The 59574-nt window shown below is 35.8% G+C and overlaps 3 protein-coding genes and 1 pseudogene across 3 annotated transcripts; 2 read left to right on the forward strand and 2 right to left on the reverse strand.

Annotated features, from left to right (window-relative positions):
- Positions 1 to 2667: 2667 nt before the first annotated feature.
- Positions 2668 to 37704, reverse strand: LOC110790054 (UDP-glucuronate:xylan alpha-glucuronosyltransferase 2-like; annotated as a pseudogene).
- Positions 37705 to 42803: 5099 nt separating this feature from the next.
- LOC110790055 (protein FAR1-RELATED SEQUENCE 5-like) lies at positions 42804 to 47849 on the forward strand. Its single transcript, XM_021994791.2, has 6 exons — positions 42804 to 43109; positions 44146 to 44226; positions 44336 to 45254; positions 45399 to 45563; positions 46047 to 47160; positions 47575 to 47849. Exons 3-6 carry the CDS (start codon positions 44995 to 44997, stop codon positions 47686 to 47688), a joined length of 1653 nt encoding a protein of 550 aa, XP_021850483.2. The 5' UTR covers positions 42804 to 43109; positions 44146 to 44226; positions 44336 to 44994; the 3' UTR covers positions 47689 to 47849.
- LOC130471766 (protein FAR1-RELATED SEQUENCE 5-like) lies at positions 43004 to 44955 on the forward strand. Its single transcript, XM_056842059.1, has 4 exons — positions 43004 to 43109; positions 44146 to 44226; positions 44336 to 44486; positions 44562 to 44955. Exons 1-4 carry the CDS (start codon positions 43004 to 43006, stop codon positions 44953 to 44955), a joined length of 732 nt encoding a protein of 243 aa, XP_056698037.1.
- A 384-nt stretch (positions 47850 to 48233) lies between the features above and the next one.
- LOC110790057 (uncharacterized) lies at positions 48234 to 51226 on the reverse strand. Its single transcript, XM_056842060.1, has 11 exons — positions 51159 to 51226; positions 50754 to 51095; positions 50163 to 50402; positions 49986 to 50042; positions 49618 to 49806; positions 49469 to 49527; positions 49262 to 49377; positions 49027 to 49167; positions 48805 to 48948; positions 48429 to 48632; positions 48234 to 48350 (listed from the first exon to the last, which is right to left on the reverse strand). Exons 1-11 carry the CDS (start codon positions 51224 to 51226, stop codon positions 48234 to 48236), a joined length of 1677 nt encoding a protein of 558 aa, XP_056698038.1.
- Positions 51227 to 59574: the final 8348 nt, after the last annotated feature.

The following is a 59574-nucleotide window of genomic DNA, read 5'->3' on the forward strand; positions in this document are numbered from 1 at the left end:
TAGGTGAACTTGGTGTAGTCCCCTCTATTAAAGGACCAATAGCCCTGTATTGTGACAATAACGGAGCTATTGCACAGGCAAAAGAGCCTAGACACCACCAGAGAGTCAAGCATGTACTTCGTAGATTTCACCTTCTACGAGAGTTCGTTGAAAGAAAAGAAGTCGAGATAAGCAAAATTGGAACTGATGACAACATATCAGATCCATTAACTAAACCTCTGCCGCAGGCGAAGCACAACTCGCACACTGCAGCTATGGGAATCAAGCATATTGGAGAATGGCTTTGATGTCTCTATTTAATGTTTTAAAGTTTTAGAGTTTAAATCTTTGTAAAACATTATTGGTTAATCATTCACAATAAATGAAAAGAATTCATTTTTCCATTTAATTTGTGGTTTATTAAATGATGAGTCCCTTCAATTTGACGATATATTCAAGATAGACTGTCAGGACCAGTCCTGTGACTAAGAAATGTCTATCAAGTGAACTTGAATGTCAAAGGTTGAAAATGGTCCCTAGTCGGAGTTTTCTATAAAATTGGACGCATAGAAAACGTTAGACGACTAGAATGCAAGATGACTAGTAGTTCTGTTTCTTGAACTATGTGGACATGGCAATGTCATAATCATTTGCATAGATACTTACTTTGGGAAGACTAGTATCGGACAAGACCTATGAAACTTTACTGTAAGAGATGAAAGTCTGTCATAAGCAAATTTCATTAAATTATTAGACACTAAATCCTCAATACCTGAGTGATTTGAGATTACTTGTTTGAGAACTGGTTGCTTTGACGTTGACCAACCGTCGCACCCTAAAAGGAGGCTATAAAGGCAACGCTCAGGTAATCACCTATCAAACGAAGTCTAATCTCAAGATCGCAAGATTGGGATTGTCCTACCATAAATCGGGATGAGATGCTTAAAAGTTGTACAAGGCCACTCGGACAGCTAGAAACTGTGAAATGCATGGCCGTGCTCGGATGAATCATAGGCTATGATTATCTGTTTATTTGATTAGTTGAACTCTGAAACCGAGGAACACCTCTGGACATAATAAGGATGACAACTCTTACCTTATGTTCAAGAGCAAGCATCGAGCGACAAAGGAATTAGGAAATGCACACTTGTCCCTAAGGACAAGTGGGAGACTGAAGGAAATAATGCCCTTGGTCCAAGTATGCATTCTATGTTAAGTCTAATAAATGCGGTTCAGTATTAATTAACAAGTTAATAATTCAGTGAGATCAAGTGAGCTGAATGCCTGGCTAGAGGCCGCTTCAGTTCAAGTGGAATTAATGATATTAATCCACAGCTTACTCTTGACTGAACCCGTAGGGTCACACAAATAGTACGTAAACGGATCAAGTATTTAATGGCATTAGATACTCCATCTATGGATATTCGGAATCGACGGATCTTGGTTTCAGTGGGAGCTGAGATCGTCACAGGCAAGAAATGAATACTCCGGAAACGATGATATTGCCGGAAACGGAAATATGGATCGTATCGGAAATATAAATATTATCCAAGTCGTAGATGTTGCCGGAAACGGAAACATGGTACGTATCGGAAAATATTATCGGAAATGGAAATATTACCAGAATCGGAAATATTGCCGGAAACGGAAATATTGTCAGAATCGGAAATATTATCGGAATCGGAAAATAATTCCGGAAACGGAAATATTAGATATTTGTTCGAAACGGAAATTGATTCCGGAATCGGAAATATTAAATATTGTTCGTATCGGAAATGAATTCCGGAACCGGGAATTTAATCGGAAGCGTATCGTACGAATTAGCATCGGACGAGGCCTGCCGGACGAAGGCCCAGCACGAAGTCGGGCCATCGCCCAGCAAGCCAAACGCGCGCCCAGCCAAGGCAGCGCCCAGGCCCACCGCAAGGCAGGCCCAACGCGCGCCTAAGGCCATGGGCCTCGCTGCGTGGGCTGCTGCTCGCACGCACGCATGGGCGGCCCTCGTGGCTGCCGTGTGTGTGTGTGAGTTTGTGTTCATGCACGATTCCTAAAACTATTAGAATTAGTATATGATTAAATTCCTATTCCAAAAAGGATAAATTAATTAATTAGAGTTCTTATAGGATTCTAAGTTTAATTAATTCGTATCCTACTAGGATTCCAATTCCCTTTCCATAACTCTATAAATACGTGCCTAGGGTCACATATTTTCAGAGATTAATTCAAGTATTCAAAGTGAGTTTTGAGAGAAAAATTCAGCCACATTCCTTGCTCAATAGTGCCGAAAATTCTAGTACCTTAAGGGCGATTCTAGTTGGTCAATCTTAAGGCGGATCCGGACGTGCTGTGGACTATCTACGGAGGGACGACACTTGGAGTCCTAAAGAATTGTTCTTGTTCGGTTCGGGCGCAGCTAGGGAAGGCACGCAACAAAGAGTATGCATCTAAATTATGCTATATGATTATGTGTAAATAATATGTATTCCTGGCTTAATGGTTGTTTCCGCATGATTTATGTATTGTCATATGTATCATAACCTAACACTTTTTCCATTTTTATAGAAGTGGATTTTTATATGTGGAACGTGGAAAATATGCTACTCCGTTTATTACACACTCAGCTCCATACTATACATGGATAAATTACAAAAGTACAAAATGAATTTTAATAAAGACAACAAAATGCAATTATTTGATTCTACTAACAGATCTTCTATTATCAGTAATATTGATCTTCCAATGATCGCCATTAATTTTGAACTTGTACGCTTTATTTCTATCCCATTCCAAATCCCTCTTCCTTAGCATAGGAAGCTCACAAAACCTTTGTAACTTAACATCCATGGAATCATACAACTTCCACCATCTCATGTGCGCCACATCACTCGCATAAATATGTTGATCGGCAACATCCCAATTACAATCATAATCTCTATAACATAGACATGGCTTCAACCCCAAGTAGTGTATCGAGTACAACTCAGGCGGATCGGAACCAAACAAGTGGTTAGTTGCATTCCTTTCCAGCAAAGAATTAGACCAAAAATACTTTAAGAAGTTAACCCGTTTAGGGAGTCGATGCCACCACACAAAAACTTCATTTAAGAACCCTTGGTCGCCTCTGTTGTAAGAAGTGATTTCCTTTCGAAGCCCCATAAATGTATTAAACGTACAATTTAAAGGTTCGATTACTATAATCCCGGAGTTAAATTTGTAGTTAGCATTGCCTGTGGCGGATATTTGTGGAAAATGGAAGATAAGGTCTATGTTACGAAGCACGACAATATCCGAGTCGATGATTACTAACTTGTCATAGTCTGTAAGTTGCCAAAGTCTAAATTTGGAGTAGTTGTACTCGTTGTAGCTGCCTTTTTCGGCTAGAGGGTTTCTAATGCATTTTATTAGTTGAATCTTCCAACCGGCAGCGACAAGAGCCTCTCGCTTTGGAAGGGAGAAGGATTTTTCGATTAGTATAAGTAGATATCTTTTGGTGTCTGTTTGAAGGAGGCTTTGTGCTAGAGTGATTGCACCACATACATAGCTTTCAGAGGAGTGTAGTACTGTTGCATAGGCTTCTCATTTTGTTGCACTACTACATTTCTAATCAGATGCAACGCCTAAAATCGTTGCATTAGGCATGAAAATCCGTTGCATTAGACCTAATGCAACGACAAATGACCCTTGCATCCGGTGGCGTTGCATTAGGCCTAATGCAACGATCAGTGATCTGATGCAACGGAAACTTACTACGTTGCATTAGTTGAACACCTAATGCGACGGTCCTTAGATGGGATGTCGCATTAGCTCTTTACCTAATGCGACGGTTTTTTTAGCTAATGCGACGGTTTTGTAGCTAATACGACGGTTATTTTAGCTAATGCGATGGTTATTTTTAGCTAATGCGATGGGTATTTTAGCTAATGCCACAGGTATCTACGATGGCTTAATGAAATAATGCAACGGTAATTTATTGTCAAAAAAACCTGTTACTCCCTCTGTATTTATTTAAGAGATACACTTGTCTTTTCCGGCCGTATTTATTTAAGAGATACACTTGCCATTTTTAGTAACTTAGCAACCCCACCATCTAATTAAATAATATATCTACACCCCACCCCCACCTCCCACTCTCTCAAATGACATGGTCCCCACTTGTTTTTCTTATTAAAATATCTACTCAACCCCACTTGTTTTATTACTTTATTTCATTCAATTCTTTTTCTTAATACCCGTGCCCGGCCAAGTGTATCTCTTAAATAAATACGGAGGGAGTACACGCCTAATGCAACGAGTTCAATTTATTCATAATAATAAATAATAATAATAATAATAATAATAATAGTAATAATAATAATTATTTAATAAAGGATGTCAATAATAAAAGATTTCCATTGACTTAAAGAGTAATATTACAATATTAGTGCCCATAGGACACATGCATTACAAATAGTTGTTTACTAATTAATTTAGTGTTTCAATGATAAAAAACACATAAAATTAAAATCCAAAATCAAATTCAACATTACAAGAAATCACAAAATAACCCAAGAACAAACAAGGGCCTCCACCGTCTCATTTGCTAGATCTACATTTGTTCTCCATTTAGCTCACCATGCTCCTGCAAGTTTAAATCACGAATGGACACAAGTTAAAGATTGTACACTAGCTAAAACACGATAATTAATATAATAACCTTCATGTTTACTCAAATAAAAACATGAAATTGGACAAAAAAGTAAGCAATACCTAGATTGGCAATTTTTAAATGAAAATCTCAATTCCTTAAAATGACTCCAATCAAATACAGCTTATTGTTTTGGGATGGAGGAAGTAGAAATTGTGTTTGAAGTTTGAACCAAGCTGAGCAGGAACTGCCTGTACTTGTGAAAGGCACCATGTCAAATCAACCAAACTAAAGGAGGCCGGAAGGGAAGGGGTGGGGATTAATCGAGAAGAGAAAAGCAACATTAGCTACCTCTCATATAGTGTTATAGTGACAGTCAATTAAGGAGAGTGCCTCAGAATCCCAACATCTTATGAGTTGACTCCACAGGATTGTTCTTGATGTCCCTCGTCCACCTCTGAACCTGCTGCCTTTTACCATAAAAAAGGCTTACTGCATCACACTTCCTGTCTACCGAAGGCTATCATGACCAATGAAATACAGTAGTACCAAAAAAGGAAACAGAAGACTTTGTATAAATACTTTGTCGTATGCACTTGCGCATTGAAGCAACCGGCACAGGACTTGCGAGCTGTAAGCACTGATAGCAATACCCTCCATTCTTAAAAGGACATAATTATCATTCACACTCGCTAACAAGCCTGCAAGAGAAGTCTTCTCAACCACAGGACAACAACTGAAACTCTTTTTTTTTTTAAACAAAAAAAGCAACTTACTTAAACACTCACCTCTCTCTCGGAAAAAGAGACTTGGGGTATGGTAGTAGAGAAAAAGGGAACAAGAGCATGTAAGGGGAGGGGAAAGGGGTTGGATGGGGAAGATAAACGGATAACTTGAATGAAACTAGTAATCTACAAGCCAAAAATATAAGGGCGGCAAACCAAAGCCAAATGCCTGACAAATTTCAATGGCATCCATGATATCAAACCAGAGATCATAAGAGTTGCATTCAAGTAGTTCGCTAGTACGTACTTCCCATGTCCCTAAATACTGGTACAATATTTCAGAGCATACCTTAAGTTATTGAATGATAATACCTTCAACGTAAGACATTACTGAAAGAAACTTGATCAATGAGAAAAGTCGGACTACAAATAATAATAGGCTAACTGTGTCAAATCAAACTGAACAGAAGCCTATGCAATTTCAGCGTAGCATTCAGACATGGGGAAGCAAAACGAAACAAATCGAAAAAATACCCAACCAAGGTAATGACCCTCAGCCAATCTAAGTTTTACTTTAGAAGAACAAGTTGAAATCAATAATTTCCTGCTAAAGTATTCAAATTGACAAGCAAAGATATGCGTGAGTACAACGATATACAAGTGCTTTACATTATTATTTGAGCAACAAAAAAATAGATCAATGAGGTCTATTATGTGTTAGATTAATTATTAAGCACTCTTGTAAGCAGCGTCCTAAGATGAGTCTAGTGACTTCAGAATTCAGATCAACTCTTGCTTATCAGTTGGAAACTTCTGCAGAGCTTCACACCAGTACCGAAGTAATACAGAGTATAGCAGAAGCAAAGTATCATAATGAAAATCATATGTGAATTTTGTAGAGTCAGAACCATTCCATCACTAAGAATTCTAGCTAAAGTAATTTAACTTCTCCGATCCACTTCTGAACATACCTGCACCGTTGCTTTAGGATTTGAGTATATAGTCATAATCTACTAATTAATACTTATACAGTAGTCGTTCCAATTAAAATTCAGAATTTCTGAAATATACTTGGCAAAACCACTACCTGCAGGAAGCTTGTTTAAGCCATAGTGATGTATGACATTTTCCGGATTGTGAACCTTGTTAATTATTTGGGTGGTGAATACAAATCGCTCATTATAAAATTCCACCAAATTATCAACAAAAATGAGGAATACAAACTTTAGTAACAAAGTTATGTCAATTGATTATTGACCCTAGACAAAAGATGGACATCAGATGATCTGCGTGATTTACTAATTATGGACATAAGTAAAGCGCTTTGAATGAATTCTAGAGCAGTATGACTATGTATGAGAGGTTGATAATTTAAGAACAAACTATTCTTGCACATGTACAGGCGCCTCCTACCATCTAAAAATTTTTAAGAAGCCATAAAAAATGAAATAATACAAACATGACAAACAGGTATTAGATAATCAAATGCATAAAACTAAATATGGTCCTTCACGGTCCAGACATATAGGCATATACTTAGCAAACTTAAGGAACAACTGGACAAGTTGTTAAACGTTTTAGGAAACTCGTTATCATAAAAATTAAAACAAGGCTGTACATAATACTCTTTACAGTTTACGCTCATACAGGGCACACATTTTATGCTCGTGCATGACCTAAAAGGAATCAAACATTCATGTAATCACAAAAGTTGGAGGAAAATAACAGCAAGAAGCCATCCAACTGCACCCACCATCCAACTGAAATACTAGCAGACAGAAGTTCCACTGCTTTCACAGCAAAAATACCACCTCGAAGTCTACTGCAGTAAAAAAATAAATAAACCACGCAACTACAAATTCCTACAGGCAGAGATAAACTGACATACAACACTTCAAAAGCCATTCTGCAACTCATAAAAATATCTCAAATTAAGTTACATTCTTCCTATAAGGGTCGCAGAGATTTTTTTTCAGTCTAACAAACAAGAGAGCCACACATGATCATTATTTATATTCTACCAAACACTAATACGAAAGGAAGGTATCAGATGTCTAAAAATAGGTGAAAGATCGACAAAATCATGGAAGGAGTTTTATATAAGCCCCTTCTACTCTATAAAATACTTCAAGAAACCATGTAGATGCGAAAATCAAATTCATCTTTGAAATAGAGTGAACCCATTGAAGTTGCAAAGAGCTGACATGTTAAACCCCATCATTGCTAATCATCAAAATACTAAAAAGGCAAACCCTAAACGCAATTCAAAAAATTGGGCCAGAAATTTAATTGAAATAGCAAATCTTGGGAGAGTTTTTGAATCTGTAGTATGGGATTACAGTTTGAATGGGATGGTAGTCTCCTTTGTTCGTCGTCCACTTCCTTCGTCGTGGTCGTCAAATTTGAATTTGTTGCAGAATTTTGGAGTTTTCTTGAGAGAATTTGCGTCCAATTGCTAGACCTTGCGAAAAATTGCTCAGAAATACTTGCAAATTGTAGCCCTAAATCGTCAATAACTAAACCCTAACTTTGAACATCTTTCTATTTCTTCTCAAATCTCAATGTCTGACGTCTCGTTGTCCCTCTCCTCTCTCTAGAATATTTAGTGTTTTTAATTTTGGTAAACAATTCAAGCTGCGAGTTGAGGGCTTGAGGCCTGAGTGTTTGAAAATTTTGGGGAAAATAATTCAGAGGGAGGGGGTTTAAATTTTTTGGAATTAATGGGAAGGAAAAGAGTAAAAGAATGCATGATTTACATCACCGTTACATTAGCCTAACAAATAGTTACACTATTCAATCTATTGCGACGGTTTATCACACCCGTTGCATTAGATCAACTTTCTGATATCTTATAGAGGAAACCGTTGCATTAGATCTATCTATTGCGACGGTTTTATGTGAGGTGTTGCATTAGGCTTTCCTAAACCGTCGCATCTGATTAGAAATGTAGTCGTGTTGATTTTTCTACATTTGGTACATCATACACCTCGTTCACCCCTATCATCACCAATAAATAAATAAATTTAAGATATCAATCAAACTAATTAGTTAAACAAAATTATTAAATCAAGGATCAGAGTTAGGAACATATAGTACCTTGTCCCCACAAGGGCAAAGCCAGCCTACATGTACCCACAGGCAAATTAACTTTCTTCTCAAGCTTCATAATATCTGGCTCATAGTACCACCAATCTTCTTCTCTCCTTACCAAATCGTCACGCCTAAAAATATCCAACATTGGCCTACATTTGCTCACCAACACCACTTTTTTCCTCCCATACCAATCCCTCCTCCCCTTCTTCACCACCATTTTCGCGACTATCAAATGAACTTGCAGCTTAAACATGTCCCTTGCCCATCCTTTCTCCGGAAAATTACAAGGCAAGTTAGCCACAACCATATCAAGATTTCCATACTCCTCGAATATAGGCATAGGTACTTTCGGACATACATAACCTTCATTTTCATGCTCTTCATCGATCCATCCTGGGAAGAGGTGCTTCCACTTGAAATGATATGAGACCTTCTCAAATGGAACTTTTAATATTGTATTTCCATGTGCTTCCATTCACTAAGATCTTCATCTTCCATGTTTATCGCGCCGATTTGTATTCCTCTTATTCCCATCTCCTTCAAGAATCTTGGTTTTTCTCTCTTTACTATACTCTTCTTAGGACTTATCATTTCATTTTGTCCTTGCTCTTCTAAGAACGCTTTCATTTTGACACCACTTTCTGCCTATGAAGATATACAAAGTTTAATAAAAAAAAAAGTGTATAAGCCTTAGAAAAATAGTAAATGCATGCATGCATCAATGTAGTAGGTGTTAGGATTATAGAGATATTCGCACATAAAATGTAGGGAGAATTTACACAATGACTTCTTGGAATGACAACTTTGATAGTTTATACTTCGTTCCCAACTTTTTGTGCGCTTAACAATTAACTACGCATTTTTGCTAACAACTACGAAATATTACCTCTGTTTTATAAAGATATTTACGGTTACTATTTGCACAAATATTAAAATAAAAGTAGAAAAACTGGTTGAATATAATAATATAAGGATAAAGTAAGAAAATGTGTAAAAATGTGGGTGGTGTAAGACAAAAATGAATAAAGTAAGAGAAAGTGGATAGAAAATTGAAACGAAAATGATAAGTCGCAACTTGCGACCTTAAAGCGGTGTCACAATGATGACAATGCATGTTTTGGATCCTCTAAAGTTCTAAAATAACTCTACAAGGTAGAGTTTTATCAATATAAACCATTGAATGAAAAATAAACGGCTCATAAAATCTCCTCTATTTTTTCTCATCAATATCCATCCCCTGATTTTCCCTTCCCACTAAAATGAACCATTGATTTTAAAATGTATGGTTTAGATATAACTCTACCTTGTAGAGTTTTACTAAAACTCTAGAGGATTCGGACTTTATGCTTATGTTATGATTTAAATTGGAAACTAAAATATTTAACTTATTAACCGGATCTTTTACCAAACTAACTACTTTTACAATTTTATTTCCCAAAATGGCTTCATTTTGTGGCAAAAATAATTAAACTGGTTTGGTTTGGTTCATTTTCTAATATAGTTACACTACAAGAAATTGTACTATTAACGACGGGAAATTCCGTCGCGAAAGGCCAATAATCGTTGATTAACGACGGGATTACCTGTCGCGAACCCGTCATAAAAGGGGGCCGTCGTTAATAGAAATCCCGTCGTAAATCCGTCGTAAACCCGTCGTAAAAGACATTTGCGACGGTTATTCCCGTCATTGTTTGGTTGTTTGCCCCGTCGCAAAAGCCTTTTGCGACGGGATTTTTGACCCGTCGTAATTAGGTTGTCGTTAAAGATATAAATTCTTGTAGTGTTAACCGTTTTTTTTTTTTGGTTTTTTATTTATCTTTTATTTTTGTCTACCTTATACTCCGAATTAATTTTTCTTTTCAAATTGCCAACAAATAATTTAAAATGTTGCTCATGATGGTTTTATTTCGATACATACAAAATACATGCACCATAGTAATAATTTAAGTTCGTTTTTTATCCATTTTAATATTTTAATTACGTTAACTTTTGACATACTAAACTCCAATGGTGGGCAAATTTGTATTATGCATGTTTGTTATGATGCATCATCTTCTCAAGTTACACCATTTCTACATATTTCTTGCTCCAATGATAAGTTAATTATTAAATAATTATTTTAATTAGTTTTAATTCAATTCATATTTTCATACTTAATAATGAGAAATTACAGTAATTAAAAAAATAAAAAAATACAATTGGCTATAGTAAGATAGTGATCCGACTTGTAAGAAGAATAGACACAAAAATTTGCACTGTTATGCACCTTTATTGCACGCGATACTCTTCTCCTTCACGTCACTTTCACGCACACAATTTTAGAGTATGTTAAATTCTTGGTTGATCGAGTTTGCCAAGCGAATTCGTTTAACACAACGAATTCGCGTATCTAACCCATCGAATTAACATATCCGCAACAATGGTTCAGCTAATTTCTTTATATTTGTAATATTTGCAAGAAAGTCCCTATAAAAAGATTTTGAAGTTGCTACGAGGCTAAAAGTATACGTAAATCGTCAATCGGCTCACTATTAAAAAAATTCAAACCGGTTCACTATGTAAAAAAAATTAAACCGGTTCATTAGTTTTAAAAAAGCTCAAACCGGTTTATTGATTTTTAATTTAAAGTCAAAAGAGTAGCTAATTTTTTTTTGAAACTAAAGAGTAGCTACTTTGGGAAATACAATTTAAAACTAGCCGTTTTGGTAAATAAAATTTTAAAAGTAGCTAGTTTGGTAAAAGATCCTATATAACCTATTATATATGTTACTCCCTACATATTTTAAAAAGAGATAAACTTTCCTTAAATGATCGTATTTTAAAAAGAGATAAACTTTTCTTTTTTGATATGTCTTGGTCTCCACATCCAATTATATTAATATTTCTTTCTCTCTTGTGGTCGCTCCACACACTTACGCACATCATCTTTTTACTATAATAAACAATTCACTCACTACCCCACATTCATCTTATTTTAATAAATTCAACTCAATTTTCTAAAACTATTTGCCGGTTAAAGTGTATATCTTTTTAAAGTACGAGGGTAGTACAAAAATGGTAGAAAAATATTAATATTCTAATTTACAAATTGAATAATGTATTTTTTTTTTCAAAAAACATTTATGAATTTTATAGGAAAGAGTTGTTTTCTTTTTTGTATCAACTACCTTATTTACATATTTTCATAGTAAAATATACTACCTCTGTTCCTTAATGTTCTTTACGGTTACTATTTGCACGAACTCCAATGCAATATTTAACCGCTTATATATCCATTTTCGTATGTGAAAAAAATATAAAAATTTGATATTTTAAAAATACATAACAAGACCAACCTAATAAGATCTTACATGAAATATTTTGATGTATATAACAGTGAGAATTCACGCTATAAGTTTTCATACTTTGGACACATATTTCAAAGCGTAAAGAACATTAAGGAACGGAGGTAGTAGCATTGATGGTAAAACATATCTGATGACGCATGGCCTAATGTGACACTCGCCCATATGTACCATTTAGAATCCGACACATAGGATTGGAACAACTAAATGTTGTCGCAACTTGCGACCTTTACCATCACCCAAATTTTAAATATATTGGGGTAAGAAAGCTAATGTAGTAAAACTCCATGTCAAAAAATAAAATAAAGCAAAGTGTAAATAAAATTAAGAAACATTCTAAAACAGAAGCGTAAAGATCATTTTGAGACGGAGGTAGTACGTGTATTTTACGAATTTCAAATTTTGCGAAAATTTATCTTATTTTGATTTTGTAAACGTACCACTATGTACTTTTTTCTTTATTTTGTTGCAAGTCGCAATCATTTCACATAGAGAGTGAGGGATTGTCTAGTTGGTTAGTGCTTCTATCCCGGTTTCAGGTGACGCTGAAATCGATTCTCATCCCCGCCCCTGTGTTTCCTTCGCACCAAAAAAAACATTCATTTCACATAAAACATACATTTTCTCATTATTTTGTACTATCTCCGTTTCAAAATAATTTTTACATTTTCTGTTTTAGTCTGTTTCAAAATATTCTTTACATTGTGATTATACTATTTTGGACATAAAAAATTTACGAACTTATCCCTCTTACCTAACAACATTTACAATGTTATACTTACATTATCTTATTTTATTAATTTTGTTCTTACACCCACTCCCTTTCCACACATTTCCGTTATTTTATCCAGATTTTATTATATTCACCATATTTTTCTTAATATTTGTGCAAATAGTACCCGTAAAAAACATTATGAAACGGGGCTAGTATGTGAAAGTAAGACTCAGCTCGCTAATAGAAAAAGTAACGTTTTATGTAAAATTGAATAAAAAAAATAAGGTAGTTGTTTACAAAAATGAAAGTAATAAGTAGTCCATTTCAAAAGTTGAAACTCAAAAGCGAGGTAGTTGCATGCAGAAAAAAAAACCTACAAACTATTACTACTTCATCCAAAATTAGTTGTTACACTTAACTTTGCACAAAGTTTTAGGTGATAAGTAATTGTTTGGTTATCAATTGATATTTTATTGAAAAAGTAGATGTGATAGGAGTTAGTGGGGTATTTTTTTAATTGAATGAGAGAAGGTGTGAGACAAAAAAACGTGGAGGAGAGAGACAATATATTAATTGTGGGGGCATTCCTAATTTAGAAGTGTAACAACTAATCTGTGATGGACGAAAAAGAAAAGTGTAACAACTAATCTAGGACGGAGGGAGTATAAGACTGAAACACAAATTTCAAATTTTACATGAAACTCTTATTTGTAAAACTAAGGCTCCTTTTGGTTTGACGGAAAACACTTTTTGGGAAAATGATTTTCCTATTTTTCTTTGTTTGTTTTGTTAAAGGTGAAAAATTATCCAAATTTGCCTTCGAAAAGAAGGAAGACCACATTTTTCACTATAATACTTTACACTAAGCGAAGAAAATTTATTTTCCCTAAATCATTTTTTTTTTTGACATATGCTTAAACAAACTAAACTAAAACTAAGGAAAGCACGAAAAGGAAATAGAAGTCGAAGCTGCTTCGTTTGCTAGATCATGCGCCTGTTGAACTTGTTGTCGACTAACCTTGTGAATGCTACACCAATTCATCATACTACCCAGTCTTCGTATTTCAATCAAACTCCAGAGGACTTGCATGTTGCAAGTATCCTGATGTAGTAACATGTCAACCAGCGCTTTAGAATCCGTCAAAATTGTAACACGTCGAAGAGTAGCTTCAATACTCCATCGAAAATCATATAAACAAGCGAGTACTTCAGCTTGCAGAGCGGACTCCGCTATTCCCACTTGTGCCCCCCAAGATTTTATCTACAGATGTTTCTAGTTTTTCAAGGAACCAACCCATACCAGCAGTTCGAGTTCGTTTTTTCCACGAACCATCTACTTGAATAATCTGAACTGAGCCTTCCGATTCTATACCAGTAAGTATGGCTCTAAAAAACCTCGGAGGAAACAGTGGTTCGTTCTCCGGAGGATGAAGAAAGCGCAAGTTAGGCAAAGGCTGATTAGTGAATATGCGATGTTGATTCATTCCCTCTGTGATAATAGCAAGAGCTGTTGTAACATTACCTTGATCTTTCCTGAAAAATCCTATTGTTCCTGAATATCCACAAACCCCAAATACAAGCAATAAAGTAAATAGTCCTCGGACTATCTTTCCCATCCTGGCTTTGAAAAAGCCGGATATAGTAGAGAAACCATTCAACAAAGGAAAGGTCCTCATTGTTTTCTGAATGGATCGCAAGGTATCCAAACCTCCACACTTGTTTCACTAGGCCACAAAAGTGAAAAAAATATTGAAAATCCTCACTCTCAGTAACACAAAGATCACATGTATCGGGTAGCTGAATTCCACGTTTCGCAATATTCACCTTTGTAGCAAGTCCATTGTGAAATAGTTTCCATAGAAAAAGCTTCCATTTTGGAAGAATCTTGAGTGCCCAAAGAATCTTAAAGAACTCAATTCCGTGATGAGGTGTAGCTAAACCATAGTCCTCGATTGATAACATGGCGTAAGCCGTTTTGACAGTAAAACTTCCGGACTTATGGAATCTCCAATATTGAAAATCATCTGCTGAAGTAGAAGGTAACTCTAGTGCAGCAATTTGTCGTGCATCCTCAAACTCAAAACAGGAGTTGACCCTATGAAGATCCCAACCAGTACCAGTCGGAAGAATGAAATGATTTACTTTCCAAGACTTAGCATTACGGAGGCTAACATTGGACTTGAACTCCGGGATTCTACCATTCACCCATCTATCCTTCCCAGCCCGAACAAACTTTCCATTCCCAATTTTCCAGTCACAGCCTTGAAGAAGTATATTACTAGCTCTACATATCCCTCGCATACCCCAGGATAACCTTCTACCTATAGGATTAAAACATTCCCTGTGGCAAGAGGGAAAGCAAACTTTCTTTTACAAACTTTAGCGAACAAGGAATTAGGATTATTTTGAATATACCAAGCTTGTCTCATTAGAAGCGCCTTATTAAGCGTAACCATACTCCAGATCCCCAGCCCTCCTAAACCTTTAGGAAGTTGAATGACATTCTTTCTAACCCATTGCATTCCAGAATTCTCTTTTTTAGCCCAAAAAAACCTTGCCAAAATAGAGTCCACCTTATAAGAAATCGAAAGCGGGATTTCCATACAATTGAGGATATGGGAAGCCATTGCAATGAGCACTGAATTAATGAGAATAAGCTTCTGAGTTTGAGATAGGTTAACTGAGTTCCAAGCGCTAACCTTGTCAAATTCCCTATCAACAATAAAATGAAAATGAGTGCTTTTCTTCCCTGTTATGTCAATAGGAACTCCTAAGTGAAAACCCATGTTTGAAACCTTCTTCATCTTTAATATCTCCCGAAAAGCATGTTGTTCCAGCAAGGGAGTATTTGAACTAAGTTTAAAGTGAGACTTCTGAAGATTCAACTGTTGGCCCGAGATCTTGCAAAATCTATTGATAATGTTCATAACCTGGCCACAGCTATCTCTATTAGCTTTGAAGAATATGAGGGCATTATCCGCGAAAAAAGGATGAGAAATTTGAGGACAACCCCTTGTTATGCTAATCCCCTGAAACGATCTTAGATATGTGCCTAGTTGTAACATTCTGGAAAGAATATCCATACAAAACAAGAACAAGAACGGGGATAATGGATCTCCCTGTCGAATGCCGCATTTTGGGAAAAACTGATTCGACGAATTCCCATTAACTAGAACTTTGCATGATACCGTCGAAATACATTGATGTATTAATTGAAGCCAGTAATTTGGAAATCCATAAGCCCTGAGTATATGAAGAAGAAAATCCCAATGAACTCGATCATAGGATTTACTCATGTCAATTTTGATTGTAGCCAAATAATCACTTCCCTTTCTTTTATTATTGATCTTATCAAGAAGCTCATGGCTGAGAAGTATGTTGTCTGACATAAACCTTCCAGAAATAAAGGCATGTTGAGACGGGGAGATGATAGCTGGCAAAATCAATTTCATGCGGTTGACCAAACACTTAGAAGCACACTTATAGATAGTATTGCAAAGAATGATTGGTCTTAGTTGTCCTACCTCTTCAGGGACATCGCACTTCGGAGTCATTATCAAAAGCGAATGGTTCCATTCTTTTAGCAAATAACCAGTAGACAGAAAACTGCTAACTGCTGCACATACCGAATGTCCTACCTTTCCCCAGTGGAGTTTAAAGAAGGCCGCAGTGGAACCATCCGGACCTGGAGACTTTGAATTATCCATAGAAAACATAGCCGTTCTAATGTCCGAATCTGTAAAAGGCTGCTGATGTAAGGCTGAATCTTCTTGGGATATTTGAGGTACTCCAAGCTCCCGTAAAACCATGTCCAGGTCATCATTCCTAGGTATATCGATGGTTGATTTGAATACTTTCTTCAAAGATTGAACCACTAGGTCTTGAATCTCTTGCTGACCTTCGATCCATAAGCCCGTCTGATCCTTCAAGGTCAAAATTTCGTTCTTTCTCTGTCTAGATTTCACTCTCGAATAAAAAAGCTTTGTTGGAAAATCTCCTTCCATGGTCCAACGCTCCTTCATCTGTTGTCTCCAATATTTAATTTTGACAACTGCTTCTGAAATGGATTCATCTACCTTCGATATATAATCATCCCCTTCATCTAAATTCCTAGTTCCCAAACCTTCCGCTGAGAGAGTATCATTTAACTGCTTCCAGTTGACACCCCAAAAATTTTTGTTCCTTAAGCACCAATGTTTAATTTTCAAACAAAGGTCGACAAGTTTCCTTGACATTATAAACATCGAAGATCCTTGGAAGGGGAGATCCCAACAATTGTCAATGATATCACAAATATCCTTAAACTCAAGGCACCAATTTTCAATTTGATAAGGCCTATTTTTCTTAAAGGAAACCCCAACGCTATAAAAAATAATTGTAGCATGGTCGGAGGCTATAAAGGGTTGGTTCATAATTCTGCTTTCCGGAAAAGTCATAACCCAATTATTAGTCATGTACCCCCTATCTAAACGCTCCAAAATTAGACGGTCATTTTTTTGCTTATTTGACCAAGTAAACCTAGGCCCGGAAAAAGGAACTTCTATTATTTGACTATTTAGCTTCCATGAAATAAAATCATCCCACCCTTTTATTATAGGAGACCCACCTAGTTTATCACAATGTAACTCAATTTGGTTAAAATCTCCTATAATTAAACAAGTCGGGTAAGAAAACAGTAGTTGTAACATAATTTCACATACCCCTTTTCTATCTTCAAGTAGAGGCGCACCATAGCAAAACATTACATAGTATTCATTCCCATTAGGTTCAAGTATCTTACAAAGTACAACATTAGTGGATTTGAAAATGCAAGAAACTACAAAAGGACTCCACCCTAAAACTATCAGTCCTCCACTTGAACCTAAAGCATCTGTACCTTCACAAAAGGTTGGTTTCCTAGAGCTAAACAAGTCTACAACATCCTTCACTAGCATTTTAGTTTCACTTAAAAACAGAAAATGTGGCATATGTACTTGCAAAAGCCAACAAGCATAAGGTAGTTTAGGTGTATCTACATCGTTCAACCCCTGACAGTTCCATGATATGCACTTCATGGACCACCCGGGGACTGTACATGGCCAGTAGTCACCAAACCCGAGTGTGTCTTATCAGTTGAAGACCTTGAAGAGGTAGAGCTAGAAGCCTTCGAAGAGCCTGAAGTGAGGATCTGGCAGCAACCCCTTTGCTATCCTGTGAGGCCATTATTACCAATCTGAATTGTTTAAAACATGTTGTTGTTGTTGTTGTTCGCAGCTTCTCTTCTTTCCAGATTGCTTGTTTTCCTTCTGAGAAGTGATATCATCACCCACTTCAACTCCAAAGTCTCGAGCAAGTTGAATGTCAGTGAAACATTTGGAAGTAAAACATGATTTTCCTCCTCGCTTCTTCCACATACCAAGTCCCCCATTGCGCTCCCAGCTTTTAATGCGCAATTTACGCCTCTTATGAAACCATTCTGTAGGAATAAAACCTAGGGATGAACAAGCAGAATCTGCAGAATGAGAACGATGAATCTCATCAAATCGTGGTCTCTTTTCAGACCTACGAGCATTGGCTGGGTTTCAGAACATTTAATTGATGATGATGCCGATTATGTTGTATCATTATCCCCCATATCTGGAGCAACAATTCTGAAAGTACCCAATGATAATTCTGAAAAAGAAGAACTTGGAGACAAGCTTGATTGAGGTTGAGTAGGTGAAATTGGGGCCTGCATATTAGAGTCATTTCCCGCATCATTACTGCTTCCACCAAGTGTCATATGATGATGCAAATTTACTGGAGTGAACACTCCATTTCGAAAGATATGTGGTCTCCCTTCGACAAAAGGCTCACCACCACTAGTAAAACAACCTGCAAAAGGGTTTGCACGTTGCTGAATATTTGTAACAGGTGTGACATTGTGATTTGCAGAAGAAATAAAAATTAGATCATGCTCCTTCACACCAGGAGGAATAGCAGTAACCATTGGCTCATTCTGTATGTCAGTGTACTGAATTAGAGTTCCAACTAGGACCCTATCAGAATCATCTTCTTCAGAGATATTTTGATGTGGTGAAGTACCCATATTAGCACAGCTTGACTGCCCTATTTCAAAGGTAGAGTGATTGATATGTTTAGTACTACCTGAAGGATAGTAAGGAGCATATGGGTCTCCACTAAGACTAGGCTGCACCCCAAAAGATTGCCAAGCATTTACTCTCACTGGACCGTTGTTCGACACTTAGTAATCTTCTTCAGAGGATAAATAATCAGTTGCAGGAAAATACTCTGGCTCCGTATCAGTTGAATTGTCGTTCCCATGAACAGAATTACCAAGACCATTATCAACAGGAGAATGAACAAAACCTTCCTCCCCATAACCACCATGTAAACCAGGACACCCAATATCCACATGTAAACCAAGTACTAAGAGATTAAGCCTAGTGTTTCTATTTCTAAAGCTATCAATTAATCCCTGTATCATATTGGAATAGAAAGGTATATCTCGTGGCCCATAAAGGATTGTAAAGCCATTTGATTCTAACCCCTCCAACCTTTTCATAACCCACCTCGTAGCCCTGTACGTGAGTGGACAGTTACAAGTATAATGACCAGCTACACCACATTGTTTATAAAATTTAAAAACACCTTCATAACGAAAGTAAACCCAAGCAGCTCAATTACCCCCCAAGAGGAACATAACAACCAGGAACTAAAGGTTTAGAGAGATCAAGTCTTATCTTAGCTCTGTACTAAGGTTCATCATGAAAAGCATGCTCTCCATCATCAATTTCCTCCACATAGCCTACATGTCGAAGAGCTTCGATCGCCCATTCTTGATGAAGAAAATCGAAAGGCATACCACAAACTCGAACCCACAACGTTGCATAATCGAAATTTTCCTGACTAGGAACCATGTGACCTTCTCCCTTACGAAATGTTATTATTTGGCCATCAATTATGGTTGTATGTTGTTCCACCAATGCTTGGACATCTCTAGGATGCTCACAAAAGAAACAATAATACTTGCCCTGCTTCCTTACTATTATTGTATCCCTCGAAGTCCATTGCGTCGCAACCGAATACTGCACAAGTGAGAGTGGCGGTGGATTTTTCCCAAAGAACACCCCAATTATAGAAAGACTCCAGTTAAGTCTAGGCTCCAAGAACTGATCATCTGGAGGGTCAATTAAAACCCCCATACGGAAGAAATTTGCTAGATTATTTGCCATGAGAAAACAGAATTTGAAGAAGAGTAGAGAAGTGAAATGAAAACAGAGATAACAGAGTACTGGAAGATATATTTATAGAGTGAATTTGAATTATGAAGATCCTAGAAAACTAATTGTAAAGAAAAAATCACAGGTGTCGACAAACCAAGGAAAAACAAAATCAAATTAACACATATTACCCAAAATTACCGAGGATTACTCCACCTAATTTCTATGAACAGTAAATTAAATTGCCACCTCAAGGTATTAGATGAGTAAGGATGAGATTAAAAGACATCTGTTGGAAATTAAAAAAAACCTCAAGAACCCTAGGTAAAAAGGATGAACTGAAAACGAAAAGGTAGAGGATTAATTGGAAATTTTGATGGCAACTTGCTTCAGATGATAGCGACAGGTGTTAATTAAAGATGAAAATGACTAATTTTTGATGAAAAATAAGAATTTAGTGAAATTCTTGGTCCCTAAATCTAAACTCACAGTTCGAGTGAGAAGAACCCTCAATTTTAGTTTGAGAGATTTTGAGCTGTATGCTTAATAAAATCTCCACCTATATAGTTAAACTTTTTACCTATCCCCCTAAATCATTTTATTTTCATTAAAATGTTTTCCGTATGAAAGATATGTAACCAAAGTTTATAAATGGATTTATTATAAGGTCGCCATACCTTTTGATGACATCCTCGTAAGGAGCACCTTAGGAAGGACGACGACACGACTTTATCTTGATACAACGGAGGGAATGACCAGTGGAGGAGAAGAGTGCAATTTCCAACGACAAAGAAACCAAAGAGGACAACATTGAATCTTATCACTAAAGGATTTTACCTTCATGATCATCTTGTGTAAACCAAGATTTTCCGATAAATTATAGGAAGTTCCCATTGGATAAATTTTTAAAAAAACAACCCTTGTTGCAAACTAAGCTAACCCCTGTTGTATGTTTTTATATTTGCTCTTAACATTGTGTTTAAATCACAATTAGGAGAGATATTTGTATCGTAGGCAGTGAGATTAGAATAAGGATTACTTACTTTAAATCAGGAGGGATTCTTAATTTGTTCAGTATGTTGGTGGTTAATTAGTCTTTTTACAAACCTCCACTTGTCCCATTCCTTTTATTTGGATGAGTTGATTTACCTTGCAGTAATTTGAAGATATACTATATTGATGTTTGTTTTCCATCCAGTTGGTGAGTAAAATATGGAGTATTATTGAAATGTCTCATTCGCCCTTTTATTTTACTAAATTAATGATTGTTATGTTACTCCCTCCGTTCCTAAAACATTATCTCGTTTTCAGTCCCTATTTGTTTATCTCATACTCCGTACCTTAGTTGGTTTGTGAACCTCATTTACAGAAGGTCTTACACGCACAATGTGTACTAAAAATTTATTGTATACCGGGGTAATTTTTGCAGTTTTTTATAACTTTAAATATGTTTTCATTAACTTTTATATTATGAAAAAAAATTGATCGATAAACAGTAAAGGGTAAAATAGTTACCTTTATACATTACTAGATTTTAGCTCGTTGCACAGATTCTATTAAATTGTTATGTTAAAATAAAAAGTCATATACCAATTGCTATATTTTGACCCAAGACCTAAATATACATTCTCATTTCCTAAAATAACGGGTAAAATTCGAGTTGATTGGAAGACATGACAATAGAAATAGCCTATTATATAAATTAGCCTATGATATAAATTGTACTCCGTACTTGCTGAAGAGATTATGAAGGTTAAACAAATTACATAGTAATATAAATAATATGTTTTCTTTTGTAGTATACATATACGGTGTCCAGTGTGTCCCTGATCTATAAAGTAACAACATAAAATCCTTACTATATGCATAATTTGAAACAAAACATTAATTTCATTGTTTGAAACATTAAGCCCTTCCGCATTGGTGTTGGGCACAAATCATTAATAGAAGGGATAATGAACAAATTAAAATTAAATATTCATACTATATTTAGGAAAGTAAAAAGAGTCACATAGTAATGTGATTCCATATATTATTATCTCGTATCAAATAAGAATATTAGTAGCATTATAATCCTTAATATATTTTATTTATCATATTACATAAAATAAAATAAAATAAAATAAATTACTTTCCTAAGTCGTGGTCTTTATGATATTCAAAAGTTCATCATTTATATAGATAGTTAAATAGATAACTATTAGAGTGTTTTGATTTTTTATGAAACACTCTTGTGTGTAGAGTTTTATTAGAGATATTCTTTATTTATTAGAGCTTTATTAGCATTATTTAATTAAAATATGTACATGACACCTATTTATTTATCTACGTGGTACAAGCACTTTTTAATTCTAAAGTAGATTAGAAATTTTATTTCTCATTGGCCTGTAGGGGTTTACAGTTAAATACATAATATGCCAGCGGAATAACCTCAAATCCAAGAAATATGTATAAAGCACAGATTAAGCAATACGTACGTTTGCAGCGTGTTTTCCACTTATGTCAACGAACACGAACAATAACTCCAATCGTAGTTCTCAACTTGGATCACCGACAGTGCAGATCTGCCTTGATTGTTGATAGCTTAGATCTTGATCAAGGTTTGAAGATTTTGGGAAAATACTCAACAATGGTGGCAAAAGAGAAATTAGAGTTTTACTCTTTTCCTAGGGATGTGAATAATCTGAATTAGTGTGTTGGGAAGTGTACATAGGGTATTAAAATAACCTAGTAGTAATAATAAGCAAGCTAACCAACTTGGTGGGCAAGCCAACCAACTTGGTGGGCAAGCCAAACAAGTTGGCCGCCCAAGCCCACACGCGAGGTACAGCAGGCGCGCACAGCTAGGCCGTGGGGCGCATGTCGTTGTTGTTGCCTCTTTCTTTGATTCGTGCGCGCCGCACAACCAAGTCCTTTGGGCCAGCGCTGCAATGCCATGCGTGCTGCTCCCATTGGCCTTGCGCTTGTGCGCTCCGACTCGTGGGTTACTTTCGTGTTGCGATTAAATTATCCATCATTTTTTTTATCATTTCGTACTTGCCGATCCAATGTCGTACGATACAGTTATTCATTTCTCCTAGCTTACGAATATACGCAATACGATTTCATAATTTCACGATCCAATGTTAAATAGTATAATTATGTTTTCCGAACTAATTTCCCGAAAAGCCATTAAATGAATTTCCGATTCATTTAATCCACTGATTTTTTCCTGTCATTGATGTGACCTTGTAGGTTCAGTCAAGAGTAAGATGTGAGCCTAATGAGGATTAAAACTCACTGATTGGAAGCATTGCTCCAACTAGCCATTCCAATCACTTAATCTTACCGAATTAATGATACAAAATTTATCTGAACCTTGTTATTAGACCAATGCACCTTGGGTGAAGGACATATTTCCTTCAGTTTCCCACTTGTCCTTTACACAAGTGTGCATTCCAATTCCTTTGTGTCTTATTGTTACTTACTGGACATAAAGTAAGATCCAAGCCATCCTTATTAGGTCCATAAGTGTTTCTCGAATTACTGAGTTCAACAGTTAAACTTTTACAGAAGCTTAAGGCCTTAACCATTCTGAGCACGGCCATGCATTTTCATAGTATCTAACTCTTCGAGAGGCCTTGTACAACAACAACACCATATCCTACCAATGATAGGAGAACAATCCCTTCTTGTAACTTATCAACAACTTACTTTGATTCATAGCTACCCTGAATACTGCCTTTATAGTCCCCTTTTACGGTTCGACGTTTAGCGAGCATCAAAGCGAACTAATTCTCAAACAAGCAGCAAATAACTACTCAGGTTTTGAGGAATAGGTTTCAATTACCATTTATGAAAACGACTTATGACATGACTTTAATTTCTTAAAGTGTTCTCATGATCAATCCGATACGAATTCCAATAAGTATCAATGCAAATGATTTCTGACATCCATGTCCCATCTAGTTCAAGAAACTGAACTATAAATCAACTTGCAATCTAATCTTCATTAGTCATTGTTCGTCCAACCATTTAATTACCTGGATTAGGGATCGTTTTGTGATTCAATATTCAAGTTCACTTATGGGTGTTTCTTTGTCAAAGAATCCATCTTGACATCCCATTTGAATGTTTTGAATCACTTGGACTTCATCATTTAATACTAAACCAAGATTAAATGAAATATGAAATATAATTTCGTAAATGATAAATGTTTAAACCAAATGCTTTTCAATTCATGGGCCTCTAACCCAAAATTAAAACATTTAGTGTCTTGTAGATATGGGTCTTTCACCCAATACTAACACATTCATGGAACTTAAACTTGTTTCCATTTCTGCATATCAATGTTGTATCTCATTTGTTGCAGAGGTTTAGTTTAACATACTTTTTTATTCTTAGCATCTTTTCTATTTACAGTTGTAAATAGATCACCTAGTAATCGAGTTGTAATAGCTTGAGTTTTGTAAGCCTTAGCACTTGACAATGTGGTCAAGTGTGGCGGTGATACATCCGATTAAGGTGTAAGCTTCCGCAATTTTATAAAGTCTTTTATATTTCTTATTTATTTAAAGTTAGCAAATCGGGCGTGTTACAAAATGTTATCAAGAGCCTAATCGCTCTTTCGAATTGACATAGAGATCTTCATATCTAAGCGTTTGAGTTGCCTAGGATTAAAATGACTAATTAAGAGTTAAGTTAAAAGTTTATAGGACAAACCGTTTAATTGAAGAGAGTATCTCTTTTTACGTGTTAGCTATGTGATTCTTGTAATGAGTCTACGTGACTAGTTTTGAGTTCAGGGACGAACTCCTTTTTAAGGGGGATAGTATGTAATATTCCTAATATTTTATGTATCAAATTTTGGTAAATATTTTTTATTATGTAGCAAATTGTAATACCTTATATTTTTATTAACTTATTAAGTTTATATTTGGGACGAAAACTTGTTTTAAGAAGGTTAGATTGTAATACCCTATATTTATCAATCTTAAGTTTTGGGACAAAACATGTTTTAAGGGGCATAGATTGTATTACTCTAATATTTTATAATTTTATAAAATATATTTTATAGTCAAAATTTAATTATTTCCGTTTTAATTAGTCCCCGTGAAATTTTCGTAAAGTTTAAAACCATATTTTACTGATTATGAGATTCTATCATATGAGTACCTATAAATACCATAAACCCTAATATTATTTTCCTGAAAAAACTATCATGCAGCCTAAGTTTTATTTTCTTTTCTTTCGTTAACTATGAAAGATCATTGTTTGCTAAATCAACTTTTAATTTAGTCCTCTTATTTTGAAACTCATCATAATCCTCATCAACTCATCATCATCTATTGTTGCGTTATTATTTTCATTGCTATCATAATTTTGATCAAAGTGTTCGTCATCCAGGTGAATTTATGCGCAAGTTTACGACCCTTTGTGCCGACGCTTTTACTCTAATCCCGATGTCTGAGTATTTTGTTTCGAAAGGTAATTATACGCACCTAGTCTATTGACTTATTTGTATATACTAATTATTATACGTGGAGTTTGCTTAATTGGTTATCAATGTCATCTTTCTACACAACTTTGGATTATATTTAATTTACTTGATATATGTTTATATGCACTTTAGCTGTATTGTTTATATATATATATATATATGTTAAATAATTGAGAAAGAGGTTCAGCGTATTAGTAGTATGTAGGGGTATCAATTCTCAATCCGACCCAGTGAATCCGATGGGTTTGTCCGACCTTTTAGAATCCGAACCGTTTAGAACCCGCGAGTTAAAATCCGAAATCCGATCCGATCCGATTATATTCAACCAGAATCCGACCCAACCCGATATTGATCCGATTAAGATTCGAATCCGATAACAGACTGATCCGTGACAATCTGAATTCGTTTAATCCGAACCGAAACAATCCGAAACCTGTTTATGATCCGATCCTTTTGAACCCGAATCCGTTCCAACCCGAGGAATATCCGTTTAATCCGATCCGTTTTTAATCCGTGACGCGTTTAATCCGATCCGTTTCAACCCGTGACCCGTTTAATCCGACCCGTTTTTAATCCGATCCGTTTTTATTCCGTGACCCGTTTAATCAGAACCAATTTCAACCCATGACACGTTTACGGGCTTAGAGTATTATAGAACTACTATTGTTAGACTTGTAAGTTGTAATTATAAACTTACTTGACTCTATATTTATAATGTGATAAAATTATATATTTGTAAACTTATAATCTTATAAAAAAGTATATAGTTGTAGCTTATACAGTTATTTACTTTGTAATTATCGTTTGATAACCATATAGTTATATAATTATGTAGATATAGTCTTACAAAGTTTATTGTATGGTTATAGACTTATAGTCGTACAGATGGTTATCATCATCAATCCATAAGATATCCAATTTCGTAGATGAAAAAATTATAAAAACTTGATATTCTGAAAATACATATCGAGACCAATATAACAAGATCTTACATGATAACATTTTTGTGTATATAATAGGGAGAATGTACGGTCAAAGTTTTCATACGTTGGACACATATTCCAAGACGTAAAGAACTTTCAGGAATGGAGGTAGTATTAAACCAAGTTATACAATATACTCAATAACTTATATTACTGATCTTAAATTCTTATTACTTTTAAAAGTTAGTTATCGTTTTCGTCCCCTAATTAAGTTATCGATATTATAATATATAATTTGGAACTGAATGGACCCGACCAAAATTCCAACCCGCTACCGAATAACCCGATCCGATAATTACCCGAACCAATATAAAACCAATCGAATCCATTGTAACCAGGCTAAATTTGTTTCAATCCGACCCGTTTTAGTCTGTTACCGATTAATCCGAACCGATATGAATCCGATCCGATATGAATCCGATCCGATGTGAATCCGATCCGTTATGAATCCGACCGACATGAACCCGAACCCGTTGTAGTCCGACTAAACCCGTTAACAATCCGACCCAAACCGACTACAATCAGACCCGTTTACTGTTAGGTTATGATACATATGACATTTACATAGATCATGCGGAAACAACCATTAACCCAGGAAACATATTATTTACACATAATCATATAGCATAATTAGATGCATACTCTTTGTCGCGTGCCTTCCCTAGCTGCGCCCGAACCGAACAAGAACAAGTCTTTTAGGACTCCAAATGTCGTCCCTCCGTAGATAGTCCACAGCACGTCCGGATCCGCCTTAAGATTGACCAACTAGAATCGCCCTTAAGGTACTAGAAAATTCGGCACTTTTATGAGCAAGATGTGTTTTAATTTTCTCTCAAAAAACTCACTTTTGAATACTTTGAAACTTGTGTATAAATTATGACCCCTAGGCCTTTATTTATAGAGTTATGGAAAAGGAATCGTAATCCTAGTAGGATGCGAATTAATTGGAATTAGAATCCTACATGAATTCTATTTAATTAATTTATCCAATTTAGGAATAGACATTTAATCATACACTGATTCTTGCAGATTCAGGAATCACGCATGAGCACAAACTCACACACACACGGCAGCCACAAGGACTGCCCATGCGTGCGAGCTGCAGCCCACGCAGCAAGGCCCACGCATCCGTGGCCTTGGCGCGCGCTGGGCTTGCGTGCGTGCTTGCTGGGCGATGGCCTGGCTTCGTGCTGGGCCTTCGTCCGGCAGGCCTCGTCCGATGCTAATTCGTACGATACGCTTCCGATTAAATATCCAGTTCCGGAATCTATTTCCGATACGAACAATATTTAATATTTCCGATTCCGGAATTAATTTCCGTTTCGAACAAATATTTAATATTTCCGTTTCCGGAATTATTTTCCGATTCCGGCAATATTTCCGATTCTGACAATATTTCCGTTTCCGGCAATATTTCCGATTCTGGTAATATTTCCATTTCCAATAATATTTTCCGATACGTACCATGTTTCCGTTTCCGGCAACATCTACGACTTGGATAATATTCATATTTCCGATACGATCCATATTTCCGTTTCCGGCAATATCATCGTTTCCGGAGTATTCATTTCTTGCCTGTGACGATCTTAGCTCCCACTGAAACCAAGATCCGTCGGTTCCGAATATTCATAGATGGAGTATTTAATGCCATTAAATACTTGATCCGTTTACGTACTATTTGTGTGACCCTACGGGTTCAGTCAAGAGTAAGCTGTGGATTAATATCATTAATTCCACTTGAACTGAAGCGGCCTCTAGCTAGGCATTCAGCTCACTTGATCTCACTGAATTATTAACTTGTTAATTAATACTGAACCGCATTTATTAGACTTAACATAGAATGCATACTTGGACCAAGGGCATTATTTCCTTCAGTCTCCCACTTGTCCTTAGGGACAAGTGTGCATTTCCTAATTCCTTTGTCGCTCGATGCTTGCTCTTGAACATAAGGTAAGAGTTGTCATCCTTATTATGTCCAGAGGTGTTTCTCGGTTTCAGAGTTCAACTGATCAAATAAACAGATAATCATAGCCTGTGATTCATCCGAGCACGGCCATGCATTTCACAGTTTCTAGCTCTCCGAGTGGCCTTGTACAACTTTTAAGCATCTCATCCCGATTTATGGGAGGACAATCCCAATCTTGCGATCTTGAGATTAGACTTCGTTTGATAGGTGATTACCTGAGCGTTGCCTTTATAGCCTCCTTTTACGGTGCGACGGTTGGTCAACGTCAAAGCAACCAGTTCTCAAACAAGTAATCTCAAATCACTCAGGTATTGAGGATTTAGTGTCTAATAATTTAATGAAATTTACTTATGACAGACTTTTCATCTCTTACAGTAAAGTTTCATAGGTCTTGTCCGATACTAGTCTTCCCAAAGTAAGTATCTATGCAAATGATTATGACATTGCCATGTCCACATAGTTCAAGAAACAGAACTACTAGTCATCTTGCACTCTAATCGTCTAACGTTTTCTATGCGTCCAATTTTATAGAAAACTCCGATTAGGGACCATTTTCAACCTTTGACATTCAAGTTCACTTGATAGACATTTCTTAGTCACAGGACTGGTCCTGACAGTCTATCTTGAATATATCGTCAAGTTGAAGGGACTCATCATTTAATAAACCACAAATTAAATGGAAAAATGAATTCCTTTCATTTATTGTGAATGATTAACCAATAATGTTTTACAAAGATTTAAACTCTAAAACTTTAAAACATTAAACAGAGACATCAGAGCCATTCTCCAATATGCTTGATTCCCATAGCTGCAGTGTGCGAGTTGTGCTTCGCTTGCGGCAGAGGTTTAGTTAATGGATCTGATATGTTGTCATCAGTTCCAATTTTGCTTATCTCGACTTCTTTTCTTTCAACGAACTCTCGTAGAAGGTGAAATCTACGAAGTACATGCTTGACTCTCTGGTGGTGTCTAGGCTCTTTTGCCTGTGCAATAGCTCCGTTATTATCACAATACAGGGCTATTGGTCCTTTAATGGAGGGGACTACACCAAGTTCTCCTATGAACTTCCTTAGCCATATAGCTTCCTTTGCTGCTTCATGTGCAGCAATGTACTCCGCTTCAGTTGTAGAATCCGCAATGGTGCTTTGCTTAGCACTTTTCCAGCTTACTGCTCCTCCGTTGAGGCAGAAGACAAACCCAGACTGTGATCTGAAATCATCTTTGTCGGTTTGGAAACTTGCGTCCGTATAGCCTTTAACAATTAATTCATCATCTCCACCATAGACCAGGAAGTCATCTTTGTGCCTTTTCAGGTACTTCAGAATGTTCTTGGCAGCAGTCCAATGTGCCTCTCCTGGGTCTGACTGGTATCTGCTCGTAGCACTGAGTGCGTACGCAACATCCGGGCGTGTACATATCATAGCATACATTATTGAACCAATCAATGATGCATATGGAATCCCATTCATTCGTCTACGCTCATCAAGTGTTTTTGGGCACTGAGTCTTGCTTAGAGTCATTCCATGAGACATGGGTAGGTAGCCTCGCTTGGAGTCCGCCATCTTGAACCTATCAAGCACCTTATTGATATAAGTGCTTTGACTAAGTCCAATCATCTTTTTAGATCTATCTCTGTAAATCTTGATGCCCAATATGTACTGTGCTTCTCCTAGATCCTTCATCGAAAAACATTGCCCAAGCCAAATCTTGACAGAGTTCAACATAGGAATGTCATTTCCGATAAGCAATATGTCGTCGACATATAATACTAGGAAAGCAATTTTGCTCCCACTGACCTTCTTGTATACACAAGATTCGTCCGCGTTCTTGATGAAACCAAAGTCACTGACTGCTTCATCAAAACGTATATTCCAGCTCCTGGATGCCTGCTTCAATCCGTAGATTGACTTCTTTAGCTTGCATACCTTTTTAGCATTCTTTGGATCCTCAAAACCTTCAGGCTGTGTCATAAACACAGTTTCTGTTAAAACGCCGTTTAAGAAAGCAGTTTTGACATCCATCTGCCATATTTCGTAATCGTAATATGCAGCGATTGCTAAAATTATTCGAATAGACTTTAGCATTGCAACTGGTGAAAAGGTTTCATCGTAATCCACACCGTGGACTTGCCTGTAACCTTTTGCAACCAATCTAGCTTTGAAAACTTCAAGTTTCCCATCCTTGTCCTTTTTCAGTTTGAAAACCCATTTGCTTCCAATGGCTTGGTAGCCATCTGGCAAATCGACCAAATCCCATACTTGGTTTTCAGACATGGAGTCTAATTCAGATTGCATGGCTTCTTGCCATTGCTTGGAGCTAGGGCTCGTCATAGCTTGCTTGTAAGTCGCAGGTTCATCACTTTCAAGTAATAGAACGTCATAGCTCTCGTTCGTCAAAATACCTAAGTACCTTTCCGGTTGAGATCTATATCTTTGCGATCTACGCGGGGTAACATTTCTAGATTGACCATGATTCTCACCAGATTCTTCTAAAGATCTCTGAGTTTCATCCTGAATGTCATCTTGAGCATTCTCTAGAGTTTGTTGTTCGACTCGAATTTCTTCGAGGTCTACTTTTCTCCCACTTGTCATTTTGGAAATGTGATCCTTCTCCAAAAAGACACCATCTCGAGCAACAAACACTTTGTTCTCAGATGTATTGTAGAAGTAATACCCCTTTGTTTCCTTTGGATAGCCCACAAGGATACATTTGTCAGATTTTGGATGAAGTTTGTCTGAAATTAATCGTTTGACGTATACTTCACATCCCCAAATCTTAAGAAAAGACACATTTGGAGGCTTTCCAAACCATAATTCGTATGGAGTCTTTTCGACAGCTTTAGACGGAGCTCTATTTATAGTGAGTGCAGCTGTATTTAGTGCATGTCCCCAAAATTCTAATGGAAGTTCGGCCTGACCCATCATTGACCTGACCATGTCTAGCAAGGTTCTGTTCCTCCGTTCTGACACACCGTTCCATTGTGGTGTTCCAGGAGGAGTCAATTCTGATAGAATTCCACATTCTTTCAGATGGTCATCAAATTCATAGCTCAGATATTCACCGCCTCTATCAGACCGCAGTGCCTTAATCTTCTTGCCTAATTGATTCTCTACTTCACTCTGAAATTCCTTGAATTTGTCAAAGGATTCAGACTTATGCTTCATTAGGTAGACATAACCATACCTACTGAAGTCATCAGTGAAAGTGATAAAGTAGCTGAAACCACCTCTAGCATTTGTACTCATTGGTCCACATACATCTGTATGGATTAAACCCAATAGTTCATTTGCTCTTTCTCCGACTTTAGAGAAAGGTTGCTTTGTCATTTTGCCAAGTAAACATGATTCGCATTTACCATAATCCTCTAAGTCAAATGGTTCTAGAATTCCTTCCCTTTGAAGTCTTTCTAAGCGTTTCAAGTTTATATGGCCTAATCGACAATGCCACAGATAGGTGAGATCTGAATCATCCTTTTTGGCCTTTTTGGTATTTATGTTATATACTTGTTTGTCGTGATCTAATAAATAAAGTCCATTGACTAATTTAGCAGATCCATAAAACATCTCTTTAAAATAAAACGAACAACTATTGTCTTTTATTATAAAGGAAAATCCCTTAGCATCTAAGCAAGAAACTGAAATGATGTTTTTAGTAAGACTTGGAACATGGAAACATTCTTCCAGTTCCAAAACTAGCCCGGAGGGTAACGACAAATAGTAAGTTCCTACGGCTAATGCAGCAATCCGTGCTCCATTTCCCACTCGTAGGTCGACTTCACCCTTGCTTAACTTTCTACTTCTTCTTAGTCCCTGTGGATTGGAACATAAGTGTGAGCCACAACCTGTATCTAATACCCAAGAAGTTGAATTAGCAAGTATACAGTCTATAACGAAAATACCTGAAGATGGAACGACTGTTCCGTTCTTCTGATCTTCCTTTAGCTTCAAGCAATCTCTTTTCCAATGCCCCTTCTTCTTGCAGTAGAAGCATTCGGATTCAGAAGTGGGTTGACTGACCTTTCTCTTTGCAGATTTGGCGCCAGTTTGCTTAGTTGGGCTGGCTTTGTTGCCACCTTTCTTAGCATTCCTCTTCTTTCCAGATTTCTTGAACTTGCCCCCACGCACCATAAGCACATCCTGCTTATCACTTTTGAGCGTCTTTTCAGCGGTCTTCAGCATACCGTGAAGCTCAGTGAGCGTTTTGTCCAGACTATTCATACTGTAGTTCAGTTTGAACTGATCATACCCGCTATGAAGAGAATGGAGGATGGTGTCTATAGCCATTTCCTGAGAAAATTGCTGATCCAGCCGACTCATATTCTCAATGAGTCCAATCATTTTGAGAACATGTGGACTTACGGGCTCGCCTTTCTTAAGCTTGGTCTCAAGAATTTGCCTATGAGTCTCGAATCTTTCGACTCGAGCCAGATCTTGGAACATGTTCTTCAACTCACTGATGATTGTGAAAGCATCTGAGTTGATGAACGTTTTCTGCAGATCCGCACTCATGGTGGCGAGCATTAGACATTTCACATCCTTGTTGGCATCAATCCAACGATTGAGGGCAGCCTGAGTGACCCCGTCGCCAGGAGCTTCGGGCATCGCCTCATCCAGGACATACTCCTTTTCTTCCTGCATAAGAACTATTTGCAAGTTCCTTTGCCAGTCAAGGAAGTTTTTCCCGTTCAACTTCTCCTTTTCGAGAATTGATCGAATGTTGAATGAATTGTTGTTTGCCATATTAAAAACTACAATTGAAAAGAATAAACAAATAAATAACCATTCACAGTTTCTCTTAATAAACTTAAATTCTAGCATACATGCATAATTCAATGTTTATTAAGCATTTTATTCAAGTTATGTGTTCCGGCAGGTGTGAATAAAATGATTCCAAGATCCTAAAATCATTGAAGAACTAAGCACAGTTTGTCGACTTAATCCTAGAACATCTTAGGTAAGCAAAAGCCTTTTGCTAATAGTCTAGAAACTATTCTTGGTTGATAGGTACGTCTAAGAACTTATTAGGTAAACCTATCGAATTTGCCACGACATAAAAGGACTCCTTACTTATATCGTTGAGTTTCACCAAAACTAACATGTACTCACAATTATTTGTGTACCTTGCCCCTTTAGGACCAATAAGTAACACCTCGCTGAGCGAAAACTATTACTAGATTGATGTAAAGGATATCCAAGCAAGTGTATATTTTGGCATGGCACCTTTTAACTCAATTTTTAAGTTTGGAACTTAAGGCTCTTACTATGTTGGTTAGATTTTAAGTGAACTAAAATCCTTAATCATGCAACATAATCAAGCTTTTGATCTCATGCATTTTAAGACATATTTAAAGCAATAAATAACTTAAAACATGCATAAGATATTTGTGATCTAGTATGGCCCGACTTCATCTTGAAGCTTTGACTTCAAAGTCCGTCTTGAAAATCTCCGTGGGAGGCACCATTTTCTTCAAATAGGATAAGCTATAACTAATTACAACTATTTGATGGTACACAGACCATTTTGAATTAAAAAATAACTTTGGTGCTTTAGACCAATTACATTCAAATTAATGGTACGCAGACCATATTTTCTATCCTATTTGGGCCATACTAGTCACTTCATAACCTGCAAAACAGTACATATACAATATATACCATTCACCCATTCATTATCATGAATGGCCCACATAGCTGGTTAGTAAAACACATTATGCATCACGTAAACATTTGCAGCAATTAATCAAGGGCACCAATAATCTACCAATTATTCAGTCCTTATTAATTCTAATCGAGTTGTTTTAACCTTAAGGATTTGTAGACCTAATCAAGAGTTTATGACTAAAAAGCTCTCCCACTCAAACCAATAAATTCATATGCTTTACTAATTTTAAACATAAAATTGTATTTCTAGTCTAACCGGAAACATACAAATTTAATTAAAATTTAAAGCTCATATAAATTTATAATTGAATCCAAAAATTTAATTTAATTTCAGTCGCATTTAAATTAATTCATGATTTTAATTTTAGTAAAATAATTAGAATAAATTCCATTTATTATAATTATAATATTCAAAATTAAAATCCAAGAAATTAATTCAAATTATTAATTTTAAAATTAATTAAAATTACGTGAACTGAAATTTTCAAATTAAACATTCAAAACGATCTAATCGTAACGCAAACACCCTACGCGTTGCACGCCCATGGGCCGTACGCACACAGCCATTGCTGGCCATGTGCGCGCAGCCCATGCGCTCGTCGCATAGCTGCTGCTGTCCTATCGCAAGCCTCCGCACAGCGCCCCATCGCATGCGAGCTATCGCTCGCAGTGCGCGCGCGCGAGATCGCTCGCTGGGCGCGCTGGCTCGCTCGCTGTGCGCGCGAGCCATCGCTCGCTGGGGCGCGACATCGCTCGCTGGGCGAGCGACATCGCGCGCTGCGCGCGCGAGCAGTGCTGGGCGCAGCGCTCGTGGCACGCGAGCTTGCGCTCGCTGCGCGCGAGGCTGCGCGCACTTGTGCGAGGCAGCGCGCGTTGTGGCGCAGCTCGCTTGCTGCCCACACGCGACTGCCTTGGCTCGCCCTTCGCCCACGCCCATTCGTTCATTGCTTGTGGCACACGACACAAGGCAGGGCTGCTGCCTTGTGCTCGTGCACTACGCCCTTGCTCATTGCATTCGTGCCGCACGGGCGACGAGCTCCCTTGCTCGTCGTCGCATGCCCGCATTATACAACACCCCTTAAGGGTAACACGAAGCGTCCATTGCTTCGTGCGTGCAAGTTATTTGAACGAATCGCATAAAAATTTAAAATTTATATTTAAAATTAATGACAAATTAATAAATATTATTAATTTCATAATTTTAGGGCGAAAAAATCGAAAATTTATTATCCAATTGATTTCCGATTGTTATGGATTCAAGTCTAGGTCATAAAAATTTAAAATTTATCGTAAATTTACAATTTTTATGGTGGTTTTTAATCATAGGTTTCTAATTAAATTACAATTAATTATGAAAATCAAATTAATTCTAAATTATTCTAATTTTCAACAAATTAATCATAATTACAAATTAGATTGCATAATTAACAAGACTAGGCATTCAAACTTGTTAAACATATGCAGTAGGTCAATCAAAAATTCAAGATTTATCAACAGGAATAGCAAATATTTAATTTAACATCTTAAATTTACGAAATTTTGCATTCGAAAAACTAAAACCTTCGAAAAGTCATAGTTAGGCTTCGAATTTGAGAATTCTGGGTTCGGCAGAAAAATACTCTTTTTGTCAAAATTTTAGAATGCCTTTTACATGCGGAATTGACACAAAAATCACTCAATTCGGATGAGTAACGAAGAAACTGCCGAAAAAACTGCGTACATATAATTAAATAAACGCAATTTGCAATTAATTAACAATTACGAAAATTAATCACCCCTTTTAATTCTTGCAAATTTGTAATATTTAACCATGTTCATGCAATTTAGATTATGAAAATAATAAGGGGCTCGTGATACCACTGTTAGGTTATGATACATATGACATTTACATAGATCATGCGGAAACAACCATTAACCCAGGAAACATATTATTTACACATAATCATATAGCATAATTAGATGCATACTCTTTGTCGCGTGCCTTCCCTAGCTGCGCCCGAACCGAACAAGAACAAGTCTTTTAGGACTCCAAATGTCGTCCCTCCGTAGATAGTCCACAGCACGTCCGGATCCGCCTTAAGATTGACCAACTAGAATCGCCCTTAAGGTACTAGAAAATTCGGCACTTTTATGAGCAAGATGTGTTTTAATTTTCTCTCAAAAAACTCACTTTTGAATACTTTGAAACTTGTGTATAAATTATGACCCCTAGGCCTTTATTTATAGAGTTATGGAAAAGGAATCGTAATCCTAGTAGGATGCGAATTAATTGGAATTAGAATCCTACATGAATTCTATTTAATTAATTTATCCAATTTAGGAATAGACATTTAATCATACACTGATTCTTGCAGATTCAGGAATCACGCATGAGCACAAACTCACACACACACGGCAGCCACAAGGACTGCCCATGCGTGCGAGCTGCAGCCCACGCAGCAAGGCCCACGCATCCGTGGCCTTGGCGCGCGCTGGGCTTGCGTGCGTGCTTGCTGGGCGATGGTCTGGCTTCGTGCTGGGCCTTCGTCCGGCAGGCCTCGTCCGATGCTAATTCGTACGATACGCTTCCGATTAAATATCCAGTTCCGGAATCTATTTCCGATACGAACAATATTTAATATTTCCGATTCCGGAATTAATTTCCGTTTCGAACAAATATTTAATATTTCCGTTTCCGGAATTATTTTCCGATTCCGGCAATATTTCCGATTCTGACAATATTTCCGTTTCCGGCAATATTTCCGATTCTGGTAATATTTCCATTTCCAATAATATTTTCCGATACGTACCATGTTTCCGTTTCCGGCAACATCTACGACTTGGATAATATTCATATTTCCGATACGATCCATATTTCCGTTTCCGGCAATATCATCGTTTCCGGAGTATTCATTTCTTGCCTGTGACGATCTTAGCTCCCACTGAAACCAAGATCCGTCGGTTCCGAATATTCATAGATGGAGTATTTAATGCCATTAAATACTTGATCCGTTTACGTACTATTTGTGTGACCCTACGGGTTCAGTCAAGAGTAAGCTGTGGATTAATATCATTAATTCCACTTGAACTGAAGCGGCCTCTAGCTAGGCATTCAGCTCACTTGATCTCACTGAATTATTAACTTGTTAATTAATACTGAACCGCATTTATTAGACTTAACATAGAATGCATACTTGGACCAAGGGCATTATTTCCTTCATTTACAACCCGATCCGATATGAATCCGTGAATAAAAAATCCGACTCGATCCGGTCGGTTAAGTTTTCAATCCGATCTGATCCGACCCGTTAGCCAAATTAATCCGTTTCAATCCGATCTGTTTCAATCCGAATCAGATGAGTCCGACCCCAACCCGATCCGTTGATCCGATTTGACACCCCTAGTAGTATGTGATTGAGACTAATATATGTGTGGATGGAGGTTCGGTAGCCTCAAAGGGAAAAATGTAGCTTATTGGGCGAGTCTTTATAATCTTCTTCCATTTTCTCAATTATGACTTTGAGGTTCTTGTTAGATGCCTCGACTGCCCCGTTCAATTGTGGTTTATACGGAGATGAATGATGGTGATTGACATGATATTGTTTAAGTAAGTCCTGGACTTCAGCCTTGATATGGGTACCTTGGTCAATGAGCTCGTGTGGAACTTCGTACCTGCAAAAGATATTCTTTTTGAGAACTTGGCTACGTGTTTGGCAGTTAATTTAGCGTATGAGAACGCTTCTACCCACTTAGTAAAGTAGTCAATTGCAACCAAGGCGTATTCATGTTCCCCAACGACGGCTAGCGTGACTTTACCAAACATGTCAATACCCCAGGTAGAAAATAGCCAAGGGGAGGTAAAGGTGTATAACTCTGATGGAGGTAGATGATTAAGATTGCTGAATATCCGACATTTTGGGCAGGTTTTTACAAAGTGGTAACAGTCGGATTCCATTGTCATCCAATACAATAGTAGCCTAAACGTGATATTTTCCTACTTAACATTCGTCCGTTTATATGTGGTCCGCAAATACCATTATGGTATTCTTCCATTAGCCTTTTAGTTTAGTTCTGATGAACGCACGACAATTTTACTTTGTTCGGTGAGTATTTGTAAAACATCACCAAGGTCGAGGTCATACTACGACGGAATGAGTTGTAGAGCTTGTTTGGCTCGAGGTTATGTGTTCGGTAGGTATTCTCCACTTGTTTTGTAACGAAGGATGTTCGTATACAGAGGTTCATCTTCCGTTTATTCTGGATCATCGCCGATGTCGTGGCAATAAGCTGGTTCCTCCCTCCATTCTACTTGGAGAGTCATTCCGTCAAATTCACTCGGGATGTTAAGCATTAAAGCTAAGTTAGCTAGTGCATCCACGAACTAATTGGGGTCTTTGGGTAAGTACGTGTATTCGATTTTCTCGAATTGCTCGACTATTTGGCCTATATGAGCTTGGTACATTGAGAGACTAGTGCTACGGGCTTTCCATTTCTTTGATATGTGATTTATGATCAAAGAGAAATCCCCTAATACGTAGGTGTGGTACTCCAAGGCTCGTTGTGGCTTCTAACTCGACTATGCAGGCTTCGTATTCTGTAGCGTTGTTTCTGGCCTTGAAGTCTACTTTGATGGAAATAGGAATGTGAACGCTGGCCTTCAGGGCTAACAAGGAGTACTTACACACTACACCCTTTTTGGTTTGATGCGCCATCGATGTATAATGTCTAGTAATCGTCTTATACCATTAGAAGTCCCTCATCAGGGAGGACGTATGCTTCAGTGGTGTTTTCGTTTATGGACTGTTCGGCGAGGAATTCAGACACAGCTCTGCCTTTGATTGTTTTCTCTGTCTGGAATCTTAGGTCGAACTCTAAAAGCATAACTAGCTTTCTTGATAGGCAACCACATAGTACAGGCTTGTCGAACATGAATTTTAGTGGATCGAGTTGCGACAAGATGTGAACAATATGCTATAGTAGATAGTGTCTGAGATTTTTCGATGCCCAGACTAAGGCAAGGCATGCTTTTCAAGTTTCGTATATCGCGTTTCATACTAAATGAAAATTTTGTTCAAGTAGTAGATAACTCTCTTGGATCCATCTACATTTTGCGAGAGCATAGCCCCTGCAGTGTCAGTGATTGTCAGATATAACCGGAGAGGTATGCCTAGCCGGGGAGGAGATAGAACATGTGATTAATTTGGTGGGAATAAATTCTTCGTCTTACAGGGCCAGGGTCATGATTACATCTTCTCTCTTGGGTGGTTTCTTCTATTTCCCAAACATTAGCCTTAGGGCGTGCTGGTTTAGGCGTTCCTCGTCTAACATATTGCAATCATATAAAATCTCGAGTCCTAGTTTGGGTGTGCCATCTAGGGCAAGTGGTCCTGGAAGGCCATAGAAGGTGTAATCCCTAGTGTTTCCACTATTGTAAGCCCAAATTCCGCAGACATGACCGTTAAGGTCTGTAATGGCAGCTTGGCTAGAGGTTCTCCTAGAGGTGTTATGTAGATCGTAGGATCAAAGTTTGCGCACTCAAGGTTATCCATAGAAATGTAGCAAGCCCCTGGAGGGCTCTTGTTATTGCTAGGATTCCCAACATTTGGTAGAGGGATAAGTTCATCCTGTATCATATCTTGAATTGTATTTTTGAGATTCCAGCAATCCTCGATGTCTTGACAATTACCCCTGTGGAATTTGCAGTATGCAGAGCCATTCCAGTAAATGTTTTTGAAGGCTGGGTCAGGTGTTGGCCCAATTGGAAGAAACTTTCCGTAAGCATAAAACCTTTCATATGCAGCAGTGAGAGTCGACCCGAATAGGGTGAACTTCGTGTCTTTAAACCAGCGTTCAAATCTTTGAGGGGAGTTGCCCTCGACAACATGAACTTCCTGTGTTTGCGAAGATTCACTCTTCTTATATGCGTTATTTCAAGGTGCATATTGAGGTTTTAGCAGCACTAGTGTGAGTATTTTTGACGAGATCGTCTTCTATCTTGATACCTACGTCGTAGACCCTTTAGAAGTAATCCAGGCCTAGGTACCTAATGTAATGCTTGTATGTCGGGTCCAGGTTGTCAATGAACTTTTGGATCATTTTGGGATTTAGAAGCCATTAGAATTAGTTGGGCCGTTTATCCCTTCATCTAGCAAAAGTAGGTGGTAAAACCCTCGTTCTTCTTTTGGGACTATACTTCAAGTTCACACATGGTCACATGGAAATCCATGTTAGAAGAGTATTTCTTGATGAAGACATTGACAAAGTCATCCCAAGTGTGGAATGTTTTAGGAACCTTGTGATAAAACCACTTTAGCGGAGTTGCTTCCACGGATAGGGGAAATGCAGGCAGATACATTGACTTGTCTACACCCCTAAGGTTCATAGTACCTACAGAGCTCATAAGGTGATATATGGGGTTATCAATTACCTTGAACTTAGGCAGGTCAGATGAGTTGAACTTTTCTGGTAATTTTCCAGAAAGTGGTTCGGGTTCGAGAGAGAAGTACTCTCTCTGTCCCTTAATACTCGCCCCTCTTTCCTTATGAAATTGTCCCTTAATACTCGCCCTCTTTTCTTATGAAGGTGTCCCTTAATACTTCCCCGTTTCTATAAATGACATGATTTTACTAATATTATATCATTTCTCTCACTTAATCCAGGACCCACTTATATTCATACTTTCTAAGAAAACATTAAAAAATTCAAATCCCCACTCCCCACTCAAAAAAACGTTTGACACATTTCCCATTAACTATGTTTAAAAAATACCCCACTAGTAACTACCACCTAATAAATTAATAAGTCAATTAAATTGCCTAAAACTCTGTGCCGGTCAAACTGGGACAAATATTAAGGGGCGGAGGGAGTATTTTCTACCCATGGTCTATTTAAGGACCATTTTCTCGATTTTCTTTTCGTTACCGCGTTCGTTTTGCACTTGTGCAACTGCTAAAGGACTGATTTTCTACGCGAAGTTGTTCCATAACTACAACCATTTGTTCGATTGACATGTTTCTAGTTGGTGCAGGAGAGAATTGAGGGTGAAAGGTTGGAGACCCTGAAAAAGGAGAATGAGGACCTGAGATGGGCGTAGTTACTTTTGATATTGGGGTAGAAGGTTCGAGACACGCTAATATTTGGCATGTAAATTGCACCAAACAGTGGAACTGACCCTATATATCAGACAACTAATTTTAGGATTTTAGATTTATTTGGGCATAACTTTAGTCTAAACTCGGAGTTTTTTTTTTCAAAAACAGTTTTTGAAAGGTTTTCTTTTAGTGACGTCAAGGATTATTTTAGCATTAACGGTATAAGGTCGGTCATAAATATATCACTAGTCTTATATTCACGCGATGCGTGTGAAATTATTAAAAAACTTAAAATTGTGTTGTTACAACTAATATATCACAACGAAAAATCAAAATTTCATTACTAAAGTGGAAAATTTTCGCAATTGTTCCAACAAATCGAATTCAGAAATGAAAAATGTTCATCAGGTTCGTCAAATGAACCCATTTCCCTCTCAAATCTATGAATCTATTTCAATGAATTTTCATTCTTGGAGATGACATTGGTCAAGTCTGGAGCCTTGAACTGCTCTGTGGCCTAAGTTTGAAGTTGTGAGCTCAGATCTTCAATCTTTTCTTCACCAAAGATAAAATTTGTATCTGATGTTGGGTTCTTGAAGACATCATATGAAAAACAAAATATGATTCAATACAGAGATCATAATTAGAGATTGAAATTAAATGTATATCTTGAAAGTCTATTTACTTTCAATTTTACCATGTGATTTGTACTATTCCTCAATATCAATTATTGATTTGGAATCACTCACTGCGCCGCATCAACAACACTAGTGTTCAAACTCTTCCCACCATACAACTCCACCTGCACAGGCCACTAAGGACCTGTTTGGCCAAGCTTCTGGAAAATAATTTCTCTTTCCTGGAAGTAGTTCTAGAGAAACACTTTTCCGAAACAGAAGTGTTTGGCAAACAAATTTCAGAAGTATTTCTTAGAAACAGGATTAATTTAGCATTGTTTGACCCATTTTGCATAAGAAAAACCTTTTGATCATTCTATTGGATAAAATATCCTTGTAACCAATTTGGATCAAATATTATACGTACAGTAGACATTTTAGCCTACCTACTCATTACTCCCTCCGTCCCGGAATACTCGACCCGGTTTGACCGGCACAGAGTTTAAGGGACTTGAATTGACTTATTTAATTTAATAGGTAGTAATTGATAGTGGGGTATTATTTTAATGTAGTTAGTGGGAAATGTGTGAAGGGGTGGGGTTGGGGTTGGGGGAGAGTAGGGGTTGAATTTTTAATTATTTTTTGTATGGAGTAGGGGTAGGTGGGTTAATAGGGGTGGAGTGAGAAATAATATAATATTGTTAGAATATTTCCATTTTTAGAAACAGGTCAAATATTAAGGGACGGCCCGATAAGGAAAACATGTCAAGTATTCCGGGACGGAGGGAGTAATTTTCAACTAATTATTTTATCTTTATCCTTTTTCTGGTCTTTTTTTTTTAAAAAAATCTCTAATTCTTTTCATCAGTTCATCCTCCTTTATACGAAGTACCAACCAATATGTAAAAAATTAGCAAAGGCAGCCATTATACCAATTGTACTGCCTAGTATCACAAATTCACAACTCTATTTCCTCCGATTAACCAACCCAATCACTGTCATATATCTCAAGTTCTAAAAAAAACATCTCAAAATTCAATCGTACACTACCTAAACATCCCCACAACTGCGCACCGCCACCTTTAAACGCAAGGAGCAACAACGACTCCCGATCCTCAAATGTACCATCGCGTTCACAAACACACCACCTCAATTCAATTACCAGGTAAATGCGTTTATGTGCCGTTTTGTTTCCTAAGATTTGAAATTAATTTTAGAAATCATTAGTATGCAAGCCGTGAAGCTGCGCAATTTCGATGGTGCAGGCGTGTGCACCTAGATCTAGGTGCACCGGGATTAAAACGCAAACATTTTAAAACAAAACGCGTATCTTCATTAATTCTGCAGTTAAAAAGAACAAGTCTCACAATACAAAAGAACATCATGTGCTCTGTTCTTCCCTGTTTAGTTTTCGCGATTTTTTTTGTTGTTCGCTCCTTTTTGCGGGTATTTATATGTCTGGGCTTCATAATTTTGAATTCAAAAAGTGTGAATAGGAGAGAGAAAGCTTACATTTGTGCATAAAATTTTTTAGAGAGAGAAACTGATGGAAAATTCTCAAATATTCCATGATTTCTCTGTTTCAACATCAATTTCGAATGATTCTTCTTCTTGTCATCTGAATTCTTCAGCTGAAAATCAGAGTTACGAAGGTATTCTTTCAATTTGTAATAACGAGTTGCATTTTTCTTTGATTTTATGATTTCGATTTCATAATAATCGTACTTTTTATGTTTTTTGTGATTGTAATTAGTTTGATTAATTTAATTTTGAATCTCATTCTTCGTTGATTTTGGTGATTGTTGATAATGAAGGTTACGAATTGTTTTTTTCGTTGATTTCGCATTTATTTCATTTATGTGGTGAAACTGATTCTGTAATAACTATTATATTTAAGGAATATACGTTGATTTTGTCTGTTTGCAGAAAAGAACATTGTATCATTTCAGAAGAACATTTTTCAGTATCAAATGAACATGTTTAGAATACGTATTGAGACGTTCCTTTTTATTATATTTAGCTTTTCAAATAAACACTGATTGTTCTTTATTGATTGTTCTTTTAACTCTTCATTGATTGTTCTTTAAGTCATAGTGTTCTTTTCGGTCACCTTTTGTGTTCGTTTACTCTATTTTTATTGTTCATTTTAATAGTTACTGTTCCTTTGATTCTTTATTGGTTTTTTTATTATATCTGCACGGATTGTTCTTTTATGTCTTTATGAGTTTACATTGTTCTTTTGATTGACAAAACTGATTGTTGATAATTATGCCGATATTGTTCTTTTAGGTTTTAATGTGTTCTTTTGATTGACAAAACTGATTGTTCTTTTAACTGTTTATTGATTGTTCTTTTAATGCGTAGTGTTCTTTCCAGTCTAGTTGGAGTGTGTAATTTACTCTTGATGCATTGTTCTTTTCTAATAGGTACTGTTGTTTTTTATTCTTTATTGGTTGTTCTTTTATATCTGCCCAAATTGTTCTTTTAAGTTTTAATGTGTTCTTTTGATTGACTAATTGATTGTTCTTTTAACTCTTCATTGATTGTTCTTTTCATGCCTAGTGTTCTTTTCAGTCTACATGGATTGTTCGTTTACTCTTGGTGCATTGTTCTTTTTAATGGCTACTGTTCTTTTAAGTTCTTTTGTTCTTTTCTTTTTCTGATTTTTTTTATTTTATAAATTTCCAGATATATTAAATAATGCAGTTAATAATTCAGAACAAAATGATGCTAATGAGGATCCAGAATCCTATGTGGTTGTTGGCCAAGGTACATGAATTGTACTTTTACTTGTTTATCACAATGTTCGTTTACGTCTTGTGTTTGTTCCTTTATCATACTTATGATGTTCTTTGTGTTCTTTTTTATCGTCATGCAGATTTTGAAGAACCAGTTTCATTAGAGGGAAGTGTAGTTAAGGATGATGATGAGGCGTATGAGTTATACAACAGTCATGCATTTAGGAATGGTTTTGGTACTAGGAAGGGTAAAAAGGAGTATAGAAGTGGTACTAGAATAGTTCGACAACGGTTTTTTGTTTGTGCATACGAGGGGTTTAAAAATCCAGATGGTGTTGTGCCTAAATCCTTTTAAAAAATTGATAGGAGAACTGGATGCAAGGCTTCAGTTCAGTTTGATGTTGATAAGAAAACTGGAGTGTATGTTCTTTCTAAACATTCCCGTCTGCATAACCATTCAATGGTTCCTGCTAATAAGAGACACCTTATTAGGTCACATAGGCACATTTCAAAAGAACAATTGGCTTTTCTTACTACTTTTACTTGTAGTGGCACGAAGCTTGCTGATGTTCTTAGAGCTATGAGGAAAGAAGTTGGTGGTGAGGCGAATTTAGGCTTCACTGTTCCTGACGCGTATGATGCTGTTTTGGCAGAGAAGAAGAAAAAGTTGGATGGTTGTGATTCAAATCAGTTGATCAGATGGTTCGCTATGAGGCAAGCTAAAGAACATGATTTTTATTATGATTTTCAATTGAATTAAGAGAATCAGTTGATCAATTTTTTTTGGAGAGATGGAAGAATGCGGTCTGATTATGAAGCTTTTGGTGATTTATTGATTCATGATACAACTTATCGTACTAATAAATACGATATGATTTGTGGGCCTTTTGTTGGAATGAATCTTCACACTCAAAATATCATGTTTGGAGTGGGTTTTATATTGAATGAGAAGGCAGGTACTTTTGACTGGCTTTTTAATTCTTTTTTGACTTCAATGGGAGGGAAGCAACCTGTGACTATCATGACTGATCAATCTTCTGCCATGGACAAGGCTATAAGGTAAAGTTCTTTTAGGTTGTTTGTATGTTCGTTCATCAAACATTTTTGTTCTTTTGTATTTTTGTACTATTTTTATGTTCTTTTTCTTTTGTCTTTCTGTTTAGTTTATATTTTTATCTATTTTTTTGGTTTATGTTTTTTTAGGGAAGTGTTTCCAAAATCGAGGCATCGGTTGTGTACATGGCACATTGGGGAAAATGCTGTTGTAAACATCAAAGGTGTTATGGCCAAAGAAGGTTTCAAACGTCGGTTTGATTATGTTTTGAAATATACTGACACAGTTGCTGAGTTCGAGCATTATTGGAATAGGTAAAAATTATTTTGCTAATAGACTGATTAGTATTTAAAATTTTGTTTTGTTCTTTTCATTCGACAACATGTTTTTTGTAATGTTAAATAGTGTTCTTTTCATGGTTGATGAAACTTGTTCTTTTAATCTGGTATTTTAATGTTCTTTTCTTTGTTTAATAGAGTCCATACTTCTTGAACTGTGATTGTGTGTACTTTCTTTTCAAGTTTTATTGTACTGTATATTGTTCTTTTTTTGTCTTCATTTGTTCTTTGTTTTACTCAGGGTGTTCGTTTTGTGTCTCTGATTGTTCTTTTGTTCTCCTTGTTTGTTCTTTTGTAGTCTTTTGGCTGATTACAATTGCGCTAAACATTCATGGATAATAAGATTAAATAGTTTGAAGGAGAAATGGTGTCCTGCATATAACAAAGATTATTGTTTTTTTTTTGTGTACGTTTTGTGTGACTTATTGTTCTTTTTTTTTGTTATATGTTCTTTTGTAGTCTTATGACTGATTACAATTGCAAGACACACAAATGGATAGAGAGGTTATATGATTTGAAAGAGAAATGGTGTCCTGCATATAACAAAGAGTGGTTTTCTGGGGGTATTTTATCTTCTCAAAGGAGTGAGACGACAAATCATTCTATTTCTAGGAGGTTGCATAAAACGAATGGTTTATGTGATTTTTATAAGTGTTTTTTAGATGTAATTGATGAATGGAGAAGTAAGGAGAACAAGGGAGATTATAATTCTTCTACTGGAAATAGATATTACGCATGTGCGGATAACATGTTATGTTTGCATGCGCGGGATGTGTATACCATTGCAATATATTTGATATTTGAGCAACGATTCATCAAAGCAATTGGTTTGAGGTGTCAACGCATTTCCTATGAGTTTCCAGTTTCTAAGTACATTGTTGGGCATCCTACAAAGGATTTTATTAGACATGTTGTGATGTTTAATGAGCAAGAGATGGTTGTTGATTGTACTTGCAAGTCATATGGAGAGATAGGAGTTCTTTGTTCTCATATTCTTCGAGTTTTCATTGTCCATAATGTTGAAGAGATTCCCAAACAATACATTATGAAGAGATGGACCAAAAAGGCTATGAACACGATTGTTGAAGAAGGAGAAGATAGAGATAATGAAGTAAGTGTTGTTTCTGCTTCAGTTTGGAGGATGCAAAGCATAAGAAATTGCATTAAAGTTATAAATGAAGCTCAACATTGTCCGGCTGCAAGGAAGCTTATTGATTTGGGTGTGTTGGATATGTCATGCAAAGTAAAGGAGTATATTGGTGGTGTTGAAGGGGATGGTAATGTATCAAACAAGTATGTGCGAGAAGAAACTCTACTTGATGTCGTTGAGCCTTCAACACACACAGTTTTGCCGGATGTTGTGGAACCGATTGCTGAAAAAGTCATTCCAACAATGATTCAAAATCCACCAAAGCGAAAGAGGAAGATTAAGAACGGGACTGAAAAGGCTAATGAGAGGAATGTGAGACCTAAAGGAATTGTTGAGAAGAAACGCAATAAACTGAAAGGTTGGAACAAGAGAAGAGAAAGACATGTTGATAATTTGAGGGAGGAAACTCAGTCTACTGATCAGGTAAACTGTTCTTTTTAAACATTTATTTGTTCTTTTATTACTTTGGAATGTTCTTTTTGTTTATCATTGTTCTTTTTTCCATTTTTATGTTCTATTTATCCTTTTTGTTTATGATCTTTTAGTTTACTTTATTATGTTCTGTTGGCAAATTGTTCTTTTTAATAATCTATTTGTTCTTTTATTCCTTTAGTTTGTTCCTTTTGTTTATCATTGTTCGTTTTTCTTTCTATATGTTCTTTTGTCTTTTTGTTTATGTTCTTTTGCTAAACAGTTCATTTTTTAAAAGAACATATATTTGTTCTTTTAATGTTTATTATGTTCTTTTTTGAACTGTTCTTTTTTATTATCTATTTTGTTCTTTTTTCTTCTTTATCATGTTCTTTTTTTCCTTATTGTTTCTTTGTTCTTTTTCAGTGTATCATAAATTTACCTGTTGGTGGGGTTTTGGTTCATCCAACATCTTCAAATTCACAATTGGAAGCATATGTTCCAGATGATTATTTTGGAGTACACATACAACCTTTGTAGATTCATTTACGATTGGTAATATTTTGATTTTTAGTTTGTTGTGTTTTTAATCATTTGTTTTTGTATTCTCAATAATGTTCTTTTACTCTTTTGATGTATATTTTTACGGGCTACTGATGTTTCGCTCAATCAATATTTTGAAATGAGAATTTTTAGTTGTATATATTCTTATTTTTGTTTTGATTTTTGTGCAATTAGGATTGCAAAATTATTGCATAAAGGAGTATATGCTTAAATGTGAAAAGAACTTACTAAAAGAGAATAAAAAGAATTTTGGAAAGGAAAGAACATATCCCATGATATAGAAGAACATGGTCTGGGATTGAAAAGAACTTGAACCTTTAATTGAAATACTTGTTTAAAATATCCAAACTACTTATCTGCAACTACTAGAACATCTAATTGTTTCCAAAAGAACACCACACATGTTTAAAAGAACAACCCATAACTCCAGCAATAACCACATCTACAAAATATACCATTGTTTTTTAAAGCATACTTCTAATAAAAGGTAACTATTATTCTGCCTTCATGAAAACAACCAACTATTCAACTTGATTAGCTCTCTTCAATGCCAGATACGTTAGCTCATGCCTTTTGTTCAGAACGGATAATAAGATTTCAGTACCGTACCGCATTCTCAGCTTGCAAATAAAGTCTTTCTGAAAACATAAAATAGTACATTAATAAAAGATTATATATTAAAATAATATACGTACATATATTCAAAATTTACTTACATCTTCATCTGTGTTTTTGAAGCCACAATTCCAAGTCTGGTTGCCTTTGTAGGTCTCCATATGCCTCATTGCATATACCCCACAATCAGTCTTGTTTGTTCTGTTTTTCCATGGCATTTCAAGCAACACAATTTCATATGCTGAAATCTGTGCCTTCCGCAAAGGATGTCCTTCTTGTTCACAAAATATTGTCCATGCTTCAAACTGAAATAAAAAGAACATTTAACTTAGTAAAAGAACAAAGAACAAAGAACAACAAAGAAACAAAGAACAACAAAGGAAGGAAAAAAGAACATTTAATTTAGTAAAAGAATAAAGAACAACAAAGGAAAGAACAAATAAAATATATAAGAGGAAATTCTTCAAATAGACTTACAGTTCTTTCTGCAAATGTTTTATATTTATCATCATATGTAATTCCTTCAGGTAAGGAGAGATTGTCAATGATCTCCACCTTCTTCGCCTTTTGGTTGATTACAATGAGATAAAAATGATCACCAGACCAGACTGGAAAGAACAACTTCAAGCAGAGAAAAGAACATTAAACAAAGGAAAACGAACATATGTAAAAAAGAAAAGAACAATTTTATAATTTTACCAGATGGAATCCCTTCAAAGACTTCACACCAGCAGTTACATACTCATGGCGTACACTTAAAATAAAATTTTCTAAGCGTTTGCCCTCGGTTGCTTGACTATCCTGTGATCCACCATACGGTTCATTCTGGCAGAGCATATTCTGCACCGAAAAAAAAAATTTAAAATATATGTTATATAATAAAAATAACTGAAGAAGTACGAAAATATGATTTTTTAGTGATATTAAAACTTACGAAAGGGATTGTAGAGAAATAGAACTTCAAGTTACTCTTGACACTTTGATCTGGATCATCATTCAGTATTCTTGCAAAAGTGTCAATAACATTATTCATCACCCACACATTGGGAGCTGTTTTAAAGGAAAAGAACAAAAATATGAGTAAAAGGAACATCAACAGCATTTAAAAGAACATTTTAAATTCCAATAATTAAATATATACCTAGGGTTTGAAACTCTTCTCTGGTAACTATATTCCAATCATCAGTGTACAACACCTGACTTTTATAAGAATGAAAATAAAATTTCCATAAGAACATGTACAAAAAGAACATCTACATTCAAATACTTGTAATAGTATAAAATTCTTACGTTGGGCTTCCCTTTCCAAAGGCATAATCCAGTACGCATCGCATGTCCTTTTCCTTTTGATTCAACTGTTCTTCCCCAACCAGTAGGTGTGAATACTGAGTTAAGAAGGGTGACAGTAACTTGAGGGGAACATTTTTCTTTCTCTTAACAAGTTTAGGTACTTGTACGTTATCTGGATCCTCTTCCTCACTTATGAAAACAAAGACATTATAAAGTAAAAAGAACATATTAGAGGGAAAAACGAATTCAGACTAACAATAAAAAGAACAACAAAGTGAAAAGAAAAGAACATTTTATAAATGATAATGAAAAATAACTTGTAATAATAAACGAAAAATAACTTATAAAATAAAATGCAGTAGTCATACTCTATGTTCATAGATGTAGGTGCATTTTCTGGTTGCGAGTACACCGCACTTGGAGTGCTAAAAGAGTGGAAAGAAAAGAATATATTACTATAAATAAAAAGAACAAAAGCGAGAAAGAAAAGAACATTAAATTGAAGATTATGAAAATTATATTTTAATAAAATACAGTAGTCTTACTTCAGGAATATTGATGGAGTTTCCATTTCAGTCTGCGACTCAGCGGCAGTCGGAGTCTTAAACTCGGATTCTTCAGTTCTAACAGTTGGAGACATGGGGTTTCCATCTTCAGCTCCTTTGATTAAACCTTCCATAGTCTGAAACTCGGAGTCTTCAGTTCTAACGGTTGGAGATATTGGTTTTCCATCTTCAGCTCCTTGGATTAAACCTTCCATATCTGATCTCACATTTTCAGGTTCTCTGTGTATTACAAAAGAAAAAAAGAACATGTGAGGAGGAACAAAGAACACAATGAGAAGAATTAAAGAACAAAAGTGCAATGAAAAAGAACATATAAGTTAATATTAAAAGTAGGAAGATATTAAAGTAAATATAGAAAGAACATAAAGAAATATATGAAAGGAACATTCCGAATAAAAGAAACAAAAGATCCATTAAATAATTGTATAAAGACAGAGAATTAATAAAAAGAACAAATCAAACGAATAAAAAAACAAATAATTGTTTATAAAAGAACATTGTGAATAATGAAAGAAACAGTCACATATTTATTATACATGTGTATGTGAACTGTTTTAAAAGAACGCATACTCAGTTTTTTCTGTAGGTGGCTGTTGTTTTTCAGCTTCATCTTTGTTGTCCCCTGAAATTGTCTCCAAATCACGTTCAGTCAAAGTTTTGTTTGCCAAGATTGCTTCTAATCTCATTTCCTCTTCAAAGTCGTGTGCCTGAGGAGGAGGATTTGAATCGGAAACCATTCCAAGCTTCAATGTCAAATCAGCAAATACATTAGGCTGGGAAGGCATGATCGGAGGTGTTAAAAATGGTGGCAAATCAAATGGAACATCCTCAGATTCCTCGATTTCCTTTCTTTCATTTCCTTCTGTTGCCTTTCGTACTGCTTCCTCAAATAGTATTGTGAAGTAGTCTGAGCTGAAAAATTATTTATCTTGACTGAGGATTGAACCAATCTCCTCAGTATTCCTTCCTTCTTGCCGCTCTTCTGTAGAGTTGCCCTTCTCAAAAGTAACTGGAATTTCAGTTCCAGAGCATGTTGACCACATTTTTGCCATATTGAATGGCAGACTTTTTTTGACATCAATAGTAGTGTCAAAGAACTTTCTGGACAACGACAATAAGTCGTTGAACTTGTTCATGACACTACTGAGTTCAGTAGTGGTTTTAGTGAATTCGGCATGGAATTCCTGTTTAACAATAACAACAATAAGGACTGGATAAATAAAAAGAACATTTGAATGGAAAAAAGAACAAGAGAGATTCCTAAAAGAACATTCAAGTAGAGCTTAGAAACATTGTTAAAGATCGAAAGAACATGTTAAAGAGATAAATGAACATGTAAATAACATGCTTAAACATATAAAAGAACATTCAAATGTAAAGAACATCTTTTTAAGAAAAAAGAACATGCTTAAATAACATGAATAAACATTTAAAAGAACATGTAAAAGAACGTAAAGAACTAGTTTTTGATAAAAAGAACATAAACACAGAAAGCAAAAAACATGGTAGGAAAAAAGATTATATTGAGGACGTAAAAGAACATTTGTTGGAGGAAAAAGAACATTACAACAAAAACGTTGAAAAAATAAATGCAATGGTTTTGTTGAGTGAATTTAATTTTTACCTCAATTGTAGAAGGGACTTTTGCTTTCTCACTGGGGTCTGCCTGTTGCTCTGGCAAATCTTTGTCATCCCCGAGTTGAGTCACTGGTGCACCTTGATGTTCTCTGGGCACATCATTTGTGGACCAGTTAGGCTCTTGGTGTTGATGTTGCTGTTGTGGTTGCTGCAGTGGTTGCTGCGATGGTTGTTCATCATGTTGCTGCTGTTGTTGTTGTGGGTGTTGAAGAAGAAGTGGTGGTGGTTGTTCACTGAGTGCTTTTTGCTGTTTGAGCAGCTCCATCTCCTCCCTGTACAGTTGTAGCTCAGGTGGACCTTGAATTCTGTCCAGAATCAAGCCATGTCCGAAGCCTGTAGCATTGTCATTGCGTACCCTGCTGCTTATCATATCTCTTGTCCAGCAAGAAATTAGGCGGAAGATCCTTGGAGGGTACTCTTCCATGATCTGCACCCGATCGAAATAACATACCTAATTTAACAATAACAACATAATTTATTGTTAGTTAGGTGAAAGAAGAAGATGAAAGTAATATATATAACAAAGGGAAATGCTAGCTTAATGATTGAAATTTACCATTAGAAATGGTAGTGGACCAGCAAACCATCTGCTACGGTCCACATTCCAGTACATAGCTGCCCCAAGAAGGCTGGTGTATGCATACTGACACCAATTTAGATTCCTCACTTGCTCCAAGTCAACAGTGCTTGCTAGGAATCTGAAGTTTGGCTTTTGAAACAGAAAAATATAAAAGAAAAGAACATTAATTATGATTTTAAATAGAATAAGAAAATAGAACATTCAATAGAAAATAAAGGAACATTAGAGAGAATGAAAAGAACAATGAAAGAAGAGCAAAAGAATATTGAATACAACTGAAAAGAACACAACTAACATTCATATAAAGGAAAGTACAACAATAGGACATTTAATGGAAAAGAAAGGAATATCATACAGAATAAAAGAACAGTGAAAGAGAAAGAAAGAACATGGAATTCGACAAACAAATAAAAGAACAATAAAAATATTAATAAACATTTAAAAGAACATAATACGCAAACAAAAGAACATTAATGAGAAATAAAAGAACATTAATGAGAAACAAAGGAATTTTGATGTATACCGATAAATTAGTAGTGGATTTAATCCAGGTGTTAACTGCAACCACTAGGAAAGATCTCTTCCAGTTATCATCAACTGGAGTCTCATCTTTGATCAGTTTTTCAACCATTTCTTTCAATTTTGGGCATCCAGACTTCACTTTCCAGTATGCCCAAAATTCAGCAAAAACCCTCAACACTTCAGGATCTTGTTCATCAGTCCATTCCACGACCGGAGCTCCTCCAATAGGTATACCGTACACCAGGTATACATCCTCTACAGTAATATCAAGGGAAGACTTTGGTAGATGCAAGGACCGGTCGGACGAGTTGAAATTCCTAACCAACTCGTACGGGAATGGATTTTCGTTTTGTGGGATGTCAAGTTGCAGAAGAGATCCAAAGCCTAACTCCACGATGGCTTGTTGTTTTCTTATATCATCTGGTTCATTAGATGCAATTCCCCTCAAGAATCACATCATCAATTGCGGAGTTTGCCTTAGATTTAGTTTCCTTTCTTCAGGTTTTGGTTTGGCAACAACCAAAGATTTTGGTTTCTCATCATCCACCACCTCCATGACCTCATCAGAAACAACAATTTGTTTACTTCTTGTTGCTCTCTGGAAAAAAGAAAAAGTATAAAGAACATTAGTCAGGGAGTAAAAGAACATTATAAGGAAGAAAAAGAACAAATAACTTAAGAAAATTTTTGACCTTCTCAACTACTTTTTTCCCCTTCTTCATTAAGGGTTCACTTTCCTCTTCTACTTCTTCACCTTCTTCTTCACCTCCTTCTTCATCTTCCTCGTCTTCATAAACCTCCCTCACAACTATCTGATTAACTTTGCTACCCCTCTGAATGAAAAAAGAACATAAATGATGATGTAAAGAACACAAGACAGGAAAAAAAGAACATTCTTTATTTAAAACACAGCATTTATCTCTATTATAATATAACATTAAGGTAAATAAAAAGATATACAAAAAGGGTAATGTGAAGTTTACCTTAAGTGCTGCAGTCTTTTTCAAAGTAACTCCATTCCCCTTCTTAGCATTTGGTGCAACTTTTTTTGTTGAAATTTTCTCAGCAGGCAACAAGCTCTTCTTCTTATGTGCCTCTTCCAATTCCTGCTTTACCTCTTTGATAAGATCGGGAAATTCTTCTTTCAGCAATTGACTTCTGTTGACCAAAACAATAGAACATAAGTAGTAAAAAAAAAGTAAAACACAGAAAATAAAAAGAACACCATTTATGTAAGTTACCTTGTCCTTTTCCTGTTTGGTATTGATTTCCTAGACTTCCCCTTTGCTTTTTCAGGTTCCTCACCAGCTTCTTCTCCGTCTTTTTTCTTTCTAGTAAAAACATAAATGCAAAAGTATGTTTAAGAAACGAAAATAACAACTACAATGTAAATATGAAATAGTATTAACAAACACAGATGATACCTCAAAGTAATTTTTAAGTTCGTTTTCTTTTCTTTTCTTTCTGGTTCATCCAGCTCTTCTGGAACTTTTACCTCAGCCTCCTCTTTTTCAGGTTCTTTCACTTCTTCATGCACTTTTACTTCATGCTCTTTCTTTTCAGTTTCTTCCTGCTTTTCAGGATCTTTGCTGGAATTTTTTTGTCCTTCTCCACCCTTCTTTTTTGTTCAATCAGATCCAGCTGCTTTTCCTGTTGTAGCAGCTTTTCCTGAAGTGCTTGCACCATCTTCTGTTGTTCTTGCAATGCTTTCCTTTGTTTGGAAAGTCTATAATGAAAAAACATATGTCATGAAAAAAAGAACAACACCAAAAACACACGTTATGAAAAAAGAACAACAGAAAAATGTTTGAAATAACACATGTAATGGAAAAAGAACAACATGTCGTGTACAAAAGAACACAGCTATGCTTTTGGAAGAACACATATTATGAAAAAAGGAACAACACAAAAAACAAGTGCACAGTTCTCATCCTGCACCCTTGTACAATATCTTATTCATCTGATTTTTTTTATTTTTTCATATACAATATATAAATAATGTTTGTCCTCCATATTCTCATTCATTCATCATTTCATAATTTTAGCAACACATTTTAGAGAGAGAAAAATGAGAGGTTTTATTTTCTCTCAACAGAAGAGAGAATTTAAGAGAGAGAAAGAGTGAAATGCGATTTCTACTTTCTTCTCTCTCCAACTTTTCGCATTATTGTTCCTGTTTTTTTGAGAATTAGTGAATTAATCAGAATACTAATTCTCAGGAGATGAAAAAATACAATTTGCTAATTTTCATAGAAAGAAAATTGAAGGAGATAATGAAATTCAAGAGGATTGTGATCATTTGCTGAGGATTTATGTTGATGTTGTTGATAAATGTTGTTCAACTGTTGATCAATGTATGCTTATATGTTCCTTTTCTTATGTTCTTTTTATTAAGTGTTCTTTTACTGTGTGCTAACAGTTTTAGGTTTGTCTTTTAAATGTAGATGGTTTGTTCTTTTATCCGTGATTGATTGTTCTTTATTTTTTAAAATACATTTAAGAACAAGTAAAAAGAACACCATCTCATCAAATCTAAGCACATTGTTCTTTTTAATTTTCATTGATTGTTCTTTTAATGCCTAGTGATCTTTTAAGTAGACATGGACTGTTCTTTTCTTCTAGATGCATAGTTCTTTTTAAGCCTACATTAATACTGTACTGTTCTTTTGAGTGTACATTGGTTGTTCTTTTGAGTCTACATTGATTGTTCTTTAAACCTGCACAGTTGGTTCTTTTAAGTTTTTATAGATAAGAACATAGATAAAAAAGAACATAGATCAAATTCAATAGATAAGAACAAAATTATAGATCTAGGTTTAAGTTCGTCAAAATTGTACTGTTCTTTTTAGTCTATTTGTTGTTCTTTTAACCTGGGCGAATTGTTCGTCAAACAGTAGGGCTAATAAAAAGAACAGACAGTAAATAAATAAAAGAACATAGATCTACTTATTTAATTTAAATTTCCACTGTTCTTTTGAGTTAACATTCGTTGTTCTTTTAAATCTATACCATTGTTCTTCTAAGTGTATGATTCAGTGACTTAAAATACATTTAAAAAAAACATAAATGTAGATCTACTTTTAAATTCGTTAAAAAATGTATTTGGTTTCGTTATTGTAATTAGAACATTAAGGAAAACAAAAAGAACAAACAGAAGGTGTAAATGAACCTAGGTTTTTGTTTAAAAAATCCACTTACTCGCTCTCTTCTTCTTCTTCCGTTTCTGAAACTTCTTTGTTGATATCTTCCAACAAATCCGCATCAATTGTTGGTGTAATTTCTTTCTCTTTCTTCTTTTTGTTTCTTAAGTTCAATAAATTCGTTGTCAAAGGAACATCATCCCTTCAAATGAAATTTTATAGAAAATTAAAATTCATGGGAAATTCTCTAAAATTAAAATTAAACTGAAATTCAAGAAAAAAGAAAAGAAAAATGAAGTTGAATTCTTACTCAATAGAACATTTCGCATCAACTTCTTCTCCTTTTTTCGATTTCCCCATTTTCAATTGTTAGGGTTCAAGTTTTTGTAACCAGATTATCACTTCCAAAAAACAAATTGGGGAAGTTTTTAGAGTGAAAATAGTAGAATTCCAAATTGGGGAAGTTCGGATTTGCAAGAATTTGAAAGGTTTTGCACTGTTTTTTTTATTGTTGGTGAGTGAAGGTTTTGCATGTAGGTTGAGTGTGAAAGTGAAAATAAATGTCGCATTCAATGATGTATTTATATATGATAAATTGAAGAGAGAGAAAATAACTGCTACAGTATTTTCAAATTTAAACTTCCTTTTTTTTTTTTGTTCTTTTCGTCCGCTCTTTTGTTCTTTTGGCCTATAAGTAAAGAAAATGATGTTCGTTTGAGTCTCCTTTATGTTCTTTTTATTATCTGTTGTTAGTATTTTTAAATTTGTTTTTTATTACTGTTTTTACTTAAATTATATTTTTTAATTTTTTTTATTTTAAACAGTAATCTATTTTTTAATTTTTTAAAATACAAAATGAAAGACAAGTAACTTATTTAATTTTTTTTTATTAAAAGATTTTGAGGAGAGAGAAATTAACTGCCACGTTTTATGTTTTCATAGGAAAACTTCTGTTTTGCGGTTTTTTTCTTGCCACGTTCATTATTTCAATAAAAAACTTCTGTTTGGCGGTTTTTTCACTTTTTAACGTTTTTGTTGTTCTTTTCGTTGGTTCTTTTCTTCTTTTGTGCGTCTGGTGTTGCATTTGCCATGTTCTTTTTAAAAGTGCAGAGAAATCGTTCTTTCCTTGTTTTAACCTTTCTGGTTTTTAATATGTTTGTGTTTTTCTTTTTTTCTTTTTGTACTTTTCCTTTACTTTCTGATCTTCTCTCATTTTAGTGTATTATGTTCTTTTACGTGTTTTAATCTTTTTGGTTTTTAATATGATTGTTCTTTTCTATTTGTTCTTTCGTTTAATTGCTGATGTTCTTTCTTTTTAGTGTTTTATGTTCTTTTACGTGTTTTTACTTATTGTTCTTTTACGTGTTTTTACTTATTTGTTGTTTTAACCTTTTTTGGTTTTCAATGCTATTGTTCTTTCCTGTTTTACTTATTGTTCTTTTGGTTTAATTCTTGATGTTCTTTCTTTTATGTTTTTGTGTTCTTTTATGTTTTTTGTTGCTTTTTTATGTTTTTGCGTTTTGTTCTTATTTTTCTGCGTTTTGGTGCAGGTGCACCTAGATCTAGGTGCACGCGCCTGTACCATCCGCGCGTTGGTGAAGCTGATCATTGCACATAAATTAGGTTTTATTTTTAATTGTGCTCATTATGCTGAAACAGAATTTTGTAGTGTTATATTTGTTGTTTAATTGGTGTATGTTGAAGTAAGTGGTTAAATTTGGGTTTGTTTCATTCATAAATATTAAGTACGAAGGTGTTGCATGAGTGATGGTTTCTGTCGAGAGATGAAGGAAAAAGTAGGAAGGAATCAGGTTTTGTGGAGGGTAATCTAGTCTTTTTGATAGGTTAACCCAAAAGTGTGATTACTGAAATGCCCCCATCTCTTCCCTTGTATAATAGATATTAGAAAGGATAATAATCACTTACAAATTATGGTTTAAGTATTAAGCGTATTTAAAAGGTTTCCACAGGAAATGAAGCAACGGGCGCTATAAATTTCTCGCGCCTGCCAGCCTACCGGCACCTGTAGGCTGTTCCAAGGCTTATTTGTACGATTCTATTGGTCATTTTAATTTATTTTTCGCAATTTGTTTTACTGAATTAGGCCCTTTGCTTGAGCGTTCGTGCACTCAAACATTCGACGTTCCGACGCAAAAGTTTAGTTGGCGCGTACTTGCTCTTGGGTCAATTTGTAAAGACTACTTTAGTTTATTTTTGCGACCATGTCGATTGAACAAATCCTGCGAAAATACCTTCGACGCAGTTTTGAATATGCGTTATAATGGGTATTTTGGACTAGACAAACGTAACGCAAGAGCGAATTCGTATTAATCGTTGAATTAGTTGCACGAATATTGAGGTTGAGTAATTATAAAAATTAAAACTTTGAGATACGCATAATTTTCACGAAATATGCAAACGAGCGCTGGAAATTCCGTGCTCGTGGAAGACAAGCGCTGGAAATAACTCACACATGTCAGGCAGGCGCTGATTTTATCTGGCGCATGTAGACTTTTTCCGTTTGTAATTTCAAGGCAGAACCGTGTTTAAATAAGCATGCTTATGCTACAAATTTCTTTCGTTGAGGTGGGATCGTTGGAAATTTGTCACTTCGTCCTGGCAGGCGATATTATTTTATGACACCTTTCCGGTTTAGCACGAAACTTTTTGGTCGATTCATTTTGTAGCTATTTTTTGATTTTGACGTTTTAAGCATTCTATTATTGACAATTGTTAACCCCTAAACTATTCGTTGGTTTATTAGTTTCACATAGCACGTAATTTTCTATATGAAACTAACAATTAGCATGAATATAGTATAATACGCACATAGTTTTATGCAAGTCTCTACAAGGGTCAAGATGAGTGTTGAGGTACCAAATCTATCTTTAATTCCATGTAGGCCCCAGTCGAAGTAGTCAAGTTCATGTTCGAATTTTACCATAAAAGGCCTATCCGGTATGCATTGAGAGGACACATGCCAAGATTGGACCTAGAAGGCAAGCGATTTGGTTTGGGATAGATGAACTACTTCAGAATATGCCGAGTGGAAAACCGCGAAGCGTAGACATCCCCGTGACGATAAGGTATACCTTGGTCTGAATTTCCAAGATTAAACATGCCAAGGAAGCCAGATTATGCTATTTTATCTCTATATTCGTTGTCGTTATGCAACAGAATTTTAGGCCTTGTGCCCACTTATTAGCGAAATAAAGCTTAGCCACATCTGAATTTGGTCATTGACCTCGGTACATGACATGAACAATATTTCCTTACACTCCCCAGTGGAGTCGCCATTGTGAGGGGGTCGAAGAGTGTGATGCAATATCCAGATACACAACCATTCCTTTGCAAGAATGGATTTGCGTAATATTATTGATTGTTTTATCTATTCTCACATCTTATGGTAATCTATTAAGTAAAAGTGCGTCTCGGTGGCCATAGACTCCTTTCACTAGATCGAGAAACTGTCATTCAGTCTTTCTTACGTTCTTGGAGAAAACAGACAAAA

The sequence above is a fragment of the Spinacia oleracea genome, chromosome 4, assembly GCF_020520425.1.
Source record: "Spinacia oleracea cultivar Varoflay chromosome 4, BTI_SOV_V1, whole genome shotgun sequence".
Classification (NCBI taxonomy): Eukaryota; Viridiplantae; Streptophyta; class Magnoliopsida; order Caryophyllales; family Amaranthaceae; genus Spinacia; species Spinacia oleracea.

Coding starts and splice junctions, on each gene's coding strand:
- LOC110790055 (XM_021994791.2), top strand. CDS start 44,995: ATGCGGTCTGATTATGAAGCTTTTGGTGATTTATTGATTCATGATACA. Junction 45,255..45,398: donor GCCATGGACAAGGCTATAAG/GTAAAGTTCTTT, acceptor ATGTTTTTTTAG/GGAAGTGTTTCCAAAATCGA. Junction 47,161..47,574: donor AAACTCAGTCTACTGATCAG/GTAAACTGTTCT, acceptor GTTCTTTTTCAG/TGTATCATAAATTTACCTGT.
- LOC110790057 (XM_056842060.1), bottom strand. CDS start 51,226: ATGTGGTCAACATGCTCTGGAACTGAAATTCCAGTTACTTTTGAGAAG. Junction 49,807..49,985: donor CCTACATCTATGAACATAGA/GTATGACTACTG, acceptor TGTTTTCATAAG/TGAGGAAGAGGATCCAGATA. Junction 48,949..49,026: donor CTTTGAAGGGATTCCATCTG/GTAAAATTATAA, acceptor CTCTGCTTGAAG/TTGTTCTTTCCAGTCTGGTC.
- LOC130471766 (XM_056842059.1), top strand. CDS start 43,004: ATGGAAAATTCTCAAATATTCCATGATTTCTCTGTTTCAACATCAATT. Junction 43,110..44,145: donor TGAAAATCAGAGTTACGAAG/GTATTCTTTCAA, acceptor ATAAATTTCCAG/ATATATTAAATAATGCAGTT. Junction 44,487..44,561: donor ACTAGAATAGTTCGACAACG/GTTTTTTGTTTG, acceptor AAAAATTGATAG/GAGAACTGGATGCAAGGCTT.